This window comes from Setaria italica, chromosome II (genome assembly GCF_000263155.2).
Source record: "Setaria italica strain Yugu1 chromosome II, Setaria_italica_v2.0, whole genome shotgun sequence".
Classification (NCBI taxonomy): Eukaryota; Viridiplantae; Streptophyta; class Magnoliopsida; order Poales; family Poaceae; genus Setaria; species Setaria italica.
Window position 1 is genome coordinate 32,349,411 of NC_028451.1, and position 72,089 is coordinate 32,421,499.

At 44.7% G+C, this 72,089-nt stretch overlaps 2 protein-coding genes and 1 pseudogene across 2 annotated transcripts; 2 read left to right on the forward strand and 1 right to left on the reverse strand.

Annotated features, from left to right (window-relative positions):
- The first annotated feature begins 30,238 nt into the window (after positions 1-30,238).
- Positions 30,239-35,142, forward strand: LOC101769951 (protein Brevis radix-like 1). The gene is made up of 5 exons (XM_004956895.3): positions 30,239-30,737; positions 31,044-31,474; positions 33,855-33,987; positions 34,088-34,518; positions 34,718-35,142. The coding sequence occupies exons 1-5, from the start codon at positions 30,579-30,581 to the stop codon at positions 34,794-34,796; spliced, it is 1,233 nt and encodes a 410-aa protein (XP_004956952.1). The 5' UTR covers positions 30,239-30,578; the 3' UTR covers positions 34,797-35,142.
- Positions 35,143-37,507: 2,365 nt separating this feature from the next.
- Positions 37,508-38,987, reverse strand: LOC101759827 (mitochondrial substrate carrier family protein J-like). Its single transcript, XM_022824449.1, is given in 2 exon segments — positions 37,508-38,490; positions 38,492-38,987. Coding segments are annotated over 2 exon segments (816 nt in total). The 5' UTR covers positions 38,504-38,987; the 3' UTR covers positions 37,508-37,686.
- A 29,763-nt stretch (positions 38,988-68,750) lies between these two features.
- Positions 68,751-70,163, forward strand: LOC101770359 (annotated as a pseudogene).
- The last annotated feature ends 1,926 nt before the right edge of the window (positions 70,164-72,089 follow it).

Consider the following 72,089-nt stretch of genomic DNA (forward strand, 5'->3'; position numbering starts at 1 on the left):
AGACAAGTTGTGAGGATTATAAACCCTACCTTCGGCGCATGTAGCTAGAATCTCCGCACGCCCGCTCAAGCCTAGACCCTCGTTTAGCCCCTGAAGACCCACCGGCAAACTCTCACCTACATCATAACATTTAATTTTCAGTCTCACATGATCTTCACAACTAACCTCACCAGTGCCCCCCATAGTTTCCTCCAAGTCCTTCAAAAATCCCGCTGAGTCTTCACCACAATCAAAGAACCGCAGCTTCGGTAGAAACACCTCTACATGCTTACCAGATCTTACAGCTTCGGTGCACGCACCCTTTGGATTAGATGAGAACGCATCCACAAGCTTCGCCTTTTTAGCGGCAACCCTCTTCTCATGTTTCCTAGCTTCAATCAAGAGAGGTTGCGCGCTCTTAGTCTTTGAACTTGTAGAAGGCGCTGTAATCTTGGTACTAGCCGCTGAGGGCGCGTCAACCTTAGCACCCAGAACGGTGACACGAGCAAATCAAGGTTTATTAGCGCCCCTCTTGATCCGCGTGACGGGCCTGGTGGATGAAGGTGCAAAAGAAGGGACCGCTTTGGGAGGGCGCACGGAGACAGGAACGACGTATGCCGGTTTGCTCAAGTTGCTAGACGAAGCTGTCGACCCTGATGGCAACGCGGCAGACGAGGCCACCGCGGTCACTTCTTTCCTTTTTTGCACCTCCAAATTCAAGGTTTTTTTGCTTCGCTTTAGCAGGCACTTGCGACTCAACAGTAAGTTTCACCGCGGGCATGAAGTCAACTTTTGCGTTTTTCCTCTGCTCAAAACCAGCACCGCGATGACGCATTTTGCCCGCAACTTCGGGACGAGGCGGAACCACAATGTCATACAAATCAAAAATCCAGTTGACACGACGCTTGTGCCCCATGACGGATTCCAAAGAGCGCCTTTCCGGCTGGGTCACGGGACCCAAAATCTTGTAGGTTATGTCCTCCACTGTTCGGACAAACGACTCTGAATCTGCATCCCTCTCAGCACCAGTTTCAAAGCAAGGGTAGTGCACCGGCTTCTCGCTCCAAGACACCTTCTTCTCAACAAGCTTAAATGGCTTCGCAAATTCAGTGGACAGATGCCACACTCTAGCCGCAACATATTCTTCTAGGAGGTCACGTCCAGATATCAAGGGCCCAGCAGCCCTGTAAGCAACCTCGCACTTAGACATAGTCGCCGTCTGAATAAAAGACGGAGTCGTGAGCACATCCATCGGCCCAAATGGTGCGTAAAATGGGAATCCAGTCCCAATCCCCCCCATCTCAACTTTGACATAAAACCAATGCGTCAACCAAGCATCGTCCCACTTGTTTCTTTGTGCGAAGGTAAGCTCTATCCTTGGCAGGTTTCTCTTGTCATTTTTCCTGCGTGGCACAAAGGTGCAGCACCCGAAATGATTCTCGCAAACCCCTTTCCCATCATCGGAGTAAACCCTCTTCTTCTGGATATGAAGTTCATGCAACCTCGCAAAGCCCTCCACATCAACACTACCACCAAAAGTGAGCTGCACCCAGTAAAACTTAGACAAATTCAAGATGGCATTGGGGGCCAGCTAGTGTAGCCTAACACGGTAGCGATCTAAAATCACTGGCAGCTGCATGTCACAGGGAAAACAAAGTCCCGCAGTAAACAAGTCCCTGAAAACAACAGCCTCACCAACTTCGGGCGCAGGTACCACCTCGTTCCCAGGTGCTCTGCCAACCCCCTTAGGAAAGAAATTATTTTCCTCAAATGACGCGATATCTTGCGAAGTAACTTGGGAACGCCCGAAGTAAAGAGTGGGAATGCACTGAACTTTCCCCCCAGTGGGATCAGCTCCCCCTGCCGTTGCCCCAACCTCGGCATCCTCCTTCTCAGCTTCGTCAGCCTCCTCCTCAGCTTCGCCAGCCTCTTTCCCCCCTTCCTCCTCCTCTGCCTCCTCACCCGAAGATACAGTGTGAACTTCGGTCTCACTTGTCCCAGCCGCCCCTGCTACATCCTTTACGACATGGTCTTGCCCACCTTTACCTTCGTCTTCACCAGAAGACCACTCAGGCGAGCTGCTGCTAGAAGAGCCTTCCTCTGCAGAGACCAAACCATCCTTTGTATAAATCCATTTCTTTGACCTCATCCCATCAACCTCTCCACTACTCGCAGACACCGACTGCGAAGCATGACTAACCCCACCACCAGAGGCAGCCTGAATGGCCAGCTCTTCTGAAGACATGATCTGCACCTACCTAATGCGGGCCACCTGTCGCACCAAAAACAGAACAACATAACATTGAGAACGAAGCCAAAACATTAAAAACAAATCAAGAAAAACAACCACGATCAAGCAAGCAGATGCTACCCTCACCACGAATAGCGAAGATGCCGTCCCGCCAAGAAGACGCAACGAAGGCGCGCAACGAAGATGTGTACCGAAGGCGCAAGCAACAAAAACTATAGCCCGAAAATGACAGTGTAAAATGTGACCCGGTCCCCCGGTAAGCCTTATATAGGCATGGTAAAAAAACGCCAAAAAACACCTTTACGGCGTCTCGAATCACCAACCGTCGCATAACAAAGGACGTTGCTACCCCTGTCCAATGGTAAACACCTCGGTCCGCACCATCTTCAGGGTGATGTTTTGAGGGTGTTTTTCAACTTTTCGCGGGTTCGGTCGACGACGCTTCTGACCTCGCCCACGAGGGGCTACTGTTAGGGACCGCCCCATAAACACACCCAGAACGAAGCTGGCGCAGAGCTTTCCCCGACTCGGATGTTGACTTCGTGGTTGTGCCTTCTCCCGAAGTTAATAATTAACTGAAGCTAACTGGTCCACATATGTTCGCTCTGTGGTCTTGTAGGAGAAGATTCCCGAAGTTAAAGCCTCCACGGAACTCCCAGTGACTTGGCTTCGAGAAGACGTTGTGACCAGAGTACGAGGCCAGGAAGGTCTCGATCGACAAAGGCGAGATACGCACAAAGACGAACTTGGTGCGGACGAAGCTAACGAGTAGGGAAATGAGGAATCAGGACAGTCCTGGAATCACATCGTTGTGGGTCACTTTTGTAATAGAGATCTTGGAAAGGGTTAGAAATGTAATCTCACTTTGAAAGCGACATCCTGGGTAGGGGTCAAGTTACTGTCTTGTACGGGATATGCCTGGGATGTAGTTGTTGGGTATGGGTATAACGGGTATACGGAAATGTAACTTTATAGCACTATAAAAGGAGGTGAACCGTCCCTCCTAAAATGGATACTATTCATTGATAGGACAGCCACGGTAACATTCGCTTGAGATTTCTCTACCTTCGTATCACTACTTCGCATTACCTATTGTTTGGTTTAGGCCCAACACGTGCCAATCTGTGATGATCCAAGCAACTATATAATTTTCTTTACTTGCTATTAGATGTAATAGCGTGTACTAGTTCTTGGAGGACTCATCACTAGAAGGATGGCGCAGATGGATCATGGAGATGGAGATCATCATGGTGAATATGTTCTATAGAGATGAAAATCGCCAATAGAAATCGGGCCATACTGTGTCACCACTGTGTGCATGCTACTCTGTGTTGTTTTACTCCTACATGTTGTGATGTTTGAAGTAGAACGATCCCTCGCAAATTTTAAGTTAGTGTCGCCTCCCAACTAAAATTTGCACCATCCCATGTCTTGTATAATTTTTGTTGGGTCTATGAAATTAGGGTGCCACTAGTTTTCCTTGACTAGACGGGTTTGTATTGGATACTTACACGCATATGGGTTGATTTTCTTAACAAGGTCATCTTAACGGTTAAGGACCTTGGGGATAAAGGTTGGGCGCCGAGACATGGAGATGTCACCCAACAATAGGAGTCATATGTGATATGATTAGCAAGAAGTTTGCTTACCGATCTACCTTGCCTGCTAGCGGTGATGCTAAAGCTCACTAGTAGACTTGTTAGTTGTGGATCCTCAATCACTAAGTATCAATAGAGGGATATTGATTTTAGTGGGAGTAGATTCTGTTAAATAGTTTAATGTGATTTGCTCTGTCATGGTTACGTTTGTCTTAGTATTTTGCATTATTATTTTGTTGTAGATGGCACCTAGCAACACCACACCGTTTGCTTTGCATTCGGTCCTTGAGAAGAACAAGTTGAATGGAACAAACTACTCGGATTGGATCCGTAACCTAAGAATTGTGCTCAGGGCTGAGAAAAAGGAAGATGTTCTAGAGACCCCATTACCAGAAGAACTTGCTGATGATGCACCTGCTGCTGTTAAGAATTCTTACAAGAAAGCATGTGATGCTAACCTCGAAGTAAGCTGCCTTATGCTTGCTTCCATGGAACCAGAGCTGCAGATGCAGTTCGAAACAAACCATGAGGCGCATGATATGATCGTGGTGCTTAGAGATATGTTCCAGACACAAGCCAGGACTGAAAGGTTCAATGTGTCTAAGGCCTTTGTGGAGAGCAAGCTAGCAAAAGGCGCAGCAGTAGAACCACACGTAATCAAAATGGTTGGTTACACTCAACGGTTGGAGAAGCTGGGCTTCCCACTAGGCCAAGAGTTGGCCACTGATTTCATTCTTTCGTCTCTTCCGTCTAGCTATGAGAACTTCATCTCGAACTACCATATGCATGGGACAGAGAAGGGTCTGAATGAACTGTGTGGCATGCTTAAAACAGCAGAGGCTGACATTAAGAAAAGTGCTAGTAGCAGCCATGTGATGGTTATACAGAACAAGCCTAGCTTTAAGAAGAAGGGTAATTCTTGGAAAAAGAAGGGTAAGGCTGCCAAGCCAAACCCAGCGCCCAAGGTTAAAGTTGGACCTGCTCTAAACAAAGAGTGCTTTTACTGTCACGAACTTGGTCACTGGAAGAGAAATTGCAAGCAGTACCTAGCTTCGTTGAAGAATGGCGGAAGTAAGAGTACTTCCACCTTAGGTACGCTTGTTGTTAATGTTATAGACAACATATTTCTCGCTGATACAATTATTAATTCTTGGGTATTTGATACCGGATCGGTTGCTCATATTTGAAATTTGATGCAGGGAGTGATAAGAAGTAGAAACGTTGAAAGAGGAGAAGTTGATTTCTACGTGGGAAATAATGCAAGAGTTGCTGCGTTGACCGTCGGGACGATGCAACTCCACCTTCCATCCGGATTTATTATGGAGTTGAAAAATTGTTATTTTGTTCCTAGTTTAAGTCGAAACATTATGTCTCCTTCATGCTTGATGAAGGATGGTTATTCTTTTGTGAGTGAAAACAATGGTTGTGTGATCTCTAAAAATGATATGTTTATGGCTTTTGCACCCATTGTGAATGGATTGTTTGTTTTAAATCTTGATGATTCACTTGTGTGTAACATAAGTGCTAAAAGGTCTCGGCCTAATAATTTGAATCCTACCTACATATGGCATTGTCGTTTGGGTCATATAAGTGAAAAGCGCATGAAGAAGCTCCATTCTGATGGACTTTTAACTTCGTTTGATTTTGAATCATACAAGACATGTGAGGCTTGTTTGCTAGGCAAGATGACCAAGGCGCCTTTCACAGGTTTTCCTGAGAGAGCAGTAGTTTGGTTGGAACTCGTATATACCGATGTTTACGGACCAATGAGCACGACGGCTAGAGGAGTATTCCAATACTTCATAACATTTACTGATGATTTTAGTAGATATGGATATGTCTACTTGATGAGGCACAAGTATGAAATCTTTGAAAAGTTCAAGGAATTTCAAAATGAAGTTGAAAATCAGCATGGTAAGAAAAATAAGGCCTTGCGATCTGATCATGGAGACGAGTATTTGAGCCACGAGTTTAGCAATCATCTAAAGAGTTGCAGAATTGTTCCACAACTTACGTCGCCTGGAACACCTCAGAGAAACGGTGTATTCGAGCGGCGTAATCGAACTTTGTTGGACATGGTTCAATCAATGATGAGCCAGTCAGACCTACCGTTATCATTTTGGGGATACGCTCTAGAAACAACAGCTTTCACACTTAATAGGGTACCGTCTAAATCCGTAGCTAAGACACCATATGAGATGTGGACTGAAAGGACTCCCAGTTTGTATTTTCTAAAGATTTGGGGATGTGAAGTATTTGTCAAGCGACTTCAGTCGGACAAGATTACAACCAAGTCAGATAAGTGCATTTTCATGGGATATCCAAAGGAAACTTTGGGATACTATTTCTACAACCGATCAGAGGGCAAAGTGTTTGTTGCTTAGAACGGTGTTTTCCTAGAGAAAGAGTTTCTCAAAGGGGAGAAGAGTGGAAAGACAGTGCGCCTTGAAGAAGTTCGGGATGAGCCAATCGGGCAAGAATCAACGAGTGATGCTAACGTAGCAGAACAAGTTGAGATACCCATGGCAAGAGAAGCACTGCCACAACCACAAAGGTTGGCAAGGCTTCACGAAATGCGGGAAATATTATTGTCGGACAATGTTGAGCCTGCGACATATGCAGAAGCAATGATGGACCCAGACTCTGAAAAATGGCAGAGTGCCATGCAATCTGAAATAGAGTCTATGAGAGACAATCAAGTTTGGAACTTGGTTGACCCACCTGATGGTGTTAAAGCCATAGAGTGCAAATGGATCTATAAAAAGAAGAGAGATATGGATGAAAATATTCACATCTATAAAGCACGACTTGTCGCAAAAGGTTTTCGACAAGTTCAAGGAGTTGACTACGATGAGACCTTCTGGCCCATAGTGATGCTTAAATCTATTCGGATTATTCTAGCTATAGCTGCATATTTCAATTATGAGATATGGCAGATGGATGTCAAGACAGCTTTCCTGAATGGAAATCTTCCTGAGGACGTGTATATGATGCAGCTTGAGGGTTTTGTCGATCCGAACAATGCTGGAAAGGTATGCAAACTTCAGAAATCCATTTATGGGTTGAAGCAAGCATCTAGGAGTTAGAATATTCATTTTGATGAAGTGGTCAAAGGGTTTGGCTTCATAAAGAATGAAGAAGAGTCTTGTGTTCACAAGAAAGTTAGTAGGAGTTCTGTAGTATTTCTAATCTTATGTGTGAATGACATATTACTGATTGGAAATAACATTCCTATGCTTGAGTCCGTAAAGACTTCACTGAAAAATAGTTTTTCGATGAAGGATTTAGGGGGAGCAGCATATATTCTGGGCATCAAAATCTATAGAGATAGACCAAGAAGGCTTATAGGATTAAGCCAAGATACTTACATTGACAAAGTGTTGAAATGGTTCAACATGGAAGAGGCGAAGAAAGGGTTCTTGTTTATGTCACATGGCATACACCTTAGCAAGACTCAGTGTCCTTCGACTACTGATGAGTGGGATCGCATGAGTAGAGTACCATATGCTTTGGCTATCGGATCTATCATGTATGCAATGATAAGTACTCGCCCAGATGTTTCATATGCGCTAAGTATGACAAGCAGACACCAGTCTGATCCGGGTGAGAGTCACTGGACGACGGTGAAAAACATTCTTAAGTACTTTAGAAGGACTAAAGATATGTTCCTCGTCTAAGGACGTGAGGAGGAGCTTGTTGTAATAGGTTACACCGATGCTAGTTTCCAAACCGATAGAGATGATTCAAAATCACAATCAGGATTTGTGTTTACGCTTGTTGGCGCTAAAAATCGGCCGACGACCCTCAGCATCGGGTACACGACCCCGGAGAATCTGTTTAACTCCTATTCGGGTTATTGCCCTGGTGCGGTTCGCGTGGCGTGCCAGTCAATCTGACTTGTTGATTGACAAGGAAAGAAAAGTATTAAATTCCAGGGGCTTCGATCAGCTAAAATTCCAATCTGTCTTGAAAAGCGTATCAGCAGATCGGTTGATTTACTGTAGAGATGACCAGCTATAGAACAGCCGATTATCACGTAGCGATTGTAAAGAAACTAATAGAGCAATTTAAACAACGCTACAGATGCAACACTTGAAACAGATCTAATCGGCTATATGACGATAAATAAGAATAACAGTAATGAAGCCGATAGTTCGAATCTCAAGCTGGATAACTGGTGATAAAACTAGAGCAATAGATAAAACCTATAATTCTAGTTAATATCGATAACTGGTGAGTAAATCTAAATGAAACAATAGCTATGCGCCCAAAGTTAAAGCTTAGATATTACTTGATAAATGGAACTTACAAATCGGCCGGAGATCGTGTCGATGCAGCCCTGCCAACCCGTACGAACTCGTGAAAAAAAAGGTTTTTTTGCCGAAGTCGCCGACGTGAAGGTAAAGTGCGAGGAATAAGTAGATTTGTTGTATTGATTGATGTTGTTGTTTATGAGCCTCATGAGGCAGCTATTTATACCCTACCACAACTGACTTCCTAACCGACTAAGATCTATCTCTAATTTTAAATAATAATAAATATTTACAAACACAACTCGTATTCGAGTTGGTTATTATTTTCCCACGGGCCAATCTCCTTCTTCAGCAAATCTTCATCCTGGCCCACCTTAGGCCCAAAATGGCCAAGCTGTTTTGGCTCCCAATCGGCCAGCCTCCATCGACTCCTTCCGCCAGTCGGCCGAAACAATGTAGCTTTAATCGGCCGATTCCCAACTGTAGCTTTGATTCCACCACATCGATTCCCTTTCTCCCCCTTTGATGCCAATTCCAAACACGTGTCAAAATCCGGCATCAACACATGCCCCACAGTTTCGGAGTAAAACACAACTTTTGCTTTGAAACTTTTTCAACTCTAACTCCTTCCCCGAAGAAAACGCAAACAGTAAGCGCGGCAAAAGCTTCCTTTTCGCTCCGCAGTCCTCTCTCTGATGATTGTAATTTTTTGAACGAAGCGCTTGCAGGCAACCGCCATCCCCGAAATTCAGGTAGATGGCGCGGTAAAAATCCCACCTTTACCCTTCTCTCGAACCGTCCTTAAACACTCACATCCTGCGCCGCTTCTTCTCCTCAAACTCAGAATCCTTCCTTCTCCGACGAATCACCTCCCGTTGCATTCTGGTGCCCTTTCAGCTTCCAGCTACCTCCCTCCAGCGATTCTCCCTTCATCTTCTGATCACCTCACTCTTGTTTACTCCAATGGCGATCCCATTAGCGACCATGGCTTTCATCCCAGAGGTAAAATACCCTGAAATTTTTCCCTTTTCACCGTTTCACGCATTTTTTCAGATCTGTTCTTAGCTTTCCCTTTATATCCTTCTTAGGATCTTAGGCAGAGGATTACCATCCCTATCTCTGACGCACCCGGCCTCATCGGTCTTGGCCCCATGGGGAATCCAGATCCCATTGAATTGATCAACTTGGAAGCCCACAGGATCCCCTTCAAGCAATCGCCCATGGATCTAAGCCAGTGGATAGGCACATTTAGGTCTTAGCCGAACGAAACCCTTGGCTGGAGAGAATGGTTTCAAAGTATGTCCAATTCTAAGAGGGTTCTCTAGGACGAACTAAAAATCGGCCAATGCATAAACTTATCTTTGTCTCAAATGGAGAAGAATTAACCCTTGGTCATTGCAGCTTCTTATTTCTGGTCTGATGCCCTCAATGCATTTCTCTTTGGACATGGGTCCATGACTCCTACTTTGGCTGACGTCTTGATGCTGACCGATCTCGACATCTCTGATCAAACCATCTCATCGTCTGGAAACAAAGGGAATCGGCGGGTGGAAAGGCTATATTGAGAAAAATATGAAGACCGGACCCATCGGCGATAGAGAGTACATAGCTTTTCTGATGATGTGGCTAGAGAAACACTTCTTCTGCGGCAGAGCAGTCGGCCCTTCCTCCAATACACAGGCTCTGGCTGAGGCCCTAGCAAGAGGTTCTACTGTCCCTTTAGGAAAACACCTGCTAGGATCGACTTATTATATGATGCAACAAATCGCTGTGAAGCTATCATCCGGAGAGCCTATTGGGAACCCTGGTGGTCCCTGGTGGTTTATCACTCTCTAGCTTCACTTATACATGAGCAAGGTTTCCAGGGAACAATTCGAGACCAAGACGTTCCCCAATATTGAGTCAGAGGATAACCCAACATCAAGACGGCGTTGCACCTCCTTTGGTGAGGCAGTGTCAGCTTTTCCTGGCAGTAAATTTACCCCCACAAAGACAGCCGAGTAATTCAGATGCATTTATACGGCTTCAATGAAGAAACTACAAGCTGGTACCTATACCAAACAAATGAGCCACTCTTTGAAAACCCCGACTGCTTCGATTCAAGCACCAATTCCTTCGAGAACGAGCTTATGAATATTTTGATCAAGCCTGGGATTCTACCAGCAAACTTCCTCTCAGGAAAAGACTCCCCAACTTATGAATTCTACAATCCATCAGTGGCAGCACGGCAATTCGGCCTAGGACAGATTCCGATTAAAATTTATTTTGCTGGACGTGTGAAGTTCTGGGAGGGGCTCTCCAAAGGACTCGAATACAATCAGCTGTGCAGCTTGACGCCAGATTCCAGCACCGTCGACTTGACCGACTAGGTGGTAGCCCCCTTCTCTGTCCAACAATTCAAGCTATGGTGGGGTGAGTGGAAACAACACCTCTTCTGCGCTTCTCCCGCAACATATTGTAACGATATGGACCCTGCCAATATTGATCCAAACGTAGAGGTACCAATCTTTCCTGCCGATTTGACACTGTACTCTTTGTGCCACAGAATTACCACTGATTTCCCTCTTCTCTTGCAGTCTGAAAACCAGCCCCCTCCAACGCGCAACCGTAGTGGAAGGCTGATAGAGAATCGTCACCCGTACACTTCATTTCCAATCATCGGCTTTCATGCCCCGTCGATTGAAGATATTGTCACCGGCCGATTAAAGCAGAAACTAAAGATATCTTCTTCAAAGAAGACTAGCCGCCGGGTGCGCGCTCGCATAGAATCGGCTGATCAGTCAGTGGCGCTACCAGCCGAGTCTTCAGCCGCACCGACTATGCCAATCATCCAGGAGCTTGACCCCCAAGCCGCTACGGAAGGCGGATTGGTAGCTGCATCCTTATTGGTAGAAGCTGTTTAGGTAACTCTATCTGCCTCACATTTCTCCAAGTATACTATCAGTATTAAATTCCATTTGTTACTAGGCCGCGCAAATCCTCCCGGAGCAAACCATGCATGAATCGACCAACCCTCAGGCAGAGACCGAGACACTAGCAATCCTTTCAGCTGAGGTAAAGAATATTCACTTTATCCAAGTTTCCCAATCTTTAGTCAAAATTGACCGATCTCTGGCACAGACCACCCTGGGCACATCAATCATACCTTTCCAGTAGCCATCAATTGTGCGGACTGCAGAGGTAAAATAATTGATACCCATTCTGAGATTCAATTACCCCTTCATACTTATAGAGATTTCCTTTGTCATCCTTCAGGAGGCTAGTTCGAGCACTGTGCCAATCATCGTGGAATCTTTCTTCTTCTGATGAACCAGCCATGCCGATTCCCGAGACAAGGACAACACTTCCACCAACGCAAACAGAAGAAATCCGCTTTAAGGAGATAAAAACCTTCAACACCTTATCGGCCGATTCTCTACTCCTGCCGGCTAAAGCACTCCCCCTCTTTTGCCTTTACAGGAACAAGACACTCCCAACAACAGCCTCTTTTCATTCGCGGTTGCTATCTCCGATGATGAAGAGGTCGCCTCCTGTCAGGTGGCTCTGGGCTCACTTCCCAAAGAAATACATGCCAAGCTCCAGAATATCCGAACCTTCCTTCAGGATGACATCGGCCGATTGGTAGAAGAGGCTTTGTCGATTCGGCAGATCTTCAATGAAATAAAAGGCCAAGTCCCAGAAGACGCAGATGAAGCTTTTGCACCCGCGGCATATATTGAATCGATGCAGATCCCGGTGTTCAGAGCTCTGCGGTACATGGCCGATCGCGCCAAGCTGACAAAGGCACGTGAAGAGGAAGAATCCTACAAGCACCGAGCCCAAGAGGTACATCACCGAATCGGCGCACTTGAGAATTCTCGTCTAGACATCGTCGGCACCATAGACCGTCTGAAACAACGGAGGGCAGAACTCGCCAAGGAGATGGAGCAGGTCATGAAGGCCATCACCACTGAAGAGAAGAAACTCCATGATCTCCTAGCCATCATCGCCGATTTGAAGCAGGAGAGGCAAACTCTTGCCCACGAGGCCATTCGATTGCATCGCAACATGCCGGAAGTCCCAGGATCGGCCGACGACGACCAACGAGTATTAGACTCGGCCGACCAGATCCGCCAGCGGGCAATTGCGGCCATTAATACCCTCCATGGGTGAATGTACCAGACATTGAATTGTCCTTTGAACGCCTTTGCATAAACATTTAATGCCCTTTTGCCGTTGTCGTGTGAGTATGAACTTGAACATTTCTCCTTCGCAGCTTTTTAGCCCAACGGTCATTTTCTTTGAATGGATGCCTTTACTAACCTTTGTCCCTCATCTTTTCTTCCTATAAATATGAGGTCTCCATGTCTCTTTCAGAGTCACTCGCATTTCGTCCATCCTTCTACCCTCTGCTTAATCGCTCTCAGATTCCCAATCAGGCACCAAGATGTCTTCCTCTTCCTCCGTCAATCAGGTATGAAATCACCCTTGCGCTCCTCGACAGATTCTTGCCGATGATTGACTATCAACTGTTGTTTCAGCCTACCCGGCTCAGCCCTGGCCTCGAGTGGGCTATCGAGATCATGCATTCTAAGGAACCGCTGTCGCAGGCGGATAAAGATTTGATCGAAGCCCACGGAGAAGAATTTAAAGACCATCTTCCCACCCACATCAAGAAGATCGTGGATCACATCGAAGCCAACAGCTCTAGGAAGCCACCTCAACCGCCAATTGAAAGAAGCCACGAGTTACCCCGCCAGATTGTTCTTGAAGACGCCATGGTGGATATGGAGGAAAAGAGCACCCGTATCTTAATAGAACTAGGCGGGATCCAAAGAGAGATCAATACAAGCAGAGCCCAGTTGAAACGTAGTTAATCATGTTGTAACTCAATGGATGCATTGATACTTTTGGTCTAAAGGCGACTTGTACTATGTCGTCCATGTACCCAATCACCGTACCGAATAATAATCGGCCTATTTGATCAGAGGTTTCGTCCTCAAGGCTATGCCCCCTTGCATCGGCTATATAAACATGAGTCAATAGGAATCGGCCACAATGACTCGACACGCTATATCGTTGGCTACGCGTCTACCCATATGCTGGGATAGTATCTTTTCAAATATCTCCCATTTAAGGTGCTTATAAATTCTACTCCTTCGATGGTTTCTAATATATATGCATTTCCTAGCGCACATTGACTGATTTTATACGGTCCTTCCCAAGTAGGCGACCACTTGCCATATTTGGGATCCTTAGACCCTATCGGCAGGACCAATTTCCACACCAAATCCCCTTGGAAGAACTGCTTGACCTTGACCTTCTTGTCATACCACCTGGCAACTCTTTTCTTATTCTCTTCAATATTGATCAAGGCCCTCAATCGCTGACCTGCCAAATCATCCAGCTCCCCTTTCATGAGAAGAGAATAATCATCGGCTGTCAACTAATCTTGAAGCGACACGCGTCTAGACCCAGTTCTCGATTCCCAAGGTAGCACCACCTCATGTCCATACACTAATTGATAAGGAGATACTTTGGTAGCGCCGTGGTAGGCCATCCTGTAAGCCCACAAAGATTCGCTCAAAGTCGCGTGCCATCTCCTTGGCTGCTCTTATATCTTCCTTTTGATCAACTTGATTATCCCTTTGTTGGACGATTCAGCCTGACCATTAGCCTAAGCATAATACGAAGAAGAATTTAACAACTTAATCCCCATGTCGGCAGTGAACTCCTCAAACTCTCCTGAAGTAAACATTGTCCCCTGATCAGTTGTAATGGTCTGAGGAATACCAAACCGATAGATAATGTGCTCCTTTACGAATTCAACCATGACGGTCGATGTCACGGTTTTCAGAGGGACTGCCTCCACCCATTTGGTGAAGTAATCAGTAGCCACCAATATAAACTTGTGCCCCTTGCTTGACGGAGGATAAATCTGTCCGTTGAGATCGATTTCCCAACCTCTAAAAGGCCACAACTTAATTATTGGGTTCATAGCCGAAGTTGGTGCTCGTTGCACGTTGCCGAATCTCTGACAATCCTGACATCCCTTATAATATTTAAAGCAATCTTCGAGAATCGTCGGCCAATAATAACCATTGTTTCGAATCATCCACTTCATCTTGTAGGCCGATTGATGGCCCCGCATACGCCTTCATGAATTTCTCCCATCAGAATCTTTGCTTCTTCTAACCCAAGGCATTTGAGTAGCACCCCATCAATCATCCAGTAAAACAAGTCATTTTCAAGTAGTACATATTTTGTATCCTAAAAATGTACTCGCCGGTCGACTTTCTTGGACGGATCCTTTAAGTAGTCGGCGATCTACTTCCTCCAATCATCAGCCGCAAGCTCGAGGGTCATCGCACCCTAAATCGGCCGATACCCAGAAGCATGTTGGGCAAGCCTATTGGCTTTTCATTGTAATCCCTAGGAATATGCTCAATAATTGCGAACTTGAACTCCTTTAGTAACTAGAGGCAATCTTCATAGTAAATCCTCAATATATCATCCTTGCATTCAGACTTTCCGGTAAATTGATCCATAATCAGCATGGAATCCCCAAATACCACCGCGTCGGCTTTGACCTCCCTCAATAATTGAATCCCTTTTAGAACAGCTTGGTATTCCGCTTGATTATTAGTAGCGGACGCTTCAATTGGCAGAGAGAAATCATAATTTGCCCCCCGAGGCGATATGAGGATGATGCCGATTCCTGATCCGACCCCGCACAAAGACCCATCAAAATATAATGTCCACGGAGCTGGCTCGACAATGGCAATCTCTAGTCCGCAATGCTGGGCCACGAAATCGGCCATTACTTGACCCTTGACAGCTTTGGCTGATTCTTACCTTAAGTCGAACTCTAAGAGAGCTAGAATCCACTTTCCAATTCTTTCTTTCAAAATCGGTAGTAATAACATATACTTGACCACATCATCTTTGCACACAACTACACACTCTGCCGATAACAAGTAGTGCCTGAGTTTGGTACAAGAAAAATATAAACAAAAGCACAGCCGCTCCACTGGAGGATATCTGGTTTCAGCGTCCAGAAGTCTTCTACTGACGTAAGAGACTACTCTTTCTTTCTTCTCGAACTCCTGGACCAACGCCGATCCGATAGCCCGTTCGTCGGCCGATAGGTACAGTCTGAATGGCTTATTAGCCTGTGGAGGAACCAATACCAGAGGTAAGATCAAGTAATGTTTGATGTTGTCTAATGTTTTCTGCTGTTTTACATCCCAGACAAATTCTTGATAAAGCTTCAATTTCAACAAAGGGGTGAAAGCTTGAATACGCCCAGACAAGTTAGATATGAACCGCCGGATGAAGTTGACCTTACCGATTAAGGACTGTAGCTCGATCTTGTCTTGTGGGGCCACAACCTTGTTGATGGCGGCTATATCTTCTGATTGATCTCGATGCCGTGCTCGTGGACCATGAAACCTACAAACTGCCCAGCCAAAATGCCAAAGGCACATTTGTTAGAATTCATTTTCAACCCGTGCTTCCTTGTGCATTCCAACACTTTTCACAAATTGGCCAGATGCTCTTGATGCCCCTTTGATTTGACCATGACATCATCAATGTAGATCTCCACTAGGACACCAATAAGCTTATGGAATATATAGTTCATGGTCCGTTGATATGTACCTCCAGCATTTTTCAAACCGAAAGTCATCACCACCCACTCGAATAAACCGAGATGGCCTGGACATCTGAAGGACATTTTTGAAATATCTTCTTCGACCATTAATATTTGACTATACCCCGCATTACCATCCATAAAGCTAATGACTTTGTGTCCCACGGTCGCGTCTATTAAAACATCAGCCGTCGGCATCGGATATCCATCCATCGGCGTAGCTTGATTAAGATTCCTGAAGTCAATGCACACGCGTAGCTTTCCATTTTTCTTATATACGGGCACAATATTGGAAATCCACTCGGCATAGCGACACTGTCGAATAATCTCTGCTTCAATCAATCTTGTAATCTCGGCCTTTTTATCGGGTAGAATTTTAGGGTTACACCGTCGTGCAGGCTGCTGATATGGCTGATACCCTGGTTTTATAGGCAACCGGTGTTCGATAATGGGTCGGTCTAGACCAAACATCTCATGATACTCCCAAGCAAAACAATCTTTAAATTCCCTTAACAAACTTGTTAACTCACGCTTATACTCGGGGTCTAACTTAGCACTAATATACGTCGGCCTCGGTTTGGTGTCGTCCCCGAGGTCCACCATCTCCAGCGAATCAGTCGACGTAAACCTATGCCCAAGCTTCCCATCTTCTCGGAAGAACTGATCCATTTAATTTGATTCTTCAGAGCCGACTGCTCGGATCGGCTGTAGACCGAAATTGGACACCTTCAGGAAATCAGTGTCCCAAGTTCTGCCAGATATGCAGCGGACGTGTTCGCAGCTCTACTGTTGCGCATCGGCCGCAGCAACACTGTGGGCGGAATCAGTGGTGACTACTTCAATGGTGTCGCCAACCCACTGGACGAGGCATTGGTGCATTGTAGACGGGATGCAACAGTTCGCATGGATCCAATCCCGCCCGAGCAACATATTGTAGGACCCTTTGCCATTAATAACAAAGAAAGTGGTGGGTAGGGTCTTACTTCCGCTGGTGAGGTCGACGCAGAGTGCCTCCCGGGCCGGAGATATGTTGCCTTAGAAATTCTTGAGCATCATGTCTGTCTTGGTTAAATCTTCTTCTCCTTTGCCTAGCTTGTGGACATGGCATACGGCATGATGTTCACAGCAGCGCCTCCATCCACTAGCATCTTAGCGACTGGTCATCCGTTGATGTGTCCTTTAAGAAATAGGGCCTTGAGATGCTGGCATTTTTAATCTTTGGGTTTCTCAAAAGTGGCGGTCATTGGCTCCAGAGCCAACTGTGCCATCTGTTCCTCTATCTCCGCCGCGTTGACTTGGTCGGAGGGAGCCATGAACTCCATCGGCAAGATGAACACCATGCTGACGTCAGCTGCCGAATCATGATCGTTGTCTCCTTCGTCTGTTTTTCTTCTGGGATGCCAAACTTGAGACCTATCCCATTTCTTATCCACTGCATGCCTTTGTTCTTCTTCTTCCTGCTCCCATTGGTGTAAACGCTGGACTCTCCGTTTCTGGGACTTAGTCAAGTCGTCTGGTCACCATCTGAGGTCTACTGGTTTGCTACGCAGTTTTGCACGCTCCCAGTTTGGCTCTCGCCCTGGGGGTTCTCATATGAGACTCTTGCATCGGCCATTTCTTCCAGCCGATCATGTGCGCTGGTCCTGTCCCCCAGCCGATTACGCTGGTCAACTCTGCCCCCCAGCCGATCACGCACTGAAACGCGCCAATCTTCTTATTCGTGCATGTTTCTGCTGATCGGCTCTGGTCCTCGATCCCTGGAGCGTGATCTCTTGCATGGGCAGCTGGTACGATACTAACCGTTGCACTCAGGGCAGTTATCGGCCAACGGTAATCTGAGGTTATTCTCCCAGCAGTGAATAAAGAACGGGCATCTCCAGTGATCCTCATGTCGGCGCATCATCTCCACGCGACGTCTTGAGTCCTCCTGCTCTGCTGGTACTTGCTGAGTAAGTCCTGGGAGGTGACCGGTCATTGCGGTCTTTCTGGTCCTTCACCTTCGGCTTCCATCCGTTCTTTCCCTTTGACATCTTTGGCCGAGGCCTAATTTCTAGGGTCCACAGCGCCGCTCCATCTGGCCGATTCTGATGTCAGCACCTTGGTTTGGAGCGCGTTTTTTCTCATGTCGACCATGTTAGCCGGGAAGGGGTGTTGATCGATCTTCATCGGCTTTGCTGGCTTCACCGGGACTTCGAACTTGAGTCTTCCTTGCTCAATGGCTGACTGTATTTGTTGATGGAAGATTTTGCACTCGTTGGTGTCATGAGATGTGGCATTGTGCCACTTGCAATATTTCATCTTTTTGAGTTGCTCGGCCGATAGAATCGTATGGTAAGGTGAGTGTTTGATTTGTCCTTCCTGAAGTAGCAAGTCAAAGATTTTGTCAGCCTTGGACGTGTTGAAGTCAAATGTCTCCGGTTCCTTTTTGCCGAACGGGCACGATATTGGCTTTTTCCCTTTTACCCACTCCGCTAGGACGATTTCTGCCTCTTCTTCCGATTCGGACCCTTCCACATACGCCACCTTTTTCTGAAAGTTCCTTCGTTGGTCAAAGGGGCGTATTTCCTAGCCGGACAGCCGGTGAATGATTTGGCTCAAGCTTTTGAACTCCTGGGAGGCGTACTTCTCTTTGGTGAGGCAGGAGTTCTTAGAAAGTGATATCGGCCAGTTGGGCGTCAGTCAAGACTAGGGTGTAGCACTTGTTCCTAACTTCCCTGAACCTCTGTATGTAGCTGGCCACTGACTCATTGCTTCTTTGCTTGAGGCTGGTTAGGTCTGAAAGTTTCATCTCGTGGACCCCCGCATAGAAGTACTTATGAAATTGCTTTTCCAAATCAGCCTAGGTAACAATGGAGTTGGGCGGGAGTGTAGTGAACCACTAGAAGGCTGATCCAGACAGGGACGACAAGAACAGGTGCACCCTCAGAGCATCTTGTGTAGCAGCCTCTTTGCACTGGATGATGAATCTGTTGACGTGCTCCACTGTTGACGTGTCATCCAGGCCTGAGAACTTGGTGAAGTCGGGGAGTTTGTACCGATGAGGGAACGGCAACAGGTCGTAAGTAGGTGGGTACGGCGTCTTGTACGTGTAAGTCTGTACTTTTGGTTTTAACCCAAACTGATCCTGAATTACCTCCACTATTCTCGCGGTCCAGTCCACCTGCTGCTGCTGCTGATGCACGACCAACTGAGGAGTCAGCACATGCTGTTGGACTTGCAGTACCACGATCGGGTGATGGACTGGAGTGTGCTGGAGATCTTGTGGCTGGGCTATCGGCTGAGTACCTGATGGCTGCTGACGTAGTGCATCTGCCACCTCATCGTTTCATATTATCGGCGCTGCAGTTCTAAGTGATTCTGGAGCGCCTGCCCCCCCTCCCCCGCCGATTTCTAGAGTAGTATGCTGGTATTGTGGGGCTGTCGGCCGAAGGGCCAATTGGAATAATGTCTGGACTGGAGATTTTCCATAACTAGTTGACGGATCCAGACCGGCTGGTGTCGCCGTCGCTCCCCACGACGCCGAGCTTGAAAACGGCGATTGTACCGGAAGAATTGTTGCAGCATGAAACGGGGTCTGTGGTTGATAGAGCATTTCACTGCTATATCCCAGGGGCATTGAAGTATTGTACCCTCCACTGTGCATCTGCATCGGCTGAGGAGCCGAGTGAGACGTATTTGGCACCATTGAGAAGCTCCTGATTGGTGCCATGATAGGAGGAGCATATGTTGGTCCCTGATACCCCTGAGCTACGCCGTTGACCATGGAACTGACGATGGCATTGTACATAGTGTTGGTCATTACCTTGGACTGGTCAATCATAGCCTGATAAACAGACTGCTGGATCATCTCAGACATCTTTCATAAGTCCTTGGCGACGATGATATGGTGGGGAGTTGGAAGAAGAGCTTTCTTGACGGTCTCCCCACTTCTGGTACGACTAAAGGATTGCAGGCATGTCTTCTTGTAGTCTTCTAAAGCCCTTGCCACTTCCTCTCTCTGGTCGTCCCTGAGGTCTGCTTCAGTGATTTTGATGACGTTATCCTCAGAGATTTCAGCAGCCTTTGACATCTTGGATCTTGCTTCGGTCCCACCAAGCGTGCCAAAAGTGTGTTGGCGCTAAAAATCGGCCGATGACCCTCAGCGTCAGACACATGACCCGGGAGAATCTGCGTAACTCCTGTTCGGGTTATTGCCCTAGTGCGGTTCGTGTGGCGTGCCAGTCAATCTGACCTATTGATTGACAAGGAAAGAAAAATATTAAATTCCAGGGGTTTCAATCAGCTAAAGTTTCAATCTGTCTTGAAAAGTGTATCAGCAGATCGGCTGATTTACTGTAGAGATGACCGGCTATAGAACAACCGATGATCACATAGCGATTGTAAAGAAACTACTAGAGCAATTTAAACAACGCTACAGATGCAACACTTGAAACAGATCTAATCGACTATATGACGATAAATAAGAATAACAGTAATGAAGCCGATAGTTCAAATCTCAAGCTGGATAACTGGTGATAAAACTAGAGCAATAGATAAAACCTATAATTCTAGTTAATATCGATAACTGGTGAATAAATCTAAATGAAACAATAGCAATGTGACCGAAGTTAAAGCTTAGATATTACTCGATAAACGGAACTTACAAATCGGCCGGAGATCGTGTCGATGCAGCCCTACCAACCCGTGAAAAGAAAAGGTTTTTTTGCGAAGTCGCCGACTTGAAGGTAAAGTGCGAGGAATAAGTAGATTTGTTGTGTTGATTGATGTTGTTGTTTACAAACCTCATGAGGTAGCTATTTATACCCTGCCACAACTAACTTCCTAACCGACTAAGATCTATCTCTAATTTTAAACAATAATAAATATTTACAAATACAACTCGTATCCAAGTTGGTTAATATTTTCCCATGGGCCAATCTCCTTCTTTAGCAAATCTTCATCCTGGCCCACCTTAGGCCCAAAATGGCCAAGCTGTTTTGGCTCCCAATCGGCCAACCTCCATCGACTCCTTCCGCCAGTCGGCCGAAGCACTGTAGCTTTAATCAGCCGATTCCCAACTGTAGCTTCTAGTCCGCCGCATCGGCTCTCTTTCTTCCCCTTTGACGCCGATCCCAAACACGTGTCAAAATCCGACGTCAACAACGCTAAACGGTGGTACTATTAGCTGGAAGAGTTCCAAGCAGGAGACGGTGGCTGATTCTACGACAGCAGCCGAGTACATCGCGGCTTCAGAAGCCGCGAAGGAGGGTGTTTGGATAAGGAATTTCCTTATTGAGCTTGTTGTGTTCCCGAATGCATCTAGCCCATTAAATCTCTACTGTGATAACAATGGGGCTATTGTGCAAGCAAAGGAGCCAAGGAATCACCAGAAGAACAAACACGTAATGAGGCGATTTCATCTTATTCGAGACTTCATTAATCGAGGTGAGATCAAGATATGCAAAATACATATGGATTTGAATATTTTTGATCCATTGACAAAGCCTCTCCCGCAGTCTAAGCATGATGCGCACATAAGAGCTATGGGTATTAGATATCTTCTAGATTGACTCTAGTGCAAGTGGGAGACTGTTGGAGATATGCCCTAGAGGCAATCATAGAGATGATGATATTCCTATGTATGCATGTTTTATATTGTGTTCCTTGAATATCTATTAAAGGCTACTTGAATTGATTTGCAATTATGTGAATTGTGTGTGAAACTCTTTACTTGTATGATTATTCTAAAAGTTGTCCCTAGTCAGAGTTCATGTGAGGACACAAATGAATATTAGACTAGCACATGTATTAGTTGATGACTATGTTTCACAAGTCATAGACATGGAGATGTCAAACTAATAATGTGGGCACATGTAGAGACATGTGCTAGAACTGACCCAACACGAGTTACGTAGTTATCTCTTTACACAACGTGTACGTTTTGTCCTTAGACCTGAGACTATCTGTCATTGTCAAGATTAGCGGATCAAGACTAAGACTAGTAAATTTCTTTTATGCGCGTAAGGCTTCGGATGGTGGTGTGGGAGACACGGGGTTTAGACTGGTCCGGGCAAGGAAAATCCCTACATCCAGTATGAGGAGCTGCTCGTGTTGCCCACGCGGGGTCTGTAGTAGGGGTTACAGGAGGGCGAGAGAGGGGCTGGTCCCAAGTCTCTTGGGTGTGCACTGATACTCTAAAGGAGAGTGTGTGGGTTCTATTCGCTCGAGAGAGTCCCCTGTCTCAGGGCCCCTGGTTCCCCTTTTATAGCACAAGGAGGACACCAGGGTTACAGGTGAGACCGGGTGTGTGGAGAAGTAAAAGATATAAGCTAAGCTAAGTAAAATACAAGGGGAAGGATCAAGTCCCAGGGCCGCCGCCTCCTGCTCCGGCCCTCAGATCCTGCCAGCACGTCCACCGGGGGAGGACGGCTGCCCTCGGATCCTGTCGACGATCTCCCCGGTGACCATTGCCGCCGAACATGATGATGGTGTTCGGTCGTGGTGACTGTGCATGTCGGGGGGAGACGGCTGATCCTGTTATCTTGTCGATGGCCCGTGGGACACGGACGTCGTGTCTCTGTCGCCGAACACGCGGGGCGTGAGAACGGGCGGGGCTTCTTCCTGTGCCGGGCGGCGCAGGTCATGAGTGCTCTGTAGCGAATCAGGCAGAGCCGCGGCCACTATTGCCTGTGCTGTGCAGTCATGCTTGGGTACTTGTGGCGGGTCACGTCGGGGGCGCAGGCACCTTTCTGCGTGCTAGAGCCGCGGCGCATTTATGGTGAGATTGGTAGGGGGTCCACGAGATCCGCACTCCTATTTTCCAGTCTGCGCCCGGGGCGGATATTTGTCTTGTGGACCCGAATGAGTCCGACCCCCTACGCCTTGGGTCGGGCGAGGCGGAGTCTGGCCATCAAGGGGTCGGGAGCGTCCGACCCCAGGGCACTGGGTCAGGCGAGGCGGAGCGGGGCGATCCCCTCTCATGTTGGGCCGACGACAGTCTTTGTTAGACCTGAGACTATCTGTCATTGTCAAGATTAGCGGATCAAGACTAAGACTAGTAAATTTCTTTTATGCGCGTAAGGCTTCGGATGGTGGTGTGGGAGACACGGGGTTTAGACTGGTCCGGGCAAGGAAAATCCCTACATCCAGTATGAGGAGCTGCTCGTGTTGCCCACGCGGGGTCTGTAGTAGGGGTTACAGGAGGGCGAGAGAGGGGCTGGTCCCAAGTCTCTTGGGTGTGCACTGATACTCTAAAGGAGAGTGTGTGGGTTCTATTCGCTCGAGAGAGTCCCCTGTCTCAGGGCCCCTGGTTCCCCTTTTATAGCACAAGGAGGACACCAGGGTTACAGGTGAGACTGGGTGTGTGGAGAAGTAAAAGATATAAGCTAAGCTAAGTAAAATACAAGGGGAAGGATCAAGTCCCAGGGCCGCCGCCTCCTGCTCCGGCCCTCAGATCCTGCCAGCACGTCCACCGGGGGAGGACGGCTGCCCTCGGATCCTGTCGACGATCTCCCCGGTGACCATTGCCGCCGAACATAATGATGGTGTTCGGTCGTGGTGACTGTGCATGTCGGGGGGAGACGGCTGATCCTGTTATCTTGTCGATGGCCCGTGGGACACGGACGTCGTGTCTCTGTCGCCGAACACGCGGGGCGTGAGAACGGGCGGGGCTTCTTCCTGTGCCGGGCGGCGCAGGTCATGAGTGCTCTGTAGCGAATCAGGCAGAGCCGCGGCCACTATTGCCTGTGCTGTGCAGTCATGCTTGGGTACTTGTGGCGGGTCACGTCGGGGGCGCAGGCACCTTTCTGCGTGCTAGAGCCGCGGCGCATTTATGGTGAGATTGGTAGGGGGTCCACGAGATCCGCACTCCTATTTTCCAGTCTGCGCCCGGGGCGGATATTTGTCTTGTGGACCCGAATGAGTCCGACCCCCTACGCCTTGGGTCGGGCGAGGCGGAGTCTGGCCATCAAGGGGTCGGGAGCGTCCGACCCCAGGGCACTGGGTCAGGCGAGGCGGAGCGGGGCGATCCCCTCTCATGTTGGGCCGACGACAGTCTTTGTTACCGTAGGTGGGCCTGAGCCTTCATGATTTGTTGCTTTAATGGGCATTAGGAAGTTGTTAATATTTCTCCCCAACACTATCGCATGTACTCAAGATGTGGATCGACTTACTTAGGGGCTATCAAACGCTACAACGTAATTGGGTAGTCATAAAGGTAGCTTTCAGGTTTATCAAGAAGCATGTTGTGAGGCATGGTCAGTCAAGATGGAATTTTCCCCTCTCTATTTGAGAGAGATATCTCTAGGCCCCTCGAGTGATCGGATCCGAAAATGCATAGCCATGCTACATGAGGTTAAGAGTTAACCTAGAAAGGGATTCCGAATCACAACATCGAGAAAGAGTGGTCGGCTTGGAGCTAGACCAAATATCATGAGGCAAAGGGAATAGCATGTACGTGATGTGTGATGGTTCGTCTGATATGATCTTCGTGTGCGTATAGAAGTTAGTATGTCTTGCTAGAGGCCACTACTAACTATTGGCCGAGTAGGAGTACTCGAGCCATGCCTATACGTATATGAACCTATAGGGTCACACACTAAAAGGGCTGGAAGCCCAATTCGGATGTGATCTGAATTGGATCAGGTTTAGGAGTACTAATGGGTCTCGGACCCAGAGGCCCGTTAGGAACCCCTATATAGTGAGGGGTGGGGGTGCCCTAGGGTTTCATCCCTTTTGCACCAGCAGCAGTCGCGCCTCCCACGCCCTCACCTTATTGCAACTCACGGACCTAGCAGTCCGGCTTGCGATGCTTCCTCCTGCACGTGTGGATACCTTGGAGGTGTTGCATCTGCAGCACTTGGATGAGCTGCCGCACGAGAGCTCCGACGACGAGCATGATGAGCCGACGATGAGCCTAATGAGCCGCGGCACGAGGAGGGAGTCTGCTGCACGTGGTCGAGCTGCTGAGGAGCTGCTCGACGTCGACGTGTTCGACTACACTACGTCGATGTGTGATCGACTTTGCTGCCCCGACGCGTATCGACAACTTCCGCACTTGTGCGTTGAGTGGTAATCCCGTGATCTATAACAACAGTTATTCCTAGTTTACGCGTTAGAAAATTTTGTTTTGCGCTTCAGTAGCCTACCTCGTATCCCTACAAAAACCATTAAATGTTGTGACAAGATTACCATTTAGCCCCTCTCCCCACTAGCCTGCTACCCCTGTTCCCCTCCTCGTCCTTCTTCCCTTTCATCCCAATCCTTCCAACCTGACCAGCATCCTCCTCCGTCGCCACGCTCGTCGAGGAGCCATGCTTGCGCCGCTTGCCGGGAGGGAGGCGGAGCCCCACACCGGCGCGAGAGAGGCGGAGCCCCATGCCCGCCATGGCCACCCTCTGGCGCGAGGGAGGCGGAGCCCCACGCCAACGCCGGCGCGTCGTCGCCGCTCGCCGGGAGGGAGGCGGAGCAGGCAGTTGGTGGCGTCGCCGGCGAGGGCGTCCACGAGGCCTGGCGCACCCCTGGTCCTCGACGAGCACGGCGACCGGAGCAGCAGCGCCTTGGGGCTGGGTGTGAAGATCTACAACGTCTTCTTCAAGCTTTGGCTCCGCCCCCGCCGCGGCGCCCCCAGCGGAGCGCGCGCAGTTGGTGTTGCGCGTGCTGCCTATGGCCACCGCTGGTGCTGGTGGGTCTGGTGTTCCTGGGAGCTAGCTGCGACGTGGATGAGGTGGACATCAAGGAGTGGAGGGGACCGGACCGGTTGCACGACCCTAGGTGGCGACGGTGGGCGGCAGGAGCTGGGCGAAAGTGCAGCGGGAGGGACGCCGGCGGCGGGCAGAATGGCAGCAAGGGGCTGGGCAAGAGGGAGGGTGGGAGAGAGAGGGGGCAATAAATGAGGGGCAGTGGGAGTTCAAAGTTGGTTTTAGGAGATTTTAGGAGGGATGGGGGAGCCTCCTAAAAGTTTTAGTCACCTTTTAGTTAGGTTGTTTGACTCTTTAGTGAGGTTTTAGTCGTATTTTAAACCAAGAGAGCTACTCCGCGACAATGGATGTTTTGAGCGCGCGAGTTCCTCCACTGATCTGAACTTGCTGTTGCAGCAGGAAAACGGCGGAGTTGCCTTTTTGTTCGACGGAGGAAAAGTCATTAGATGTTTACATCTGAGAAAAGGAGTCGTTAGATGTCGTATTAGAAAGGCACAGCGTGTCGGCAGTGGGCCTCGTGCAGCGCCTGTCGATCCCGGGGGGCACTGGCATGATCGGGCGATGTGAACATTTTGTAATGGGCAACACTGACACAACTGTCCGGAATAAATCCCCTGTTGGTGGTGGGCGGCTGACCGAGTGAGATCGCAGCAGACTGAAACAGGCCCTCACTCACGTTCCATTCATGTGCTGCACATCCACGCCCTTGATCTTTTGAGGGGACAGACCAAGAGACTGCGTTGGAGTTGCCCACATCCATCGTTGTTCATTAGGATCTCCTAAAATTCACGGTATCGAGAATATTCGGTTGTTAATTAGAAAGACTAAATATGAGCTAATTATAAAACTAATTACACAGATGGATAATTCACGAGACGAATCTATTAAACTTAATTAATCCATCATTAGCACATATTTACTGTAGCACCATATTGTCAAATCATAGACTAATTAGGCTTAATAATTCGTCTCACTAATTAGTCTTCATCCGTGCAATTGGTTTTATAATTAGTCTATATTTAATACTCCTAATTAGTATCTAAATATTTGATGTGACAAAAATTTTAGGAGATCCTAAAGAACCAAACACCCCCTTAGACTCGTTTTGAAGCCTCTAAGCGAAAGCCATCTAAGATCTAAGACGGATACTCTAGAAAAATAGAAAAATTCTAAAAATTCTCACAAAAAAGCAAAATATTTGGCCATCAATCGGTAGACTTAAATCATCATAGCCATTAGATCTATTATGTTTTTATAAAAAATTACCCACCTATGCCATTATGAAAATAGCCTAAAGTAACCCCCTAAGTCTATATCTAAATTACCCACCTCTACCATTATATAAAATAAACTAAAGTAACCCCTGATCTTCATCAAAATTATCCATTATATAAATAATTTAAAATAAACCCCTAAATTTGCAACTAAATTGCCCACAACTAATAATAAATTAGAGTAACCCCTTTGCATCTCATACGTCATTATTAAAAAGTAAAATGAGCTAATCTTAAATTTTAATCCAAATCACATTAATTAAAAATATATAGCAATATATGATTCTAAATTATCTATATCTTATACTACTGATATATTATATAATAATATATGATATAATAATTAAGGTTTATATACGTGATGGGTGTCACCATTTATAAAGATATAGAGGAAGTGCTAAGAGTATGGAATTCTATGTTAAAATTATAGCTCAAATTTAGGGTCCATTAAACGCATTCAAGCGCATAACTGTGATGCAAAGTGAAAAGTTCAAGATGATAAATGTGAATGCAAATATTATAGAGTAATTACTAACTAAAATCTATCACAATCGAATGAGAATAATAAGTATATATCTATATAAGTATCGTGTTCGAATATTTAATAAATGAGAGTTAGCTCAAGGTAATATTTTTGCAGTAGTGTGGCCTCATTTTTGTTTCCACTGGAGACTCCCAATTAGTTCTCATGAGACATGCTAGAAAAAAAATTCAAATCCTAGAAATTCTCACAAAAATTGAAAACATCATACATCAATCCTCTAAGCTCTAATAATCATAGTCATTGGTCTATTATATTTTCAAAAAGTTAACCACCACTATCGTTATGAAAATATTCTAAAATAAACCCTAAACCTATATCTAAATTACCAAGCTCTACCATAATAAAAAAAATCTAAAGTAACCCATAATCTTCGTCTAATTTGCTCATGCATATTATTATAAAAGCATAAATTAAAATGTCATTCTAAATTTGTATCTAAGTTACCAACGTATATCATTATTAAAAGTAACCTGAAGTAAACACCTAAATCTTAATCTAATTATCTTCGTATGAATGTTCAAAAGTAAACTAATATATGACTCTAATTAAATTACCTATTTATATCACTGATGATATAGATACAATAAGTTAAGGTATATACGCATGATGGATGTCGTCATGTAGACCGTTTATACATAAGGAAGTGATAAAAAAATATTGATTTTTATGCAAAAAAAAAGTATGGAGGTGCGATACAAAATGAAAAAAAGTGTGAATATGGATGAAAAAGTGTATGGAGTAATTACTAATTAAAAATTAATCATAACTAGACAAAAATAAGTACACATCTATATGAGTATTATATTGAAGTATTGAAAAAATAAGAGAGTAGTAGGAAAATAATTTTGATTATTAGTTAGAATTCTAAGTAATTTTCAAATACAATAATTTTTAAAAATATTAGCCCGTGCAGAAGCACGGATTGATGGACTAGTCTCCCGAGTTTAAAATCCTTGCAGCTTTCGCCATATTTGTTTCATTGCCCTGTTTTTCCTTAGTTTGAGGTGGACAGATGATACGCGCGTGCTTAGCTTATACCGCAAAAGTCACCCTCCCAAACTGCTGAGGTCGTCCCTTCCAATCCAACCAAACGACCCTCTTGTGTTGAGTCTTAACTTGAGTGCCAAGGGGTGGGAAAAAAGCAGTACAAACACGGGTCCATGATGCCCCATATCGCTTTGCCCCACTCACATCTGATTGATTCCCTTATCCCTGGCTCACATCTCCATATCTTTGATCTGCCCATACTACTGGTTCAAAGGTCACGCACCAGAAGAGATCAAGAGACTGGGAACTCTGAAGGACACGGTGTACGCCGCCGAACAGACAGACCATTTGATCACTCGATCTTACGATGAGGCCTACGCGTACTCATTTGTGCCATGCTGCCACACCCCTCTGCCCATGTCCGGTCCAGTCCATGGTCGTCACTGTACAGCCCAGAACAAGGAAGAACAGTAAAAGGCGACAGCGCGCCGCGCAAAGGGATGGGCCGGAACCTCTCTTCCCCCAGCGGCCGCTTCACCAGCGCGGCCTGCTGAAGTGCTGATCCACCACCACCTTCTTCTCCGAACCTCCCTCCCCCTCGGCAACGGCAAGTCATCAATCAATCTCCTAATCATGATGCACGCCGAGATGCAGACAAAGTGTCCTTAACTAAAGACGAAAAGGATTAGCGGAGCGGTTGCTGAATTAGCAGCCCCACGACGGGGGAAGAGGGGGCATTAGTTGGTTGGGAGACAACACGAGCCCCACCACCCCGCGCCGGCTCCGGTTCCGGCTCGGCTCGATCGAGGATGCCACAACACCACTGGCCACCCGCGCGCCCACCGCGCCGGCCTCTCGCTCGCGCATGTGCCGTCGACCACCCCACTCAGAGCATCTCCAACGATCTAGCTCTAAACTAATAGAACTAATATTTTTATTCATTGAATAGTGCAAAAGACAAGAGACTAGCTAGGAGTGAAGATATAAGCTTGCTCATTTCCCAATGCACCTTCCCTCACTATACAATATTTAAAACTAGCTGTTGCATACTCTCTCCTTTTTAAATTCATCAGGTTAGAATTAGTGCTAGCTCGTACCATTGGAAACGCTCTCATGCACGGGCGGGTGGTGTATGGTTCCCACTCCACGCCGTGTTTTTCCCGACGAGAAAGAAACGGCAGCAGGGCTAGGCCTGGCCCCGGGACCGCAGATGGTGCGCGCGCCGGCTGGCTTGGCTGCGCTACGCGGATCATTGGTTTCGATTTCGGCTTCCTTCTCGAGTGGTGCAGCCGGCGCGTGCTGGTCTGCTCTACTGTACATGGGTGGCGTAGCGATGCGCCGATGTCGTGGACCATGAATTCATGATGGATCGACGAGTGCGCGGAGTGGGCACTGGGCAGTGGGCTGGCGAATAGCGACGTCGTCACTCGTCCGGTTCGATGCGGCGGCAAGCGGTGGCGGCGCGTTCCGCGGCCACGGTGGTCGAGTACAGTCGGTGGGCGCGCCATGCGGGGGAACATGACAAAAAAGGCCAGGGACAGCGCCGCCGCCTCGCCCTGGAGTCCCTAGGGACTCCAGGTGTCCGGTCCGACGAGACCCGATCGACGGCAGGGTCTTGTCCTCGGACCTCGGACGACATGACTTCTTGCAACAAGGTGACAGTTCAACAGTTTGACACAAGTTTTTCAACGTACTAGACAAATTTTTTTGTCAAATGAACAGTACTGCCTCAGCACAGCGCTCAAATGGTTCGTGGCAGCGAGTCCTTGAATCTTGCTTGACTTGACGGTTGACGCCGGTCACTCGAACAGCCCAATCAGGCCGGATTTGAACTTTCCCCTTCACTTTTTCTCGAGCAACCCCACCCACGGCGGTGGCAGCGGCAGGACCGCGGGAGCACCTGCACGCTGCACGAGTGAAAAAAGGGCCTTCCGCTCCGGCTGGCAGGCGGGCGCAGCCCACACGGGCTGCGGCGCGGGGCCCAGCGGCAGAGGGGGTGTCAGTGAACTTTGCATCGATCATTTAAGGCGCAGCAGGCCCTCCTCCAGCAGCCGCTGGCGCCGCCAATAAATAAACCCGCACTCGCCCCTCGCGCCTCCTGCCATTAACGCCAGATCCTAGCACGCCATTAATGCCGTTAGCCCGAGCTCGAGATCAGAGGCAGAGGTGAGGAGAGACAGGCGGCCTCGTCCTCGTGTGCGCAGTGCGCGCGAGGCCTGCCCACCGTGGTGACACGCGCCGACACCGTGTATAAAGCGCACCACCGCCCTCGGCCCGGGCTCAGTCTGCTGCTGTCACTGTCGCCGCGCGTCCGTGAGCTGACCGACCTCGGCGGCGCGTAGGCGTAGGCGCGCACCGGCACCGACGACGCGCCCGAGGGGAGCGATGCTCACGTGCATCGCCTGCTCCAAGCAGCAGTTCGCCGCCGGCGGACCGCCGCTCCACGAGCCGCCGGAGGACGAGGATGTCGTTGACGGCGGCGCCATCGGCGGCGGCGCGGCCACGCCCAGCACGCGCCATGCCATCAAGGCGCTCACCGCCCAGGTGGGTTCTCGGCCTTCTCGGCACAACTGTTTTGTTGTTGGGAGTGGACGTCTTCGAATCTCGATTTCGTTTTCTCGTTTTCTGGCGTTGGTCTGAAGTTAGCCCCCTTCAAATGTACGACTACCTTGTTGATGAACTTGGAACATGTATCGAATTGAGGCCTTCAGGTTCTTGGGATTTGCCACTCGTTGCAAATTTCTATCGAAGTTTGAAGCTTTCGGTATTTCGTGCCTCGTCTCGAGGCTGCAGAGTCAGATCGGATGGGATTCGGGCGTGTGAACTGACCGGAACTTCTCTTGGGCTCAGATCAAGGACATGGCGCTGAAGGCGTCGGGCGCGTACCGGCACTGCAAGCCCTGCTCTGGCTCCTCGGCGGCGGCCTCGCGTCGCCACCACCCGTACCACCACCGCGGCGGCAGCGGCTTCGGGGGCTCCGACGCCGGCTCGGCCTCCGACCGCTTCCACTACGCGTACCGCCGCGCCGGGAGCTCGGCGGCCTCGACTCCGCGATTGCGCGCCGGAGGCGCCGCCCTGTCAAGCGGGGACGCCACGCCGTCCATGAGCGTGCGCACGGATTTCCCCGCCGGCGACGAGGAGGAGGACGACGAGATGGCGTCAGAAGGCGGCGGCAAGGAAGACGACGCGAAGGAGTGGGTGGCGCAGGTGGAGCCTGGCGTGCTCATCACCTTCGTCTCACTGGCGCAAGGTGGCAACGATCTCAAACGCATTCGATTCAGGTGCGCTCCTTCGCCTACTTGGATTGAATCTTCATTTCTATTCCTAGCTTGCAAGTCGATTACTTGATCAAACTTGATTCAGATTTGGTGTCACTTACTTGTGAATAGAGCTATTGCTGTGGTAAATTTGGTAAAACATTCCCATATAGATGAGACGAACCGTCAGTTTTGCGAGCTTCTTCTGAATTAGCTGTTCACCTGTTCCTTAAAGGTGCGAACTGAGAAGTTGACCTGTAATGGATGGTGCGAATCAAAATTCAGACAGTAATAATTTCCTTCATTTGCTGGTTAGGCATGGTAGAATCACTACAGTTCCTTGAGAATTGCACAATACGTTTGCTAAATATTGGGTCTTCTTGGTTAGCCTCCAATCTGAAATTTTCTAGATGATCGCTCATGTTTTAGTTTCAATTAAAATGGTTGACTTCCACTACACCATTTAGTATCCTATTTCTTCTGTTTTTTCTAGTTTGGCGTGGCTCCAAAGCTTTCGATTAATCGAATTCCAATCGAACCTATAGACAAGGGGTGGAAATGTAAAACTTCTTGCCAGACAATATTATACCCTCCTTAGCCGAGTGGAATCCAGATTGGATTCGAGGATAGATGTAAAGCAAGCCATGCCCTTGGAATAGCAAGGAACAGGTTCGACTCCTTAAAATAATAAGGCACATATACTATACCCCTCACTCCTAGGGAACCTCATTAGTTTACCCCATAAGCACCCATGCAGCCATGCTAATCTGTGTGCGGCGTGTGGCTTCTTACACTGATTTTGCCGTTGCACATTTGCCACATAGTAAATCCTTTATCAGAATCTTACTATTTGGTAAGTATGCATGAGAGACAACCTGGTGCATTGTTAAAGACAATCACATTACTCATTGTCAACTCTATGACAGAGCTCCATTTAACTCCTCACGTGCTGCAAGCCAGGCCCAAGTCCATACATGTCGGCGAGCATGTTCTAGGGTCAGTAGATTTAGAAGTTGAAGCCCGCATTGAAGAGGTTAAAGGATCACATCAGCTGCCCCACCCCGTGGACAAGAGTTTTGAATTTACTACTGTTTCTAGTACACTGTGGGGGCAAGTCCAGCTTGTGCATTTGTGATGCTCTAGCCTGTTCATATTATGTACATTTGTTGTGCTGGAGTTTCTGCTTCCAGTCTAGGAAGAGTTAGTAACACTATCAAGCAATGGAGGCACAAGAGGCCCACAGCCAACATTTCTTCTGTATGGTTAATCAAGAAGCTAAATGGGAAGGGAGTGGTAGAACAGACAAGTGCTGCTACCCTCTCTTTCCGTTGGCCTTTTGTTACAGAGAGCTTGTTGGTTTGTTGTCTTATTGATATGTGGTTTGGGTCCCTCCACAGCAGATTACTAGGCGACTAGGCGAGCCATCCAACCTGGATGCTGTTTGGTAATGTTTTCCCTAATATGTGGACAGACATCCTATTCCAAGCAATGGTGCTACCATTGTTAGAAGATCTTGGAAAGAACTATTGCAAACTTAGTTTGGACACTATAAAAGAAAGTCTGCATGTAAGAATGTGCTCACTGTAAATTTGTAGTGTTCAGATTGAGTTTACAATGGTTGTTTTGTACGATTTTTTTACGACTGTAGTAGCACTTTTTTAACAAGATTCTTGGGAGGAGTTCCTCATGGCCAGCTATGCTCATTGGTCCCCACTAGGATTTTAGTGATATAATACCATTTTCAAAATTGAATACAAGCTGGATCTTAAGATGAGTGCAGGTGTCTTGTTTTTAGTATATTGGTTCTAGATCTGAGGGGAGGAGGGACATCAGATGTGGAAGTCTGTGGATCACTGGCTATGTTTCTTAACGTTGATTTGACAGCTAAGGTTGTCATGGGACACTCTACAAAAGCTACCTATTCCCAGTTGATTGCAGGGTTCTGTTGCAAATCTAAGGCACGGGAACCATGGTAATTAGCAGTTGCATTATCTCCTATAGCCCTATTGCACCTTTAGTGTGATAGATATACATTACTATGAGTTAATGCTTCACAGATTGTCCGCCAACTTATGGGGAGATTTTAGCCATCTAAGCTTCCATTCTAAATGATCTGGGAACTGTATTTAGCTCTCCATCAAGTCTTTATTTAACATTCATAGGAGAAGTTGATTCAAAGAACTGTAGTACTTTCTCTTGGTATGTCCATTTGAGTCAAATATAGATCTGCAACTTACAACTGTTTTTTGAGGTATGCATCAAGATCTTCGAGGTATGAAAACTGATGCATAGGAGAGCATCAGTTTGAGAAATGGATGAGTGTGCTTGCTTATCTGTTTCCGTAGAAGTTCTTTGGAGATGTATGTAACCGTATTTTTTTTCTTTTTGCATGTGTGTATGATAGCCGTGAGATGTTCAACAAATGGCAAGCACAAAGGTGGTGGGCTGAAAATTATGACAAAGTTATGGAGCTTTACAATGTCCAGAGGTTTAATCAAACTGTCCCTCTCCCCACAACTCCAAAATCTGAAGATGAGGTGAGGACGCTACTCAGTTTGTCCTTTCTATCTATCTCAATAACTACATATATGTTTCGTGTTATAGCTGATACATTGTTCCATGAGTTTCTTTCTATAGAGCTCCAAGGAAGACAGCCCGGTAACCCCGCCACTGGACAAGGAGCGCCTGCCCCACACCTTGCACAGACCAATGTCAAGTGGTGGAGCCATGGGATACTCTTCTTCGGATTCTCTTGAGCATCACTTGAACCGGTACTGTAATGGCCACCACCACCATCATGGACACCAATTCTGTGATTCAATGGGGTTGGCATCAACACCAAAGTTGTCAAGTATCAGTGGAGCCAAGACCGAAACCTCATCTATGGATGCATCAATGAGGACAAGCTCGTCTCCTGAAGAGGTTGACAGGTCTGGTGAGCTCTCGGTTTCCATCAGCAATGCAAGCGACCAGGAGAGGGAGTGGGTTGAGGAAGATGAGCCTGGTGTATATATCACCATCCGGGCTTTGCCTGGTGGCATCAGGGAACTTCGCCGCGTTCGGTTCAGGTTTGTGTTCTGTGCTGCTTCACTGCTCTCCCATTCTCCCTAAACCTGGAACCAGAGTAACTTCTAGTAAGCAACCTGTCAAGGATGTACTAACTATGCTGGGATCAGAAGGCAGACCTAAGCCTTCACTGAAATACAATTCTACTACTATTCTCTCTGCACCAGATACATGATCACTTACATGATCCTTTTGTTGCAGCCGGGAGAAGTTCAGCGAGATGCACGCCAGGCTCTGGTGGGAAGAGAACCGAGCGAGGATACACGAACAGTACCTCTGAGGAGCCCCATCACCATCAGAACAGCGCAGAAAACTGCTGCTTCAGTTGAGCGGACGATGGTCCATGCTTGTACATCTGGCACTAACACTTCTCCATGTATTTCGAGCTTCGTTTCATGTTTGTACTAACCTAGGGTCCCGTTTCTGGCAGTTTTTGCATTTTCGTTCAATTTTTATGGTTTGGTCTTAAGTTTGGGCAGGATGATTGAGAGACTCATTCAGGTCAAAAGGATGTTTTAGCCTAGTACAAAAAAAATAATGTAGGCCTTCACTTTCCGGCTACCAAAGGTGTCTTTCCATTATCATGTGTACTTCATTGATCTTCAATTATACATTTATAGTCCTAACATGCTGCTCCCCCGTTTCAAATTGTAGGTCGTTTTAACTTTTTTAGGCTCATATACATTATTATGCATATAGGTATAGTGTATTATAGAAAAGTCAAAACAACTTACAATTTGGAGCGGAGAGAGTACGTTCCATCTGGACTAGATAGAGATGGCGTTATTGTTGGCTTGCTTGTGCGCGCCATTTTGCTATTGCCATCGTCTTCCAGACAGCACAATCATGAGACACAAGTTGGTACTGAGTGGCTTGAAAATCGTATGTAAATAAATTGTAATGTGCCTGCCCCAACTCCAAACCACTTTAGTGACGGCTTGACTGTGACGCTAGTGAAGGCTAGTTGGTATTCGGTGGTTTGAAAAATGCTGAAGGAAGTTGGAAGTTGTTGCCCTCTCCATCATATTGTGTCTTTATTTTAAGCCTCCTTTGAAAGCTCTTTGTGCACAGGAAGCGATCTAGAACAGCAACTCTTCGGGAGAAGGAAAGCTGCTGGCCGTTGCATCGCGCAATCAACAGTCCAGATTAAAGCACTAGCGAGAAATCATCCTGTAGTCGTTTATGGTACAGACAGTCGACCTCCCCATGTATGGGTCAGAGAAAAACTGCACCAAATCCAAGGACATGTCAATAAGCGTCCAATTTGATCCATAAAGAGAGGAAAGGGAGGGGCACTTTTGGAGCAAGTAGGACGGGTGCAAGTCTTGCTGCTTGTGCAAGAGCCAAGCTTACCCTGACTTGTGGTAGTGAGCTTTCGCCATCCAACATGGCCAAATGACTATGACATACCATTAAGCGGCTTACATGTTAAGTACTGGCATTTCCTGTCCTAATCAATCTAACCAAGCGAATTCACTTTGGGACTTGGGTCGGGTAATCCTCACCAAGTGCTAAGACAGGTAAAGTGAAATAGCTATGCGCTTGGCATAATTTCTTGTCCACTGCAGTCACTGTCATTACTCATTTGCCAAGAATCACTAGTTTTGAGCATTACTCGGTATGGATTTCCATCCATTTCAAATTCGATGTGCCTCTATTTTTTTTTTGGAACTCTTTCCATGTTCAGTAAGGCAATTTGGGAACCAAATTAGAGTAAATTATTTCTTCATCGGATGATGGCATGATGGAAACCACTGACGTTTGAAAGATGAGCACAAAGGTTCAGCATAGTTTCTGTCGGTACTGTTGATATATAACATGTAATTTTCTGTTCCCTGAAATTTCATGACATTTAGCAGCAGCTAGGTAATGCATCCATTTCTCTCTCAAACTCATGCAGCGGCATGAAGTTGAGTCGGTTGCAATATAAATTATAATAAAGTTCAGAAGTCTGCGACAAAGATTTGAATTGAAAGTAGAGTACTTATCTTGGTGTCTTGTCCGAAACACAAAGTGGCAGTAGAAGACTAGAAAACAATACTGCCACTCTTAGCAACAGAAGCAGAACAGTGGGACAGAAGACTACCAAACTTCAACCGATCCAGCCTTGAGAAAATGATAGCATAAACAACGGATAAAAAGCGAGTCATTATCACAGACAATAGTTTAGACAATTATTGGTGTGACAGAGTTGCAAGTAATTTTCGATCCAAATAAAGCCATTTGCATAGTGGAGTTAGTTGAAACATCATCAACAATCTTTGCTTATTTGAAGAAAATACTCTTAAGCCTGCCAGCTAATTTACCCACCTTCGCCAATAGCAAACTAAAAAATAAGGCTGAATAAAAAAATGACAAAAAGAGTGTTTCTGGACGGTTTTCGGATAACTCTAGTTGAACACTCATATCCGTAGGACACTTGTATAACATATAGATATCACTTGCATTCTTGCAAGCTGCAAAAGTATCCGCAGGCTAGTGTACACAAGACTTTATGCCCATGCATATTCAGTTCTTCTGGTTGATGATCAGAATCAGAACAGAACAGAACAGAACAGAACAAAAGAATTGACATGAAGCCCTTCTGGTGTTTGGTGGCAGCCAATGGAAAATGGATCTGTTTGCGATGTCTGGTTTGAAGCATGTCAATATAAACAGCCAAAGCATATACCATTGTACTAGATTACTAGAATCAGAAATACAAATTTTGATGCCATGCATATAATCACATCTGTTACTTGTTCACTACCTGGTGCCATCTTCACAATGACATTAAATAAACACGAAATTGCCCTATTAAGATGGAACATGGACAATATTGTTAGTGGCCAGACCACAGCGGTCTAAAAGCAATTGCCAACAACTGTATTAAAGACATTAAAGGTTCAGCACAAACAAAGCTTCGAGTAAGCACGAATCAGATCCAGACATACCCCCAATTTGCTGAACAATACCAGGAAATGCAACTAGAATAACATAACAAGGGGGCAATAATGTATAAGCAAAGTGAATTGCATTGATTTGGAAACTTGATTAGAGGAACAAACGAAGATATGTACAAACGTTTGATCACCGTTATTTTCAACACATAACATATCGAGTGTTGGAAATGAACTAAAGAAACAAAGCAAAAGCACCTGATTACTGCTGTCTATACTTGTCATCGAACGTCATGCAAGGCCGCTCTCTTGGCCCTTGTCTGAGAGCCGCTTGAGGAACTCATAGGTGGTGATCATGGTGGTGGCGGACAATGACATAGATGCCCACCTCGGGCCAAGCCCCCTGTAACAAGCAGCCCACCCACCTTCCTTGATGAGCCTCCGCACCGTCCTCCCCACGGTAATTGGTTCACCTTCCCCATCCATGACCTGCATCCTGGTCTTGATGGTGTCCAGTGGCATGGTCACAAGCGCTGACGCGCCGCCAGCCATTGCAGCACTCACTCCCTGCACTACCATAATGGTCTTGCAACCTGGCTGCAGTGAAGAATCCCCATCGCCAAGATCAATTTCTTGAACACCAACACCATACTCACACAAGTAGCAGCCAATCCCACTCCAAATTATCTTTTGTGACAGTGAGTAAGTTGCCCACCACACGGCATTGGAGGGGGCGTATGTTAGGATGGACATGCCGAAGCCACGGTACAGGCCGCGCAGGCCGTCGGAACCAACAATCTTGCGGAAGGCGTCGACGCCGCCACGGTAGCGGGAGGCGGGGCAGGGGTTGCCCTGAACCATGAGGCGCTGGCTGATCACGTCGACGGGTGTCCACACGACCTGCGCGGCAACCGCGGCGGCAAGGCCCGCGGCGGCGCCGGCAGCCGCCGACGCAGCGGGCTCTGGTGCGCCGAGGTTGAGCGCGACCGGACCGACGGCGGAGCGCGTGGCCTCGAGCGCGCCCATGTAGAGCGCGCGCGCCGGGACGGTGCCGGCGAGGGAGGTGGCGAAGCCGCGGTAGAAGGCGAGGGGGCCCCTCCCGGCGCATAATGGCGGCGGCCGCGGCGATGGCGGAGGGAGGGAGCGCTGCCGCACCCGCTGACGCCACTGGGGCGACCTGGAGGCGCGTCTTGAGGACGACGGCGGGGTAGAGCGCGGCCGAGACGGCGGAGAAGAGCCCGGCGCCCAGGACGAAGAAGCGCGCCTTGTCGAGCCGCTCCCAGCGGATGTCCTCCGGGAGCTGCAGACCCTGGGAGCCCTCATCCTTCTCCGCCGCCGCGTCCGGCGGCGGCGGAGGCGAGCCCCGGCGATCTATGGCCTCTCCTCCATGCCGGCTCGGCGGAGAGAGCAGCACGTGCTGAAGAAGGTTTGTACCACGCGTATCACACAACTTTTGCGTCCGCGAGCAGTGGAGACATGTCCTCAGCAAGCAGCGGCGGCGGCGGCTAGGGTTTTGGGTTGGGGAGGTGCGCGTGACAATAAAAGCCAGGAAGCGAGCAAGCGAAGCAAGCAAAAGCAAAGGCAAAACAGAGCAAAGCGGTGGGAAGAAGGAGCGAGCGAAGGGTGTGGAACAGAGTCCGACGTGGCAAGCCCCGATTATCCTAATTTTCACTTGGGCCCTAATTCTGATTTAAGCCCAAGTGAAATTGGTCCTGTAACTATTTAAGCCCTACTAGCGCACATTCCCCCATCGCTAAAGATAGAAAAAAAAAGGCCCATATAAGTTCAAAAAGTACGAGCCATTCCAAAACGAGACAATTCCCTATTGACACTAGAAAAGTTAATCGTTCCTTTTTTGTCCTTGTTTCCATTCCCTATTTGATATTGGGTATAACTTTGGTTACTTATATGACACTCTGTTAGATTTTTCATCCAATCGCCGTTAAATACCTTAGTGAAAAAACGATGTTGCCCCTATGAAAGAATGTGGGCCCCACTACACCCACCCTCCTCTCCGGTGTCTCGATCTCCCGCCGGCGAACCGTGGCTGCCCACGGGCGCGGCGGGAATCCAAGCGGGAGCGGCGGTGGTGGGGATGGTGACGGGGTGCTGGTGGTGGTGCAGTGGAGGCTGGCCGAAGCGGCGCGGGGAGGCGGCCGGGACGGAGGAAACGTTGTTGGCTGGCCGGGTGGAGGCATCGAGGGCGGTGTTGGGGACGAGGGCGATGTCGGGTGGTGGGGCGGAGGTGGCGGTTGCGGCGTCGACGGGGGAGGTGGTGGTGCTATCATGCTCCCGCGCAGGGCCGCCGCTCCACCCACGTCTACTCCACCGTGCGGGTCTGCCACCGCCATCGTGCGCCCACGCAGGGCTGCCGCTCCTCCTCGTCGCGGGCATGCTCGTTGTGCTCCACTCCTTTCCCGTCGCGCGCCCTCCGCCTTCGCCGCTCCGGCACCGACGCCGGCTCGTCCGCAGCCCGCACACCCACGCGTGGGGAGGGGTGGGGATGGCTACGCGGCTGGAACAGACCGCCGGGGAGGGGCGCGGCCGGCCTGGAGGCGACGTCGAGGGGTGGGGGAGGTGCGGCCACTTACAGCGACCAGGATGGCGCGGCCAGCCCGCACGGCGGGGGAGGCGTGGCGTGAAGCGGCGTGGTAGGCAGTGGGAGAGAAGAGGAGGAGAGGAACGAGAAGGGTGGGTGTGGTGGGGCCCACATTCTTTCATAAGGGCAAAATCATCTTTTCACAGGGCATTTAACGGCGATCGGATGGAAAATCTAACAGAATGTCATATAAGGAACCAAAGTTATACCCGGTGTCAAATAGGGAATGAAAAAATTTTGAGGGTAAAAAAAGGAACGAGTAATTTTTCTGGTGTCAAATAGGGAATTATCTCTTCTAAAATTTTAGCTATGAGCCTGTAATCTTACCAGTTACAATGTTCTCGTGCATAGGAAATGTGTTCGCCACGGTTTCAGCATTATAGCAAACCCGTGTCAAACATATAGTGGATTTTGGCCCTCTAACCAAAATGAATCCTATTTTAGTTATGTGCCTATGATCTTCCCGATTACAATGTTCTCATGCATATGAATACTCCCCTAACTTTTAATAAATTCTATTTATTCTTCGCTATTTGCTATGGTGAGGACAAATTTCCGATGCAATATGCTTTTAGTTGACACCTAATGACCTCAAACTCATTTGCCAATCAAAGGCTAGCCAATTTTGAGCATTCTCGGTTGGATCCACGATTGTTCCTCTAGAGTCTAGAGTCGGATAGGCTAGAGCTTGTCATTGGATTCAGACATAGTGTTTTTTACGGTTGGGGGGAAATAGACGTGTTGGAACACTCCCACTTTGAAAGCTCATCCTCTAAGGCGGTGAATCGGGTTAAAATTGAAAGTCGTTAAAAAAGTGACAGAATGTTCTCCAAACCAATCCACCATCAGAGGATAGAGGTGAACCGCGGTTGGATAAACCCACAGTGTTGACACAGATATTTGTTTATCAAGTAATAATAGTTAAAGTGCTCGCTCATCATCTAGATAATAACTAAGAGAAAAAATTAGTGTTTCCACTTATGAAATGAAAGCTCAACTAGCTAGCTTGAAAAAAAGAAGATGCATATATCCTGACTGAGAAGCACAAGCTATTGTCCGTACCATTCTATTGGCTAGCTTTCCAGCATATGCTACTGCTCCCTAACTAGTAGCTACCTCGATCTTCCTCCTCTCATTTAAACTTTTGTGTCGCTTAGGATTAACACAACAAATTAGATTCAATATAGGTCTTTTCTTATTTATCTAAATGTTGGAGCATTTTTCCTCATGTAGCTGGAATATTTTTTCGTGATATTGGAATATTTTTCTCGTGATCCTGGAACAATTTTATCGTAAAGCCAAAACATTTTTTGAATTCTGAACAATTTTTTTGAAGGTAAAACAATCTTATTTTAAACCTACAACATTTGCTACAGCTTCTCAAAAAAGTTTTTTTAGCGAAAAATAACAAGTATATTCAAGTTTGGTCTTGTTTCAAAAATCTTGTCATAAGAAATAAGAAATATAATCGCTTCAAAAAAAAGAAATAAGAAATATAATGGTGTATCAAGAACTTAATTTGAGAACTATGGTTTTTTAGCTTTCAATTTTTTGTTGCATCTAACACATTAAGGAGATTACCCGACGTGACCCAAAAAACCTATATTTGGATGATGCCGCATGTCCTATGAAAAGAACGCATTAATACCCACTTCCTATGTTTTTTCTCTATATACAAAACGTAAGCAAACTAGTATTCAAATAAGCCTCACACATAAAGTAACCAACTGACAAGCCCTGCTTACAAGTAAACGGTAAGAAGCAAGATGTCCACCACTGAGCAGGTTTTTGCTGCAGGCTTCCTCTAAGGGGGCGTTTGGATGTCAGGGGCTAAACTTTAGCCCTGTCACATCACACGTTCAGATGCTAATTAGGAGGACTAAATATGAGCTAATTAAAAAACCAATAGCAGAATCCATAGGCTAAATCGCGAGACGAATCTATTAAGCCTAATTAATCCATCATTAGCGAATGGTTACTGTAGCACCACATTGTCAAATCATGGACTAATTAGGCTTAATAGATTCGTCTCGCGATTTAGCCTAGGGGTTGTGCAATTAGTTTTGTAATTAGACTATGTTTAATACTCCTAATTAGTGTCCAAACATCCGATGTGACAGGGGCTAAAATTTAGCCCCTCCCTGCCAAACACCCCCTAAGTCCGTTGTTCTCCTATGAAAACTGTACCACATTGAACCAACTCTAAACCCTACCCTAACCTCATCAGAGCCTTATTGGATCTTGATAGAGGTTTCTCTAGCTTTGTTAGAGATTGTGGGGAAAACTTATCGAAACAACCATGATTTATCGCATATTGAACAAAGACTTACTCCTTCTAATTTAAAGTACATGTTGTTTCAGGATTTTTGTCAGTCATTTGCTTAACTTTGCCCATCAATGTATAAATAAGTACAAATCTTGACAGTATAAGACTGGTGTACTAGATTCACAATGAAAAATCTTTATTCACAATGTCATAGTAATTCGTAGATAATATTAGTTAAAAATTTCACCTTGCAGACAATGTTGATGCTCTAAATGGCATGCATCTTGGTATAATGATTGGACCAAAAATTTTGGATCAGTCATATCGGGAGTTGGGAGCCTTTAGTCATGATGCCATGAATCGGTAAAGTGGACTCTTTTAGTTTTCGGTGTGTGTAGTATCTGTTAAAATATGTAAATATGTAACTGGACTTAAGTCCGGCTGGGCCCATACGCGGCCGGCCTCCCTGTCAGGCGCCAGGCGCCGCACCCCTCTCCAGGATTTTCTTGTAGGATAGGCAAGGGTTCCTCCTAATCCTAGGACCCTTGCCTATATATGTGTACGTGCTGTACACCTCCATAATTATCTATAATTTTTCTAGCCATATTTGCTTTCATGGTATCATGAGTCTGAATTTCTACCCCGATTCCGCTTCCGCTTATCTAGCGCATCGCCGCCGCTATGGCCGGATCTACGGCACCCGTCTGACGTGCAGCGCCAAAGCTGAGGTGGCCAGGTGCTAGGCTGATCGCGCTGCCGCCCTCGCCCGCACCCTCCAGGCTGAACAACTGGCGGCTGCCGCGGCCCAGGAGCATGACGCCGCCGACGCCCACCTCCGCGACGCCCTGACCCTCGCCACCAAGGAGCGTGTGGCTGCCGAGGCGGTCGATCTGCCACCCAGCGTCCACAATGATGACGACGACGGCCACAAGAGCCGCGCCGTCCCCTCCGTCCACGACGCCATGCTGCTCCACAAGGCTGCCACCGTCCTGAACCTGCACACCCAGGCTGTTGCGGTCCAGAACATCCACAGCCTCATCCCGATCGTCCTAAACATCACTTCCACCAACTACGCTCGCTGGCGCGAGCAGTTTCTGCTCACCGTCAGGAAGTTCTCCCTCGACGCCCATGTGCTTCAGGACCACCCCGTCTCTGGTCATCCAGATTGGGCGCGGATGGATTGCGTCGTCCGGTCTTGGATCTACGACACCCTCTCCAACGACCTCGCCGACACAGTGATGGTGCCCAGCGCCACCACCCGCTGCGTCTAGCTTGCCATCAAGTCCCAGTTCCTCAGCATTCGCGAGACCCACGCCCTCCTCCTCGATGCCCAGTTCCGCACCTTTGTCCAAGGCAACCTGTCCATCACCGACTACTGCAGGCCTCAGTGATCTCGGCGAGCCCGTCACCGATCGGTCCCTCATCCTCAACATCATCCGCGGCCTCAACGCCAAGTATGCGGCCATCGATCTCCACCTTCATTGCGGCCGCCCGTTCCTGATGTTCTTGGAGGCCCGCAACGACCTGCTGCTTGAGGAGCTCACCTCTGCGCAGACATCCTCGGAGCACTCCACCACCCTCCTCATTGTCGGCTTGGGTGCCCCCACACACTCGACCCGACCGTCCCAGCCACCGCAGCAGCAACGTTCTGGGGGTGGCTCCTCCAAGCCTCGCCGCAGCAAGTGCAACTCTGGCAGCCGCAACTCCAAGGGTGGCAACTCCGACAGCGGCGGCGGCGGTGGCGCTGGCCAGCACCCCTTTGGCGAGGTTAAGCAGGACGCCTCCCAAGGCTCCGACATGGCCCCCTGGCCCTCCTTCTAGAACCCGTGGACCGGGGCCATCCAGATGTGGCGCGCGTTCAGCAGGGCAGGGTGCCTTCTCACGCCATGCTGGCCCAGTACTCCGTGCCCACCCAGTAGGCGCTACTCCAGGCATTCCAGGCGGCCCAGTTTTAGGCTGCCTAGCTGCAGGCAACCCAGGCGCAGGCACAGGCGTACTAGGCCGCCCTGGTGTAGGCCCTGTAGGGGGCGCAGTACTAGCCCTCCGGCCACTTCAGCACCGCCGCCAGCACAACATCGTGGGATCAGCAGGCCCTCGCTTCCACCTTTAGCACCATGATGCTGAATCAGCCGTAGCAGCACGAGTGATACTTCAACTCAGGTGCTACCTCCCACATGACCTCTGATGAGCGTTCCCTTTTGCATAATTTCACCCAACGGTACCCTTTTCCTTCAGCTATTGTTGTCGGTGACGGTTCTTTTCTTCATGTTACCTCTACTGGCACAACCATCCTTCCCGGTTCTTTGCATCTTAATAATGTCCTTGTTTCACCCAAGCTTATTAAGAGTCTTATTTCTGTGGGCCAGTTTACTACTGATAACAACTATTCAGTTGAATTTGACCCGTATGGTTGTTCTGTGAAGGATCTTCAGTATAGGAATGTGATCGTCAGGTGCAATAGTTTAGGTCCTCTATACCCCTTGCACCTTCCTGCTGCTGCTCTCACTGCTGGCGCCACTTCCACGCTCTGGCATCGCTATCTTGGACATTCCGGGTAGGAGGCTCTCTCTAGACTTGCGCCCATTTTGCCTTCATGTAATAAAAACATTAGCTCGTCTCTTTGTCATGCGTGTCAGCTCGGACGACACACCCGTCTTCCTTTTCTGGTGTCCTCCTCTCGAGCCTCCAGGAGTTCTGAGCTTATTCATTGTGATCTTTGGACGTCACATGTTCCTAGCATCTCTGGTTTCAAATACTATTTGATTATTCTCGATGATTGCTCCCATTTTTCCTGGACTTTTCCCCTGTGGTTGAAATCTGACACTTTTGACACTCTTGTTAATTTCTTTTCCTACGTGACTACACAGTTTGGCGCCTCCATTAAGGCCATCTAGTGTGACAACGGCCGAGAGTTTGACAACTCCAGTACTCGCACGTTCTTCCTCTCCCGTGGCGTCCACTTTCGCATGTCTTGCCCGTACACGTTGTCGCAAAATGGTCGAGCTGAGCGGATCATTCGCACTACGAACAACATCCTCCGATCCCTGCTCTTCCAAGCAAGCCTTCCCCCACGCTATTGGGTAGAGGTTCTCTACGTCGCGACATATTTGCTTAACACGCTACCTACCAAGGCCCTTGCTTTTCGCACCCCACATGAGGCTTTGTACGGTACTCCACCGTCCTATGATCACCTTTGAGTCTTTGGTTGTAAATGTTATCCCAACCTTTCCACCATGGCCAGTCACAAATTAGCACCACGGTCCGCCTCGTGTGTTTTTCTTGGATATTCCACTCATCATAAAGGGTACCGCTATCTTGACCTTGGTTCCAACTGAATCATCATCTCCCAACACGTCACCTTTGATGAGTCCTTGTTTCCCTATGCTGAGCATTCATCTCCACCTTCCCGAGCGGATTACAGCTTTTTGGACGATGCTACTGACCTTGTGTCGGTTCTCATCGGAACGTCACAGCCCATTTTGAATATGCATGTCCTGCACCCCTGGCACCCCCTGCCGCGCCCCTGTTGGCCCTCCCCGGCACGGCCTCGGCGTCTTTCAGTGCCCCCGAACGCTCCAACTAGCGCGGTCGTCGTGCCTCCGACCGCTTCGACCTGCCTCCGATTGCTCCGACCGCCTCTAACCAGCTTGGTCACTGCGCCTCCGACCGCTCCGACCAGCCTCCGACCAGCTCGGTCGCCGCACCTTCGACCGCTCTCGGCGCATCGCCTGTGCCTTCTGGCGTGCTCCAGCCAGCGCGTCCTGGCGTTCTCCACGGCACCCTCGGCGCACCCGGCATGTCGCCTGCGCCCCTTGGTGCACCCCAGCTGACGCACTGTGACGGAACCGCCCAACTTAAACTGGTTTAAATGCACCTAATCGCTGTCAGAACAGCAATTATCCAAAATGCACTTAAAACAGCATAAGTCCGGTAGTCCGTCGAGTGTCCCTAGGACTCCTCGAATGATCCACGTCATGTCTCATTGCCATACACCAGGATCGCTTCCACGATGGGAAAGCCTCAACAAATATTACATTTTTACATACATACAAGGGGTACAAATTATTACAGACCATAATTTGAAACAAACTTAACAGTGCAGGTTAAAGGGGTTCTAGGAGTTTAAAACATAAGCTGGTCCAGGTGAGAGATAAACATAAAGTTTTATTTCTAGGGTATTACAAGACTCGTAACAATACCCTAGTTTTTCGGGGCTTCCTCCTCTGCGGACTCCTGATGTGGCTCTGAAATAGCAACAAGGGATAACCCTGAGTATGGGGTACTCAGCAAGCTTACCCGACTAACCAATATAATAGCTTTTTTGGAACTACATGATAGTTGTTTAGTGTACTGGCTGACTCACCTTTTGCCAAAAGAGCTTACTAAAAGTGAGACCTTAGCTTTATCTTTTAATTCAATTAAGTTATTACCTGACCAATCTAGATGATGACAAAGAGATACTTTTGCAAACCGTAGGAAATTAAGTCATACAACAAATTAATTTCGAAAGGACATTGCATTCATGAGATTATACTACGATGCTCAACAGTGATCAAGTGCATTCATAACCGAGAATTGCGGCGATCCGGATCAAATTACATCCTGTAGGAGAGCACCCTGATCACCAGCTATGTACAACTGTCCGGGTTGTACATAACGACCTTTCAATTAGCATACCCAAAGATTGGGAATAAGACTACCCGAACCTAGGGACGCACCCCCACATGGGACCCCACGTCTGGCCCAATCTCCATGTGAGTTTTAGGCTACGCCCCTGCCAATCTCCAGCACGTCAAGCACGGGTACGAAATATTCCTGATCAGAGAGTCTACTAATCTACCGGGCTTTACTGGTCCCATACCCAGTAAGCAACCAGGTGACAATCACTTGATCAAAGGTTAAGACAACGATCGGGCCTTAACCAAATTAATTTAGCAGACAGAACTAACATTTCTAGCTTCTGTCGGCTTTCCAAAATTCCAAGCTATCTTTCCATAACTAGCATGTATGACTCAACATTTCACCTTAAGGTTCGGTAACAAAGTTACTTTAAGCATCTAAGCATTTCTAAGCTTGGGTTACTTACTAATTGTTGAATAAGTGGCAAAGATGTCCTTAAAACAAGGTAAGATCATGCACAAGAATGGGTTTCAATCAACTCCTAGACTTAATGCATTCATATAGAAATTAACCAATAATTGGACACATGAAATAATAATTCCAAAGTAGATAGGTATAAATGCACCGGGGCTTGCCTTGGTCTATGAAAATGTTAGCGCTGTCCGATGGACTGGCTTCACAGGGGATCAATTCGACGATCTCCTCAAACTCCGAAGGTCCTTCTGATAATTCCAAGAATTCCTCTTCCGGTGCTTCGGTGTCTACGATATAACATATGCATGGGTTAGTGATGCAACTTTTTGAATACAAGACTATACAACTTTCCTTCATGATAAAGTTGCAAGCCAACAAGTGACTACACAATTTATCATGATAAAGTTGCAAGCCAACACACAAAAACCTGAAAAGATTAACCCATCATTTTTATTTTCTTTACTAATCCTACCTTAGGCTTTTTCTTTTATTTTTAGAAAATATTATAAATATTTTCTAGTCTCAAAACCTAACTCCTATGGGTTAATAATAATTTGTGAATATGAAAACATTATTCCATATTTTATGCATTTAATAAAGGTTAAGTATTTATTTAAATACCTTAATGAAAGGCATTAAACAAATACCTAAGTTTTTATTATTTTTCCTAAGGTATAAGAATTTTAATGCATAAAAGAAAATAAAACAATCCTAACAAAATTGGTTTCACTAATTTTGGACACTCCTAGAAATTTCTGTGATTTAAAAGGTGATAAACGAATTTAATCTATTAATCTAATAAAGGAAAACCTAAATTTTATCCCAAAACCCCGGGCCTAACTTTTCTCACTCGCCCCCTCTCTACCCTCTCTCACTCGCGCTGGGCCCGTGGCTTGGGTCCACCTTCTCCTCTACTTCTCCATACCCGCCGGCCCAAACTCGCGCTGCCGGCCTGCTGGGCCGATTTCTTCTTCTTTTCTCCCTTCTATCTCTCTGCCGGCCCAACGGCCCAACTTTCTTTTTCTTTCTTTTTCCTCGGCACCCGGCCTGCTACACCGGCCCACGGCCTCTTTCTTTACCAACCTCCGCACCGGCACCTGGGCCTGCTGGACCCGGCCCATGCCTCACTCCTTCACCCGGCCGGCCCATCTGCTCTCCTCTTCTCCTTCTGACACGCGGGCCCCCCGACGCCAGCACCTTCTCCTTCCTCACGCCAAAACAGAGCGCGGCAGGGGGCGGTGCGGCTTGACGGCCGGTGCCCCACCGGTGACGGGGCCGGGCTGGGGAGGCATCCCCAAGCCACAGCGCACCCGTAGGCGGCGGCGGCTTTCCAAGAGACGGTCGGAGCTACCCTCTCCACGGTGGCGGGCGGCTTGACCAACGGCCGGTCGTAGCCAAGCACGACAACGGCACAACTCGGTCCTCCAACTACCCCTACAGCTTCCTAGTAACCCAAGAGCTTACCTACGACTTACCACAAGGAAGGAAAACGACGGCAAGGAAGAGTTCACCGTGAGCAGGGAGCTTGGTGGCGGCGGACGGAAACGACGGCGGTTAAGGGCTCGCCGGCGGAGAAGTGGAACAACAAGTAGACACGGTGGTCAAGGTTGGTGGGGCTGTGGGTGAAAGGAATCGACGGGGAAGGCGAGGTGGCGGTGGAATTTTGCTCGGTGACAGAAGCTTGGCCGTGGACTGCGGGCGGCGATAAAAGATAGCACGATAAGAAACGACGGCGGGAGCGGTAGATATGCGAAGGTTTCATCGCGTGCATGGGCGACGCCGTGGCCTAGTCGTAGGCTTGCGTGGTGAAGAGGTGGACCTAGGCGTTGAGCTGGATGACGGGCGAAGGCGCCGGTGGAGACACGTCCTTGCTCTGTTTACTGTCGTCCCCCTTTTCTTTCTGTTACCCTGAACTTCAGTCCTTTACCACGGTCGATCTTGCATCAAACAGTCCAAGAGTCTCTATATATTGACTCTTGCTCGAGATAACTATCCCAGAGGCCGGAATTTTAAATTTCGCTCTCGGGTAAACTGAATTCGTTCTGAACCTTGGATTCAATTTGACAGTCACTGTGCATGGTCGTTTACCCTTCTTTTGATTCATTTTCAGTGGCCCAAACTCATTCCTTATAGTCCAACCACTAACCATTCATGCTCTATATCTAACAAGGATTCCATTTTGCACATAAACACCTATACCTCTTGCACTATATTTCTCTAAATCTTGCTCCAAACATAGCCACTTACTGCTGTTTCAGACTAGTGCTGACTTTGAGCCTCAATTTGAATTTGATTCATTCACTATTCCTGATCAACAACACCCTATTATACTTGTCCAAAGATCATACTTCATTGCTGTGTAGTTGCCTTTGTCCACTTACTTGGAAAGTTTGGCAGAAATTAATTTCCAAGTTGGATACTTGTATTGTTTTTCTGAAATTCCTATTTTCAGATAATGAATAGTGCTTACCTGATTTTTGTTTTTCGATTGCTTTTCTTGAGGGGTTTAGGCCTAGGATTAGTCTCCAATTTTAATTCCTAAAGTTCCAAACACTCTCAGGCCTCCATTTCATATTTTTGCCAAATTTTTCCGAATTTGAATTCCAAAAGTCAAATTTTGGTCAAATTCAACTTGAATTTGACTTCCAATCAATTTCTTTCCTTTTCTCCACAATTCACCCTTAACCTTTCTTTGTCATCTTTGATCATTAAAACACCAGGTGTTACACGCGCTCCGACGGATTCCCGGCGTCGGCTTGCCTCCTGGCCCCGCGGGTTCCCCTGGCTTCGACTCGATGCCACTCCACTTCGCCTACGCACGCAGCTTCGCCGCCCCTTGTCTTCCGTCGCCACTACCTGCCTTTGATGCTGGCCGCGTTGCCGGCGCACTGGGCGCCTGCTCAGGGGCCCCCACTGGTGCTGCCAGGGCTCCTGTCCTTCCCAAAGGGGCCGTCACCATCCCGCTTGTCATTAACCATCATGGCATGACCACCCGTGCCAAACATGGGTTCCGCCAGCATGTTCTGTTCCACACTACACCACTATCTCCGGTTCCGAAGTCCTTCCGTAGTGCTCTTGCTGATCCTAATTGGTGGGCTGCTATGGAAGATGAGCATGCGGCACTTCTCCGGAAAAACACTAGGGAGCTTGTGCCTCGTCCGTCGCGTGCTAACATTGTCACTGGTAAGTGGATATTCAAGCACAAGTTCCATTCGGATATCTCTCTTGATCGGTACAGAGCTCGGTGTGTTCTTCGTGGCTTCACTCAGCGGCCCGGAGTTGATTTTGACGAGACCTTCAGTTCGGTTGTTAAGCCTGCTACTATCCGAACGGTTCTGTCTCTGGCACTTTCTCGTCACTGGCTCGTTCATCAGCTCAATGTCAAGAATGCGTTCCTGCATGGCACTCTTTTAGAGACTGTGTACTGTGCTCTATCGGCTGGTTTTGAGGACTCTGCTCACCCGGACTTTGTTTGCCACCTCAACAAGTCTCTCTACGGCCTGATTCAAGAACCTCGTGCCTGATATAGTCGGTTTGCAGCTTATATTCAGTCTGTTGGCTTTGTGGAGGCCAAGTCTGACACCTCGCTGTTTGTGTTTCACCGGGGGGCCAAAACCGCATATCTCTTGCTCGATGTTGATGACATTGTGCTAACGGCTTCTTTGCCAGCTTTGCTTCGACATATTATTCAGGCCTTGCAGCGGGAGTTCTCTATGAAGGACCTTGGGCCTCTTCATCACTTCTTGGGTCTGCGTGTTTAGCCAGTTGCTGGTGGTGGATTTCTGTTGTCTCAGCGACAGTACATGGTTGATATCTTGGATCGTGCTGGCATGGCTAAGTGTAGCCGTGCTCCACTCCAGTTGACACCAATCCAAAGGTGTCCGCCACTACAGGTGCTCCAGTCTCCAACGCTTTGGATTTTTTGCAGTCTCGCTGGGGCCTTGCAGTATCTCACCTTCACCAGGCTTGATATTGCCTATGCTGTTCAGCAAGTTTGTCTTCACATGCATGATCCGTGAGAGCCTCACCTTGCTTCCCTAAAGCGCATTCTCTGGTACATTCGTGGCACTCTTCACCTGGGTCTACTGCTGCGTCTGTGTTCAGCTCAGGATTCATTGGTCGTCTACTCTGATGCTGATTGGGCAGGATGCCCGAACGCTCGCAAGTCCACTTCCGGATATGCGGTCTTTCTTTGCGACAACCTGGTTTATTGGTCCTCCAATTGACAACCAACCGTATCCAGATCTAGTGCCGAAGCTGAGTACCGCGCTGTGGCCAATGCCATCGCTGAAGCCACCTGGCTGCCTCAGCTTCTTCAGGAGCTCCATGCCCCTCTTTGCCGTGCCTCCTTGGTGTATTGTGACAACATCAGCGCTGTCTACATGTCCTCAAACCCGGTTCAGCATCAGTGCACCAAACATGTTGAGATTGATCTTCACTTTGTTTAGGAGAGTGTCGCTATGGGTGACATACATGTACTGCATGTTCCCATATCCTCCCAGTACGCCGACATCTCCACCAAAGGACTGCCTTCTTCTGTCTTCACAGAGTTCAGGTCCATTCTAAATATTCGTGGCACCAACGATTAGACCTCGGGGGCGTGTTATAATATGTAATTGGGCTTAAGCCTAGCTAGGTCCATACGCTGTCGGCCTCCCTGTTAGGCGCTAGGCGCTGCGCGGCCGGCCCCTGTCAGGCGCCAGGCGCCGCACCCCCCCTCTAGGGCTTTCTTGTAGGATAGGCAAGGGTTCCTCCTAACCACAGGATCCTTGCCTATATATATGTACGTGCTATGCACATCCATAATTAATCTACAATTTTCCTAGCCATATTTGCTTTCAATATCTCTAGAATAAAATGACATATAGCTCTCCTGCAGGTATTTTTTTTAAAAAATAGGCTCTTTCCAAAATAAACCCATGTGACCATATCAAATGAATGCTTTTTCACACGCAAAAGTAAATGTCATCGGCTCAAAAAAAAGGGAAAAGCTATATGTCACCCAAGTGAAATCTGGCATTTGCTCACTCATTTTTGCACCGTTATATCTGGATCTGGCGGTTCTAGGTCTCCTGCGTCTTTATTCTTGCTTTGTCTCTCTGACCTGTGGGCCCATGTCACTGTTTGATTTGGGAACCGTACCATTACTTCTCATCTGTTCCCCTTCTCTTCCCCATTTCATTCACTTCTGTCTCTTTGTCTTTGTCCTTCCGTTCCCGAACTGTGGCGATTCGTGGCGGAGCTTGGGTTTCATCGCGACGGTAGGTGTTCTTCTTTGTCTACTCTGGTGAGCTAGGGTTTCGCTCCGGTGAGACTTCGCCCCGGTGAGCTAGAGTTTCGCTCCAGTAGTTGTGTTGTGTGATTTGTGCGTCCTTTCCCTATTTTTCTGTTGTCCACCTCAATTCGCTTATTGGGTTGAGATTTTTGTCTGGCCCCTGGCGATTAGATGATTTGTATGTTGTACGATCTATGATTCATTCGTCATCGTTGAATCCTTTTTCGAGCTGCGTGCCCTTGTTGAATCCTATCTTCTCTATTTCACTTCCCCTTTTGATCAGTTGTTATTCTAGATCTGGGCGACGAGTAGTGATTCTAGGCTTCCGGTGGTCTCGGTGAGTTCCCGCTACTTTCGATCTAGTTTGCTTTGGTTGTTGTTCTTATTCTTCGAATCATGGTTTTGTTGTTTGGATTCCCCTCTATCATTTTTGCTGTTCTGCTTCATTGTCTATCCATTTCAATGTGTTCCTGGTTTCGATGTTCCTTTGTGCTTAATGCTTTTGATGTTATTTCATTTCTCATCTCCATCATTTGGATCCCGGGGGCGTCGATTTGGTGATTCTAGGATTTCTGCTAGTGTATTCTTATGGTGTTCTGAATCATCTGAACATGATTTGTTTTGGTTTTTTGATTAAATAGTTTAACTGTATGATTGTGTTGTTCATTATGGGGGTTCTGATCACCCCTGTCCCCCTATTGTTCTAATGCGATCTAGTTGCTCAGGTTATTGTAGTATTTTGTAGTATTTTTTATTCTTATAGTGTTCTGTATTCTCTGATTTCTGATGCATATGTGCACATGTAATTAACGATTTGATTATGAATATTTTGATTCATGCATTTAATTATTCTTCTAATTCTTAGTAGAAATTCAAATACTTTTTGCAATTGTAATTTTGCTGCAGTATTAGTATGAGCTTATGTGTTTATGAGTACATTTAAGTACTTTAGTGTTCTCTATCCTCTGAATTATGGTGCATTTGTACATGTAATTTGTGTTTTGGTAATGATTATTTTTGCTACATCTATTTATTTATTCTTCTACTACTTAGTAGCAATTGAAATACTATTTGCAATTGACATTTTGCTGTACCCTTAGTATATGGTTATATGTTTATGTGTATAATTATTGCTTATTTTTCTATGCCTTAGTATTAAGGTTATATGTATCTTTTTGTTATTGTCTGTGTCCCCTCTGATTTCATTGTTTTGATTACCCATAACTGATCTATTTTTTATCATAATCTGCTAGTTGCTTGTGCTAATATGATTACCTCTTGTTCTGTTGAGTTGTAATTCAGTATGGGTGCTGGGTTTTTATGTGGATCCATTCATTGTTTCATTTAGGTATCACATTTCAGATGACTCGAAAATGCTCTAGTCGTGCTGCTGATGTATCTAATGCTGAATTTGAGGACCCTAATTTTGATGATGTGCAATGCTCTCAGCCTCGTTCTTTTGATTCTGACTCGCCTGATGTTGTTTCCAACAATGAAGACAAATCTAATGTTAGTATAATGAGTTTAATTCTTTTGATGTTTTTTTAGTTTTGTTATTCTATGTTTTAACTTTATATCAACGTATTTTTTCATGTTCAAATGAAGTTATCTCTACATCTGATGGTACTTAAGGTTTTAACCAAGCTCTCTTTGAGCTAGTTATGAGAAATGTAACCAAGCTCTCTTTGAGCTAGTTATGAGAAATGTATGGTAGCTGTGTACTTTTTTTCATATACATTCCCTGTACTGTACTCTGATTTTTTAGTTCAATTTATTTGATTTGTTGTCTTATTTTCTAATATTAATTTTTTTTATCTCTCGGTTCAAGCTTATTAAGAAGTTGAAGTGTGAATTATCTTCATCTTCAAAGCATAACGTTTATATATTTAACTTTACTATATATTATATTTCTAATATATTATAGAACCATATTGTAATTTTATATTTTGATTCATGCTATCATTTGATTATGTTTTTTTTTGTTTTATTTACAGTCCAAACGGTCTAAGGTTATTAAGAACAGTGATGATGGTTTTACTAGATTTTCTGCTGCTGCATTCTCTAATGTCATTGATTGTTTGACACCACACCAAAGAGCTGTCACTGAAGGCTATGGTTTTGGTTCTCTTCTCCTATTTAGCAAGTGCTCCGTCCCTAAAAAATTCGCAACCTAGATTGCGCGCCATGTTGATGCAAAATCTAGTGATATTATTTTGGGGGAAAAGGTTATCTTCATTACTAAGCATCTGTATTCCTTTATTTTCTGTAGTTAGACTATTTACTATGTTCTTTATTTTGTAACATATGGATCAATGAGTTGTTAATTTGGTTACATGTTTTGTGATTTCTTCATGTTAATTTGTATTTACCATTATCTGCATATCCTATCATGTTCCTATGTCTTTAGTAGTTTTTTATTATGATAATTTTCTAAACATGTCTTCAATTTAGCTTTGCTCATTTTGTTTTCTAAGCCCCAGTCTGCCCATGTGTTTTTTTTTGTGTGTAAAGGTTATATCCCTTACTAAGGAATCTGTCAATCTAGTGTTGGGTCTTCCTCTTGGTCCAAAACCATTTCCAGCTGGTTCCAGTGATGGAAAGACAATTGTTTTGTCAAAATTTGGCAAGGAGCATCTACCCCAAGTCACTTTTTTTGCTAACAAAATCATCAAGCAAGCAGAGATGTCTGATGAGGATATCTCTGTGTGCTTTATGGTTGTTTCTCTTAGTACTTTTCTATGCTCCAACACTTCTCTGATTCCTAGCCAAAAATATTTCAGTGTCTTCGAAGATATCGATAATGCAAAAGACTATGACTGGTGTGGACTGGTTTTATGCTGGCTTCTAGATCGTGTTAAGGTCTTCAATAGTGTGAATTCTGGTGTTGGCAGTTCAAAGTATCGACAATGTCTAGGTGGATGCATATATTATCTTGCTGTAAGTATTCCTATTTTTTGTGTTAAGTCTTTTCTTTTTTTTCTCTATATGTTATATCATAGTTTTCTTTGATCATTTCAATGAGTATATAGTTATAGATCATTGTTATTTTATATTTTTGTATTTCTTCCTTAGGTTATGTATTTGGATCACATTGATTTCCGTCAACGTCAAGTTAAAGCTGATATACCTCGGATTTCTGTTTGGAAAGATTCCATGATTCAATTCTACTCAAACCTTGATAAGAAGTCTCTTGGAGTATATGGACATAGACCTCTACTTGATTATGATTCTACCTACTATGCTCAGGTTTTTAATTGAGTCACTTGATTATGATTCTACCCCAAGTCACTTGATTTTTTTTAATTGAGTTTCTTTTTTATTCCTTGTAGTATCGTGTATTCAGGTCTGCTGAAGTTGATGTTACTTTGGATGAAGATTTCTGTAAACAGTTGGAAGAAGTTGCTGGTTGTACGATTCCTCATAGTTTGAAGGTTAAAATTTCAGTGTTGGTTCAAAAGCATTGCTTGATGTCTGGCTTGTCCATTAACTTGGATCTCACTTCTCTTGGCAATGTTCCTGATGATCTGAAGAGGTTGTTTACAAAGATTTTGAATTATGCATCCAATGTTAGTGCTAGAACTAAGGATCTTGTTGTTGAGCTAATGAAAGCCATAGCTGAAACTGAAAGAAATGATTCTGAAGATCGAGTTCCATCTCCATCGCACTCTGATCCCGGTGGTGGTTCCCCATCTAATCCTCCTCCTTCTAGTTTCCGTGATCCTCCAGGTTACTGCTACCTTCATTTTATTCTTCTTATATTATTCATGTTTCAATTTCCATTGTCTTGTATTTTTCTATCGTTTAAAATGTATCATTTTTTAATAGATCCTCCCCCTGAAGGCCCTAGTTCTGGTAAATCTACTGATGTTGGAAAGGTATTTCGTATTTTTCTTCCATCCCCTCAGTTTAAGTCTGCTGATGTTGGAAAGGGAAGAATGTTATATTTACATTGTACTTTACATCTGTTATATTACATCTTTTTTACATCTCTTAAATTTGCTGATGTTGTCCAGCGTTCGAGAACTTCACCTTCTGTTCGTCGTCAATCTCAACGTCATCAAGCTGCAGCTCCTACTTCAAAAAATGTGAGCATTCTTCCCTTTTGTTACCTTAATCATATAGCTTTTTTTTAAAACCTACCTTTTCATGCATTCTCATTTTTATATTTTTATGTTCTTTTTTCTAGTGTGGCAACTCAGAGTTTGATCATATTATGAAAAAAGTTGGTTAAAAATGGTTAGTTAAAAATTTGAAATTTCAATTATCTACATTATTCCCTTCTATTATATGATTTTTTATTCCTTTTTAATGTTATTTTTTTCATCCATTTTTTTCCATTCAGTTGTAACTGCTGCTGCTGAGAAAGGAATTTCGGAAAAATATTTTTAGACTCCAGGTAATGATACTCTTTTTGTAGCAATAATATTCTATCTGTCTTTGTATTTTTATTTCTTTCTATTTGTTTGTAACATATACTTCATTTTTGTCCTATCTTCTTTTTTGCTAATTCTTTTCCTTCTTCATTTTCCTTTCTCTGAGGTCGGAAAGCAGACATGTATGGCAAATGAAGTGCAATTTGGAGGAATCATTTGATCAGATACCTTTGACTCATAAAGATTCTGTTCAGAAACCTGTATTTGATTTGTTAAAATTTGCTAGATCAAGTCATCAACAGTCAAAAAGTGTAACTATCAATCATTCTAATTCTGGAGATAAAAATGATATACACATTGTTAATGATTATGTTCCAGATTCTGTTTCTCCACTTCGATCCAGGCATCGTAACTCTTATAAGTCTCCTCAAGTATGTTACTTTTTATTCCTACTGCATTTTTTTTTAAAATTATGTTTTGTTAAACTGAAAGCTGACAAGCATTTTATATTTTTTATCAGGGCCCTTCTGCTAAAGATAATACTATTCTGATAGACTCCCAGGAGGTTAGTTTTTTTATTTGGTATTCTGACATTTTCATATCTGGTTATATGTACTCCTTAGATTGTAGTTGCCTGATATGCTCGTGTGTTCATATCTTTAATTTCTAGTGTTATTTTTTTGTCTCACTGCTCTATGATAGTCACATTTTCATATCTGCTTTATATGTACACCTGAAAGTCATGTGTTTCATACTGCTATATATGTAATTCATGTAATCAGATTTATATACAGTTCAAATGCACTAAATTTATATGGACATCCTCATTGTTATTTTCACTATGTGCATATGTAATTTGTGTTAATTTGGGAATTTGGGACATATGTTTAATTTAATTTTGGGTGTTCAAGTGACTACCCTAATAAATCTGGTTATCTACCCTAATAAGTGATGACCCATTTGTAATCTGAGTTATTTGAGTAATGTGACATTGTTCTCTAATCCTTTTCATTTCGTTTTAGGACTACATTACTATGCAAAGTCTCTGTTTTACTCAAGATGATTACCCTTGTATTACTCCAAATTTATCAAAGAAGACTCCTATTTTTGCTTCTGTTCGCTCTTCTGCTAAGAAAGATGCATATGTTGTTTCTCAAAAAAATGTAAGTTGTTTAAGTTAATTTTCATTTTTAAAAAATATTGAGGAATGTGTTTTCTATATTTCATTTTTTCCATTTTGTTTTTATTTAAAGGTGCAATCTTCTCCTGATATACAAATTGTTGGTTCAAGGACCTTGGCTGAGAATGTTCATGATATGGCGCAGAAAGCTGATGCATTGTACAATGGCAATTCTAATAATTTGAAATCATCTATGAAAACTCCATCTGTTAGGGAGTTTCATGTTTGCCCTACAAATTCTTTCCTAGATCCTGAAGGTTTTCAAAGTTTTCTGACTTTAAAGGAAGAAATTCATCAACTGGAGGTAAAGATCCAATTCGTGGTCCAAGAAGACTAGTAGTTCCAAGTCGGTTTCTTGCTGATGAGTTTATCACACAAAAGAACAAGTACCGTGTTAGCAAATTTGAAATTGATAATTATAAAGCTATCTATTATTTAGCCTCGTCAAGTTCTAGTAGGTTAGTATATTCTTTTTTTTTTGCTAATTCCACTTTTGTGTTATTTTGTTCTCTTAGTTAATACTTTTGTTGTGCTTATATTTGTACTTTTTTTTATTATGTTTCATAGTGAGAATGCAGTTCTATTTGGTGGAGTTAGGTGCATGTTTTGGTCGCTGGGTGAATATCTTAAATCAGGTGGTTGTGTTAATAACTTTGTCATTGCTGCCTTTTGCTACCACTTGTTTTGCAAACCAAAAGGTCAACCAAATGATTCAAAGCGCCATTACTTCTCCTCTAACATTTCAGTAAGGTTTGTTAAGTTCCTTTTATTTGTAAGTTTCATTTGTATCTCAATCTGTTTTAACTTATTACTTTTATATTTTCTTTTTTTGATCTCCTGCTTTTTATTATTTAAGGAACAATTGTTAAATGACCCTCATGATGCAAGTGAAGATATTATTTGAAAGCACTTAAACGATCTGGAAAGACTCGCCCGCTGCACCTTTGTGATTGTGTATGTTCTATATTTATATTTTGTTGAGATTGCAGTTTGAATTTTACAAATAATTAAAGCATGTTTGTAAATATTTTTTTATTCTTTTTTGCAGCTATATTTCTCTATTTTTTATGATGATCATTGGTTTCTATTTATTGTTGACATTAAGGACTCAAAATTTGTTTTCCTTGATTCATATTACACTGAAAATGATGAATACCATGTGTATGTTAAAGAACAAATGGTATGTCTCTACATTTGTTTTTTTCTTCTCCTAATTCTCCTAATAGTTTTTTATTAAACTAGTGTGTTTATTATAGATCCCTTTATTTGTATTCTGGTGGAATAAGTTTGTTTGTGTTTCCAAGACTTTTGAAGAATATGAATTGCTTTACCCCCGTATACCTCGACAGTCTGAATCTAATGAATATGAATTTTTCTCTTTTAACTACTCATGTACTCATTGATTTTCTTTTCCTTTTTTGTTTTTCAAGTCACTAATTCATGATTCTTGTGTGACAAAAATATTTTATTATTTTTTTCTTCTTTGTAGAGTTGATTCAGGAGTTTTTGTTATGATATTTTTGGAGTATTGGGAATCTCCTAGAAGTCTCCTTGCTAATCTTTTTGAAGAGAAGGATATCCCAAATATAAGAATCAAGATAGCGAATGATTTAGTTTTTTCTCATAAGAATTCTGGAAACAAAGATCTAGTCATCACATTTGGTCACAAGGTATTTCACTTATTTTTCTTGGTTCTTTTTGCTGCTTGTATTGTTTTGAATGTAATTATATATTGATATTTTACATTTTTGTTCCTTTTCTTTCAGACATATGGCAATGAGTAATGGATTTTGTTGTCTATTATAGTCCGTACTTTCTTCAATCAATCTCTGCTTCATCAGGCTTCTAAACTTGCTATGTCTCTGCAAAAACTATTGTCTGCAATTTCTTGCTCTTGGAGCATGTAATAGGACTAGATTTTTATTATGTATGATAACCAGTGTGAACTCTATCTTGTAATCAGTGCTTCATTCGAACTTATCATGTACTTGCTATTATGATAATAGTTTCCCTAATATGTTACTTTTTCCATGACTCTCTTTCTTTTTATTTTGCCATTTTTTCTGTGCTTGTCATTAAGTTTTATACAGGATGTATATGAGGATTCTACATTTCATTCCATGACAAGAAGATGTATTATTTGTGTTTTCAAGTTTACACATTCTATTCTGAATTCTTGATATCCTTCTACAAGGTAAATATATTCTGAATTTTGTACCTTGCTAAATAGCATTTGTTATCCTATCCTCTTTTTTCTCTATATTTTATTAATTTACATAATGTAACCATTGATATCACACGAGCTTACTATCTGTAAGTTTTGAAATAGAAGCATGTAATTAGTTTTGTTTTGTTATTTAATGGTTTTCATTCAGAGCCATACATAAGTTAAGGATATTAAATTGTATCCAGAATTTTTAGTACTCATACTCTTTTCCATAATAATAGATTTCAACTGCATACATTTACAAATATCATGTCTTTTTTTCTCTTCTTTGCATGTTGTAGATGCTACATTTTCCTGTATTTTTACTCCTTGTTTTTTGTTTTCTTCTACTAGTCATCGTTGTTTTTGCTCATGTCTCCTTTCTTCAACTTCTTCTTACTTTTTCCTTGTGGACCTACAGCATGTATAACAAAATTATTTTTTTATGCAACAGTATATTATGCCCATATAAAAAATCATGTATAATATAAATATTTTTCTATAAAATTTACTTTAACTTTGGTCTTACTTGCGTTGGCAGGTTTCTTGTTTTTTTTCTTTGCTTCCGCTTTTCTTATTCTTTCACGCTCTTTCTCAACTATTCCCATCAGTATTTTTGGCTTTTTAGGCCTTCCTTTTTGCTATATTCTATCTGGGTCTCTCAGTACCACTATTTCCTCTAGTAGATTTCTGCTTGATTCCTCTAAACTAATTGCTTTCCCACTTTCTATAGTGACACTTGATGATGCTCCTCTATCTGCCTCTGCTAGTAACATGTCTAGATGTTTCTCAATCCTTTTGAATTCTTCTGAAAGGTACTGTGTTGCTATCTCTTTTTTTTTTGCTCCCTTTGATATCAATAATGCTCCTTGTCTTGATAGCAGGTTAAATCTTAACAACTCATGTGCAGTTGATGTTTCTCAAACTAGTGGCAATGCAATCTTCTTTTCCTTTTTTCTCCACATGTCTATAAAGTATTTTTATGGTATCTTTTTAACCTCTTCTTCCACTATGACTTTCAGGATGTGTGTACAGAATATTCCATCCTTGTTAAATTTCCCACATATCCAACTGAATTGTTCTCTTCCTTCAGTCAGGTCAGTCAAAACTATATATTTTCTTATTCTCTACCTTTCTTTAATCTTATTTGACTTGTACCATACTTCAAAGCATTTCCCCTTTTCTATCTCTTTGTACTTGTAGCTCTCTATTTCTCTTAGTTGTCTTCTTGCTTTGGTTGTCATCTATTTCCTCTTTGTTTCTTATGACATCTACTATTCTTTGATACTCACGCAGGAAGCTCGCAAGACTGTATGTAGGGCCAACATTGTCTTTAAATCTTGCATTGTCTGCCTGTGCTATGAATGAATGGGTAGAAGTCATTTTTGAAGTACATAGGTATGAAGCTTTTTTTGTTGTTCCACATCTTGTTGAAGTATTTGTTATTCTCAAGTTTGAAGTCAGATATCATTTTCTACCACATCATCTCAAACTCATCTTCAGTCACTGAGAAGTTCATTGTATCTTCAAACACTTTTACTAATCCTGTATTTTTTAAAACACTTATATTTTTGTTGTAGCACTTTAATTTGATGTGGAAAAAGCAATTCCTGTGCCTTATGCTGGGAAACACTGTTTCTATAGTTGTTTTCATTGCTTTGCCTTGATTTGTTATAATTGATTTTGGGTGTTTTCCTCCCATCGAGTCTAGGAAAGTTTCAAACACCCATTCGAATGTTGCTGTTGTTTCATCTGATAGGAATGCACACGCAAACAAGCATGTGTTTGAATGCCCCGTTATACCAACAAATGATGTAAATGGTAGGTTGTATCTATTTGTCATGTACATTGTGTCAAAGCTGACACACTCTCCATATTCTGCATACCATTGCAGTGATATGCCTTCCCTCCAGAAAAGATTTTTCACTTCCATGTCTTTATCAACTTGAAATATGTAGTAGAAAGTTGGGTCTTCTACTTTTCTTTTCTTGACGTCATATCATTTCCAATAACCTCTCTGTTTATTTTTGTTCTAATGTTCTGCACATCCTTTGTCTTGTGTGGCAGTGTTGTCAAACCCCCTCTAAGGTATGACAGGATTGCTATCATCTTCCTTGTTGGTATATTGTTGTCATTCAGTGTTCTGATCATACCTTTTTTCATGTATGTCATGTATTTCCTTCCACTGAATAGTTGGTTTCGATTTTGTGGACTTAGTTTGTGGTTGTGGTCTAAATCCAGTCTGATAACTCTCCAAATTCCTACTATTTCTTTAACAACCATCACACACTTGCAATTTGTTTTTACTTGCACATTTGTCTTCCTTTTCTCCTTGTCTGTGTTTTCTACTTCTACTACTAGGGTGTCTTCTATAACATCATCTTCTTTGTTCTTTAGTGGCTTTCCATACCTGTGGCATTTCATTTCTTGTTTATATACTTCATTGTTCCTTTTCTTGCTAGTTGTCCGAGTCACATGTGCAACTACAACCTCAAATCTCGCAAGGAAACCATAGAAGGAGAAGAAGTGGTGAGCATCATCTCTATCCTTGAACTCCATTCCTATTTGTGGTGTGTATTTGCTGTCAATGTCTACATTGTTTCCTTCAGATGCTGCTAACTGCTCACTGCGGATGAATGCTTCAACTTGTTCTTCTGCGAGTTCTTGACTGCCATCTTCATCTTCTTCGTTATCATGACTGTCTTCTTCAACATTTTCTGACATCAAAATTGCTTCAGAAGCATCATCTTTCGGATTTGGAATCTGCAAAGTAAAATATTGTAAGTTTATCATTTTATTCAATCCCATCTATTGTCTTATTATTTTATCTTATTAAATTTTTCTTGTCTTACCTCCTCTAATTGTAATGCACTGAAAATGTCATTTGACATATTCCATCATCATCCTAGTAATTATTGTCATTCTGTGCTTTCGTTTCTTCTCCTTCTTCTACCTGTAAAGTATGGTTTTAATTATTTTGTCTTAATTATGCATGCATATTTTTTTATTTTCTGGATATCAAATTATTACTTTGTGTACCTCAAAATTTGTTTCTGCCATGCTCATAGGTGTTGCCACTTCTTCTGATGCTCTGCTCACCATCTTTAATAATATTTGCTATTGATGGTTAGTTTTTCTAATTCTTCAGTCTTTTTTACTGTAAACAAGATTATTTACTGCAATGAAATTTTATTTTACATCATCATCATCAATTTGGGTTCCATTTCAAGTAGTTTTGGTTGTTCAAATCCTTGCAAATGTATGTCCTGCTTCACACAAAAAATTTGTCAAGTACATAGTTTAGGTTTAAATTCATGACAGTTTAATATTTCATATATACCTCAATTCCATATTTTCCAGCTAGAATATATATATATATGTATGTTTGTATTGTTCCCTGTAATACACACATCCATACACTGCCATGTAAACTGTAATATATATTTTATAATTTTGTATTACTTTGATTGTGACTTCTAAATTTGTTACCAAACTAAAATTTGTACCTGACCATTGCCTTCATCTTGTATTTCTTCCTGAGATGTTCTAATCTGTTCCATCAGCAACCCTGTGTAATATCCCTACATGTAAAAGGAATTTCAATGATCAATGTTCAAGTCTTTATTTTGTATTGGATCTTTCATTGTATTTTACATTATCTCCTTACCTGTTGAGAGTTGTATAAGTTATCTACATTCATATAGCCCAAGCTATCAAAATCAGCAATTGTCCACTGTTTGTAATCCAAATGTCCTATTTGTTCCTCCCATTGTATTTGTTCTACCTAAAATATATATGTAACCAATTTCATGCATCTTCTTTGTTATCTTCCTAGCTTTAGTTCTTGGAGTGCAGTATTATTTTTCAGGTTTTACTACTTGTTCTTACATTGATGTGCCTATTCAACTATTTATAAAGAGACTTACCTCATTGTTGTAGGTTGATCTTGTTCCTATATTCTGAATGTTGAAATTGCTGCTTCCAGTGTTGCTGTCAATTTGATTCTTGCTTATATCTCTTTCACGAATTTGTGATATTGATTCATCTTCCTGCAAATCATGTTGATATTCATAATACATGAACGTAAATAAATTCCTATCATTGACAAATTATATTCATTAATCAATAAAAGAAGTACCTCTACATTGTTCTTTTTTGGCTACAATCTAGAGTAGCATTCATATAGTAGTCCAATGATCAGAGAAAAGTTCAAACACCATCTGCTAATATAATTACATTGAACTTCTTCTTTTTATTCTGATTTCATGTTTCCATACCTTTGATTCTATGTCTGAATGAATTCCATTATTGATACTTTGTCCTTGATCAGCACCAAGCTTTTCTTCTGCTTCAAGCTGCTTGTTATGTTCTTTCTATATAAACTCATGATTAAGTTGATCTGGTTGTCAATTTCAAAGTAATAATTTGGTATAATGGAGAAGATACTACTAGTTTATGTCTCTTACCTGAGAATTGAGGTTTGAACATGTGTTGAATCTGATGTTGATCCCTCTATTTTGTTGCTTGTTTGTAGATTTGAGGTCTCTCTCTTTGCTCCATTGTTGTTTGCCCCCTCTATCGCCTGGATCTTTGTTTTCATGAATCCCTTCCATATCTTGTAGAGTTGGATTCGATTTCAAGGTGGAAACCGAGTTGCTGTTGCCAAGGTTCCTTCCTAGAAAAGTTAAGTCTCTTTTTCCTATTTTTTCCCCTCTCCCTCTTATCAGCATCTTCCAGATCAAGTATTTCCTTATTTCTTTTGTGGGTTTATAAATAGGCTTTCCTCTTTTATTTTTTCTTCAATTGGTTAAATCTCGTTCATGGGCTTTTTAAATTTTAGGCCCATAAAGCTTTTGTGGACTTGATGGGCTTTGGTAGTTGGGAGATTTTACCGCATGCTTGGGTGCAGTTCCCCCACGTTCGCAATTTGTGCCTAACTTTTCATTTTGCGCGCCCTCTCCACTTTCTGAAACCTTTTGCATTTATATGCGCCCCTTCCCCTCCCCCTCCTCCCAGATCTTTATTCCTTTGTGCGCCTCTCTCATTCTTTTTTAGTTCTTTGCTCTATTCTATTTGGTGTTCTAAGGACAGAGGGTAGGGTTCCTCGTGCGTTCCTTCTTTCTTTTTCATTTCTGATTGGATCTCTATTCTATTTGGTGCTCTATTCTATTTGAATCTCATTCATCTATTCTATTATAAATTTGGTTCTCTTATGTATATTACATAACTTTGTTACTATTCTTATTTTAGGCTAAGGGATGTAATTTTTTCAAAATCTATATGTTAATATGCTTTATGTCGAAAAGAAATTTGGACCATCTCAATTCTGCATATGGTACTAGGGAATTTGGAAATTAGAGGGATCTTTTTGAAGTGTTATTCTTTTTTGATGATATTTCTCTAAGCAGCTTATTGATTCTGCCAGTATGTTTCAACATATAGTATGTTTTAGGTTGATATGTTTGACTTGAATTTTTGTGTGGTCTTTGTTTTAATCTGTGTAAATATAGAATGCTTCTAGTTGGTTTTAGATTTTTATATGTGTGGTATGGTTGATCTATAAAATTAGCTTATGTTGTTATATAACAACAATTTCAAATTTTGCTGATCACAACAACAGTTCTACCATTTCTGACTGAGTCTATTTTGTTCTTTTTGTATTCAGTGTCCTTGGTAGGATAGTTTAGCAACAACAGTAAGTTTCATCTAAGCACTGATATTTGCTCCTTGATTTGTCTTTGGTATTCATTATAGTTTTCATCTGATTTCATATGTGTGGCATGGTTCATTTTCATTTCATATGCGTGGCATGTGGTAATCTGATTTTCATATGTGCAGTCTGGTTGATTTTTGATTTTCATATGTGGGTAGTTTTTGTCTTTCATTTTGTGTGTATTAAACTTGGTTGAGCAATATCCTTGTTTCACTTAAATTTTAAAAGGAAAATCCATTGGTTAATATGCAGTTATTTTTATGTGCTGTTTTCCTTGTCAATTATATGATTCTCTTTTTTTTTATTTTGTGTTGTATTAAGGAAAATGCTGGATCTTAGGAAGAGGCTTTATGAGGGGAATGTGTTCCCTAGCAAGGCTCCTGCTACGTATCTGGGTCTGAAGAATGGACCAACAGACACTCTTGTCTACGCTGCTATCCAAAAATATAGTGATAGTGATGAAATGCTCTTCAAAGTGATCGAGGTTGTTTATAGTTTGCTGGCACATGGAAATTTCAAGGTTAGCCAGCTCCATAATACTGGGGAATATCTTGTCTAGTGCTCATCTGCTGTTGATGCTGGCAATCTCCATGAGAAAGTGAAAGTTTGTGTGCGACCTGTAATTGGCTTCAGGAAGATGAGACATATTTTCATTACAGGTGCTATGGATAGGTCTAATCTTGTGCCAATGAGGGATGCCAACTCTGATGAATACATATCTGGGGTGGATCCGGATTATTGGACAAAGAGGCTTAACAGAATTTCTAATGCCTAGAAGAAGTTGGATGACAAGACAGCTAACAAAGGCAAAAATGATGTTGAAGCTGGTGCTTCTAAGAAGAGGAAGGTGTGATTATGGTATGTGTGTCTTCTCATCTTTCCCTATATCCCTGTCTTACATTTACAGTGTCTTTGATGCTTGATTTTTCTAATTTTTTTCATTCTCATAAGTTAGCTTCTGATATCATTGGTTTCTACTAGGGTTTTTAGCTTTTATCCATGTTGCTAGTTGTCCTGCTATTATCTTATGTTCATGTAAGACTTTAATGTTTGTGTTAGACTGTATTTTTATAATCATATGCGACCTTGTGTTGTCTTAATATTATCCCTTATTATTTTACGCTTTTTATTTTGATTTTTGAAATGTGTCACATGCTTTTCTATATGATATATATGTTGTACTTGGTGTTGTCATAGATCTGTCAGGGTGTGTGTAAGTGATTTCTTTTAATTTTTACATTTCCTTCTTACTAAACATTAGTTTTTTTTGCATCATAAATTTAGCATTAATGGCATGTTATTTTTGATGGGTCTTCGTCACTTTTGTTCTTGTAAATTAATCTCAATATTTGACAAGTTTGTATTTTGTTTTCATAGAATTTTTGTAATTCTTAGGTATAATCTCAGTTATCTTTTGTAATTATTATTTGATATGTTATTTCTGTTGGTAAGCTGTTAGGTATAATTGATAAGTAATTATGAAAAATTTCATATTACCCATACAGTTCAATTTATATATGTTTATCTCATCATCTGCCAACTTATTTTGCTCTAATATATTTGATACATGTTATGGTCTAAATGCATTATCTAGAGTAGGTTCATTCATATACAGTTGTAATGTACTAAATTTATATGGATATTCTCATTTGTCATTTGTTCTGTCTGCGTATGTAATTTTTCTTTTGTGCAATTGAATATGCTCATCAATATATTACAATGCTTTCTAAGTATTTTTACTCTATGAAGTTTGAAGATATTTCTTCATAATGCTATGTAATATTTTCACACTCCATATGTAATTTTTCATTTTCACAATATGTTCTGCTAGATATGATCTGTAATTTGTTTTTTTTGTAATCTGTTCTTGTGGAAGTATATGTTTTTTTATTTAAAATTGTGTGATTTGACAAATCTGTTATTTTTTATAGTTTGGTATTTTTCTGGTTTTAGAATTTTTTGCTTTTAAATTTTGTTTTTCTATTTAAATTTGGGTTATTCGACAGTTATGTTATTTTGAGTAGTCTGGTGTTTTTGTTTGGTCCGATCATATTTCATGATTTTGTTAATCTGATATTATCTGTTATGTATTTAAATTTGGGTGGGCAATATCCTTGTTTCACCCAAATTGTATTACCCAGTTATTTTAGGTGATTTGAGGTGATTTGGGTGCCAAATTCACCCGTGTGAGGGCAGGCCTCAAATCACGCAGATTTTTAATCTGTAGAGATTTGGGTGATTTGGCACTCGGGTAAGGAGAGATCTCAAATCACTCAAGTGATGGATGGACAGAGTAAATGTCATCAAATATAGCGTGTAGCAGTTGTCCAAGTGCGACTGTCTTGTTGCGAGCATCCTCTAAACCGAACAAATCAAAAGGCAACTACTATTGGGGCCATGATCTGAACCAGGTCTTAGAAAAAAGAAGTGGTCTACTCCCAATGTTGCAAGACAACGGCTACTTGTCAGTAATTTATCGGCAATGTTGCATCTGCTGGGTCAAAATGGATCCTCGTTATCATCCACGGCGCAGCCATGCCGTTTGATTGTCTCATTGCCTGGTCTATTTGATCACGAAACTCTTGCATACCAAAGAAAACAGAAGCCATCTCCTACGATCTTCTTGGGAAAACTCTGCTTTTCATTGCCATGGCCACCACCAACAGCGGCAGCATGCACTTCGTGATCGTGCCATGGCTGGCCTTTGGCGACATCCTCCCGTTCGCGGAGCTCGCGAGGCGCATAGTTCTGCAAGGCCACCGGGTAACCCTCCTCTCCGTGCCAAGGAACACCCGCCGGCTCATCGACATCCCTCCGGATCTCGAGGGCCTCTTCTGTGTCGCGGACGTCCCCCTGCCGCGTGTCGAGCTCTTGCCGGAGGGCGCCGAGGCGACCATCGACCTCCCCTCCGACGACCTGCGGCCGTGCCTGCGCCGAGCCCGCGTTCTCCGCCAAGTTGTCGGACATCCTGCAGGGGCCCGAGGCGTCGAGGCCCGACTGGGTCCTCATCGACTACGCGGCGTACTGGGCGCCCGCGGCCGCGGCGAGCCACGGCGTGCCGTGCGCGTTCGTGAGCATGTTCAGCGCGGCGGCGCTCGGCTTCTTCGGATCCCCGCGGGCGCTCATGGGCCTCGGGGAGAACCCTAGGAACAAGCCGGAGCACTTCACCTCGGTCCCCGACTACGTGCCGTTCCCGACCACCGTCGCGTACCGCGGCTACGAGATGCGCGCGATGTTCAAGCCCGGCATGGTCCCGGACGACTCCGAGGTGTCGGAGGGCTACCGGATCGCCAAGTCCATCGAGGACAGCAAGCTCGTGGGCGTCCGGAGCAGCAGGGAGTTCGAGCCGGAGTGGCTGCAGCTGGTCGGCGAGCTCTACCAGAAACCGGTGATCCCGCTCGGGCTGTTCCCTCCGCCGCCGACACAAGGCATCGGCCACGAGGCGGAGTTGGAATGGCTGGACGGGCACGCGCCGCGCTCCGTCGTGTACGTGGCCTTCGGAAGCGAGGTGAAGCTGGCAAGTGCACAGCTGCAGGTGATAGCGCTCGGTCTGGAGGCGTCCGACATGCCGTTCCTCTGGGCGTACAGGGCGCCGGCCGACTCCGGCACCGGGGACGGCGACGGCGGGTTGCCGGAAGGCTTCGAGGAGCGGGTCCGCGGGCGGGGACTCGTTTGCCGCGGCTGGGTGCCTCAGGTCAGGTTCCTGGCTCACGGATCCGTCGGGGGGTTCTTGACGAACGCCGGCCTGAAATCACGGAGGGCCTCGCGCGCGGCATTAGGCTGGTGCTACTGCCGCTCCTGTTCGACCAGGGCCTCAACGCCCGGCACCTGGTGGAGAAGAAGATCGCCGTCGAGGTGGCGCGCGACGAGGAGGACGGCTCGTTCACGGCAGAAAACGTTGCAGTTGCTCTGAGGAGGGTCATGGTGGAGGGCGAAGGCGAGGAGTTCGGGGCAGAGGTCCGGGACCTCGCTGAAGTGCTCGGAAGTGATGAGGTGAATGATCAGTGCGTGCGAGATTTCCTCCGCTGCCTGTCGGATTACAGCAGGCAGCAACAGGGATAGTTCCAGTCAAACCAACAAGGTGCGCGGCGGCCGTGGTGGTGGCGGAAAACTGCATTACGGTGACCTTTCTTTCCTAGAGGCACCATCACCATGGTTGATGAAGGCTTTTATTTCAGCAGCTTACCATCTTTATTTGTACTCTATAGTTTCATCCATTATAAAAAAAAAAACTTGATGTTCATTTTGACTATCATCCGGGGCCATCTCCAGGAATTTGGGGCCGTGTGTGAAATGCAAAATAGAGCCTTTTGTGATTGATTAGCTGCTTCTAGTATGTGTTTCTTCAAAACCCAAATCATACTTTCTAATTCTTGTATATACAATCTTCGAGGAAACTAATGTCCGTTTCACAAACCAAGAAACTAAATTGAACAGCACATACATATGTACAAGAATTAGCAGTGTTGTTTAGGGCTATGGATAGCCCAAATTCAATTCAATTACAAACTCACATCATGCTGGCCGTTGGGTCTTGGCAGCTTGCAGCTTCCTGGCCTCGAGGAGATCACCCTCCTGCAGTTTTGCTCGAGTACTGGCTGCCGTGTGCGCCATTGCATCTGTGAAACGCCAAGTTTGAGATCACCCACGGGGCCACGGGCTGCGTTCATTGAGATCACACATTAAACTTGTCAGAACACAGAGAGGGCAAAAAGGATGAGGAGCAAATAACTCTAGAGAGGGGCATAACTACAAACGATTTGGATTACCTTTGTCTGTTGATTGAAAAGATGCAGGTTAATCATGTTTGGCAAGAAGTTGTGGAAGTTGAATCAGAGTTGGGGGCCATGAGTTGCTAACCAGTTACCTGATGACCTGCAGACAAATGAAGGAACAGAGCAATCAGAGCAAATCATTTTGTGTGGCGAGCCATGCATATCAATCAACGAGGTGAATCTTGCAGATATTGTGGTGAGTGCAGATGCAGACATAGATACACCAGGAGGATATACAGATTTCAAACAGAATGAGAACGTAGAGGCAACATCTATGTCGCTAAGCCAAGGTGGGCAGGAAAGCGAGCATGCACCACACGTTGGCATGGAGTTTCAAACACATGAGGAGGCTTACAACTTCTACAATAGCTATGCCTTAATAGTTGGATATTCAACTCTAAAAATCTGGTACATATACATCAAGAGGTAAAAAGTCAATGGGGCAAGGAGAATTTACAAATGTGTTGTTGGGAAGAGAAAAGGATTACGAATAATTGCAGATGAAGCAGAACTTGTCTCAGCAGCAAAAACGGCGATGCAAAGTTGTTGACAAGACCAATTGCCAGGCAGAGATGACTGTGAGAAGGAAAATGGAGTTCGGACAGTTAGTAGGCTGATCCTTGAACACAACCACAATCTCCTTGCGCCATCACTAGCTAAACTGTTGAGATCACATCGATATGTTTCAAAACAAGAGAAAGCAATGATTAGGTTGTTCATAGAAGTTAATGTGCCAAACTGGAAGATATTGGCATTCCTATCATATTTGAGGAGTGTAATGAAAAACACAAATTTGGTGAAGAAAGATATTAGCAACTACTAAACAAAAATTTTGCGGGAGTGTGGAGAAAGTGATATAACACAAGTAGTTCAGTTTCTGAAAAAGCAGCAAGTGACGATCCTGCGTTTTTCTTCACTTTTGATACCGATGATGATTCTACGGCCAGAAACATTTTCTGGGCATATGGTGCTAGCAGGAGATGGTATGCACATTATAGAGATGTTGTTATTTTTGACAATACCTATCACACAAATGGGTACAACTTGAACTTTGCTCCCTTTGTTGGAATAAATGGCCATGGTGACAACCTTCTATTTGCTGGTGCGGTCCTTAGTGATGAGACTATACCTAGTTTCAGATGGTTGTTTTGAACATTCTTACATGCATGGGGGCACGGCATCCAAATCTATAATTACAGACAAGTACGCTGCC

Excerpts from the sequence above, each read along its gene's own strand:
- LOC101769951 (XM_004956895.3), top strand. The coding sequence starts at position 30,579 with ATGCTCACGTGCATCGCCTGCTCCAAGCAGCAGTTCGCCGCCGGCGGA. Across the intron at positions 30,738-31,043 it reads TCAAGGCGCTCACCGCCCAG|ATCAAGGACATGGCGCTGAA; the intron begins GTGGGTTCTCGG and ends TCTTGGGCTCAG. Across the intron at positions 34,519-34,717 it reads CTTCGCCGCGTTCGGTTCAG|CCGGGAGAAGTTCAGCGAGA; the intron begins GTTTGTGTTCTG and ends CTTTTGTTGCAG.